This window comes from Pogona vitticeps, chromosome 3 (assembly GCF_051106095.1).
Source record: "Pogona vitticeps strain Pit_001003342236 chromosome 3, PviZW2.1, whole genome shotgun sequence".
Classification (NCBI taxonomy): Eukaryota; Metazoa; Chordata; class Lepidosauria; order Squamata; family Agamidae; genus Pogona; species Pogona vitticeps.
Window position 1 is genome coordinate 228,702,584 of NC_135785.1, and position 72,089 is coordinate 228,774,672.

At 41.0% G+C, this 72,089-nt stretch overlaps 1 long non-coding RNA gene across 1 annotated transcript; it reads right to left on the reverse strand.

The window, feature by feature from the left end:
• Positions 1–14,192: 14,192 nt before the first annotated feature.
• On the reverse strand, positions 14,193–41,894 carry LOC144588015 (uncharacterized). Its single transcript, XR_013543317.1, has 2 exons — positions 41,786–41,894; positions 14,193–24,367 (listed from the first exon to the last, which is right to left on the reverse strand). It is a non-coding gene; the product is annotated as an uncharacterized LOC144588015 (long non-coding RNA).
• Between the last annotated feature and the right edge of the window lie 30,195 nt (positions 41,895–72,089).

Here is a 72,089-nt window from a genome sequence, read left to right on the forward strand (position 1 = left end):
CTCAGTGTAAAACCAAAGAAGTAAAACACATTGGAAATTTTGATTAGACTTCACAAGTGCCATCACAAAATGGATGTCATGACATGCATGATGAATCTCAGAAGAACTCAGAAAGGGAAATTGATGGGGCTGAAAGAAACATTGCCCAAGAAATTGAGAACACTTTGATGGGTGGCTTTGTTTAGTAAAAAGCAAAGCCACCTGCCATGTTTTGCTGCCAGCTAATATTGCTAGGACCCATTTTGGGGGAAAAGCAAAGGAGGATGGTGGGCTGGTCTTTTGTTTGGGACTACAGAGTCCTAGAATCCAACAACCAGAATGGCCGGGGTGGGAAACACAAAAGACCTCACTAAGACCCAAACCAGCCTATTCCTCCAAGAACCATCATTCTCATTAGAATTGCTAAGCTAATTAAACATCAACAGATGTAGTGAAAATACACTGGTAAAAGAAATAGGTTAGAATGTGATGCCCCTTCATGATATCTGCAATTTATCACCCAAAGTTGCAGCTACCTCACTCTGCCTAATGATAGGGTTGGGGCCTTAGTGAAACTACTGTAAGTAGTAATTGATGTAACTTGTTTAACAAGATGGAATAGTTAATATTTTGCAGAATACCACTTCCCTTGACATCAAATATACCAATTTAATAGGGGTGCAATACAATCCTAGGCATGTCCCGTCGTTGTTTAGTCATGTCCGACTCTTTGTGACCCCATGGAACAGAGCATGCCAGGCCCTCCTGTCTTCCTCTGTTTCCCGGAGTTGGGTCAAATTCATTCTGGTAGCTTCGATGACATTGTCCAACTATCTCATTCTCTGTTGTCCCCTTCTCCTCTTGCCTTCACACTTTCCTAACATCAAGGTCTTTTCCAAGGAGTCTTCTCTTCTCATGAGATGGCCAAAGTATTGGAGCCTCAGCTTCAGGATCTGTCCTTCCAGTGAGCACTCAGGGTTGATTTCCTTTAGAATTGATAGGCTTGTTCTCCTTGCAGTCCAGGGGACTCTCAAGAGCCTCCTCCAGCACCACAATTCAAAAGTATCCATTCTTCGGCAGTCAGCCTTCTTTATGGTCCAGCTCTGACTTCCATACAACACTACTGGAAAAACCATAGCTTTGACTATGCGGACCTTTGTTGGTAGGGTGATGTCTCTGCTTTTTAGGATGCTGTCAAGGTTTGTCATCGCTTTCCTCCCAAGAAGCAAGCGTCTTTTAATTTCGTGGCTGCTGTCTCCATCTGCAGTGATCATGGAACCCAAGAAAGTAAAATCTGTCACTGCCTCCATATCCTCCCCTTCTATTTGCCAGGAGGTGATGGGACCAGTGGCCATGATCTTAGTTTTTTTTTATGTTGAGCTTCAGACCATTTTTTGCACTCTCCTCTTTCACCCTCATTACAAGATTCCTTAATTCCTCCTCACTTTCTGCCATCATGTCTACTTTGATGTACCCAATGTAAGTTTGCAGTAAGTAAGCAAATAGATTGGTTCAGTGGTTTAAATCTCTGGCTACAGAGCCAGAGGATGGGAGTTCAATTCCTCAATGTGCCTCCTTCAAAGGGCTGGGCTCGATGATCCATAAGGTCCCCTCCAGTTTTATTGTTCAAAGATTATGATGATAGTTAAATCAGGATGTTCACAGCAGAATCTTAGAGCAATTATAACAAGATGCAAATAAACATATGTAGATTACATGGCATGGGTACATCTGCAGTTTCATATTACTTTGACCATAATGATATCTCTTACCCTCGCTCAGCTGTGACTGATTATGAAGACCGAACGGATTTCTTTCATAGACAATTCAGAATTAGAAGACATTATGTAAATCTCCACACTGAATATAAAGGAGAAAAGAACATTAACCGCTTTTCTGCAAGTTCAATTTTGATGTCTAGTCACAGATCCATGTTTTTCTCCAGTGTAACCAGTCTTCATTTTAATAAATACAAAAGACCCACGTGAAATACCTGAAATGCAAAGCTGCTGCTGATTAAAAGGAAGAATTAATCCTTAGGTAACTGGTTTGATGGCAAAAAGATGCCTAGATTACAAATGCGGCAAAAGCATCAATCTAAACAGCATTTGTATCCAATAATTTAGCAACATAAGGATTGACTTTACCCATCAGGAAGGTAAGATTTTACTTCTCTATCATCTGTGGGAATTCTGCAGGTGTTAAATTACCCACAGAAAAAGTTCCTTATTGTTCTCAGAATGGTGGGGAAGCATATTGAGAATTACAATGGAGGCACGCTGAGAATTAAAAATTAAGGGAAGTGTTATTTTAAAAAAATGAATGTAGGTGCGCAGACTTCAAACAAAAGACATTCCTCTCATCGTTCAAGCTAAGTTCTTGAGTGCATACATTATTTCACACAAATCAGAATCTAGCTTACTGTGCTTGGCTTCTTTAATAAAAGAGTTTTCCCCAAGCAATTGAACTAATAAAATATACTCCATAAAAGAAAAAAGAAAAGAAAAAAGGAATGGATTTCTGGCTCCAAAATATTTTGAGACATAGTGTATTCACACTAAAAAAAACTATGGTTTGGCATGAGCTTAGAACCATGTGAAATTCAGTTTTCAAAACACTAATTTTCCATACAGGTATTCAAATAGCAAAATAAATAAATAAATAAATAAATAAAATAGTTTCTTTGTTTGGACGTTCTTCAGTCATATAAATCCTGTCAGTAAGTCTACTCTCAGGGACAAGAAAGTAACAACTTTATAAAGGAACCAAGAGAATGTGTGGCTCCAATTTGTTATTTGCCATGGCTGTTCATTGTCACCAAAGAAAACTAGGTAAGGGCCAAAATCTTGTTGCATAACTCACACTTGCAGAAGGGTGATGGCATTACTAGCAAAGGGTAATTTTTGGTGATGAAAAAAATCTTACTTCTTTCCCATAGCTCTTCCAACTCCCATGTGATCTCAATGATCACACGAAAGTCACAGAAACAGCAGGACAAAAGGAGGGAGTCTTTAATTACCAAAAATCTTCCTGTCTGGCAACATCATGTGGTGGTGGCTGGTTTTGATCATTAAAGACTTTCCCCCCTTCTGTCCAATTGTCTTCTTATTTTACTCACAAGGTGAGTAAAAGCTGTGTGGATATTGTACAATAATCTCTGACATTTAGTCCGTAATCTGTGTTACTTCCCACACATCAGTTTACTGCTGGGAAAAGATGTCATGAGGCAACTCTTCCCATGAGCCTTTATAAGATCAGGTCCTGAGGGCAGCAGCGAAACCTGTTGATATGTGTACTGAGAGTTATGTACAGGAATAAAAGGCATATACAGTCAGTTCACAATGACAGAATAAGCTAAAACACACACAAACACACACACACACAAACATAACTGACAGTCCAATGAAATCTTAAGTCTCCCTCAGAATGACTCTGAAAAATTATAATAATTATAATAATTCTTTCATGGGACAAAAAATATTGATGGACATTAGAGCTGTGCCAAGATCTATCCCTGAGCCATGTAAGCTAGATATGGGAAGGACTCTATGAATCAAGTAGGCAATTCTGTGACATGAATCATCCAGAAGTATGATAGAAGTATGATAATGGGATGGGCTTGACATTCAGAGACAGGTCAAAGAAATAACATGTTTGATGCTAGTCTAATTACTTAAAAATTGCATTATCAGTTTCAGCATCAGTTTCCACATGGACATAGATGTTACATACAGCACTGATGCTACCTGTCTGTCATGGGTTTGGAGGGAAAGTTCCATCCTATGGGGAGTGGAAGGCGGGACATCAGGAGGAGGGGCTGTACTGTATAAATATGTGATGCGTGTGTGGAGACATCAGAAGGAGACTCTGGGTGAAGAAGCAGCAACTGGGAAGAAGAAGCTGTTGTGGGAGTCTGTGTGTCAGACAGGGTACTACTGTGTGTCAGAGTACCAACCTGATAGGTTCAGGTGTCTGTGGGTTAGCCAGAACTGATAGGTTCAGGGTCTGTGCTTTAAGTTAAGGTTCTGGGTGAACCAAACTGTATGCTTGTATGAGTGAGAATAAGCCACGTTATTTTATTTTATTCACCTGATTGTTTTATTTACCCTGTTTGTATTTAAAATAAACCTTATTCTTTTATTGTTTAAAAATCCATCCCTGGTCTGTGTGACTTATTATAGGGAATGGTTGGTGGCAGCTTGGTGTAACTGTGTGGCAGATCCCAGTAGGTCTGGGTTTGTCACATTGATTGGTGTCCAGCGTGTGGGATACGACTGGTCCAGTTGTCCAGCGGTCCAGCAAAGCCTTGGCAAGTGTGCCCAGAGCAAGGGGGGTCTAGTCAGGGACAGTCTGAGGCGCGTAGGTAATCTTCTAGGTGTACCTCACGGGGAGGTGCGCTAGTAGAAGAACGTGCCAACTGGGGAGACTTAGATTAAGGTGCTCTGAGGCAGCCTAGTTTTGGCGGGAAAAAGCTGAGGCAAAACTGCGTAGCAACAGCGAGCTAGCTTGCCAGCTGAGAGGCCCAGCAGAGGGGGGTAGGCTCTGACTCGATACTGTTGCAAGTGGAGTGCTGAAGAACAGCAGCAATCTCTATAGGAGAGCTGGTTCTGAGGCAAGAAGGAAAAAAGTGGTCGTTTTATTTTGAGGCTTGACTTTTTAAAGCAGCCTGTTCTGAGGGGGGATTATGCCCTTGACTCGAAGCCAGATAGCAGACATGAGTGAAGTGAAAGACCCCCAGATTGACCAAGGTTCTGAGGATGAATTTGGCTCAGTGCAGGGTGACAGCACAGGAGAGCAGAACCCAGAACTTAGAAAATTGCTCATAGCCCAACAGCATGAACTGAGGATGAGGCAATTTGAAGTGGAGGAAAGGGAAAGGGAAAGGCAGAGGCAATTTGAAATAGAGAGATTGGAAAGAGAAGAAAGATTGGAGAGAGAGAGAATGGAAATGGAGAGGGAGAGAGAGAAAATTGCTCTGGAAAAAGAAAGAATGGCGTTTGAATTAAGAAAACTGGAAATGATGAACCAGAACAATAATAATAATAGGGATTCTGAGGGAGGCCAATTGTCTAAGGCTGACCTGAAGAAATTCCCTGTGTACCACAAGGGAGATTGTCCTGAGGTGTTCTTTTCCTTAGTGGAAAGAGCGTTTGTGGACTTCTCAGTGAGGGAAACTGAGAAGATGACCATCATGCGATCTTTAATCAGTGGTAGCCTGGCTGAGGTTTATGCCGAGATGCCTGAGGAACTGATGAAAGATTTTGCAGAGTTTAAAAAACTGGTGTTTGCCAGACATGGGATAAATGCAGAGCAGCTGAGACAAAGATTCAGGTCCCTAACCAAGCAGCCAGAGCAGACTTTTACCCAAGTGGGGGCCCAATTGGTGAGGCTGCTTGAGAAATGGCTAGCGCAGGAGGGAACAGAGACCTATGAACAGCTTAAAGATTTGATAGCACTGGAACAGTTCTATTCAGTCCTGCATGGGGAATTGAAATTCCAGGTGAGGGAAAGGAAACCGAAATCTGTGGCAGCAGCCGCAGAGATCGCGGATTTTATTTCCCAAATAAGAAAGCCCTTGGGTGAAGGGAAATCTGTAGGTAAACCCAAAGAAACCTACAGCAAGTACTCTCAGGGACCAGGGAAAAGCCAGCAAGGGGGAGGGGCCCATGGTGAAGGGAAGCCCTCAGACATGAAACTAAGACCTCAAGTTTTGGAGGGAAAACCAAAACAAGAAGAGAGAGAATCAAAATACACCAGAAAATGCTATTTCTGTCAGGGAAAGGGTCATCTAATCTCAGAGTGTGAGAAATTAAAGCAGCTAAAAGGAATGGTGCCTCAGAATTCTAGTGGGACCAAGCCAAAAGCTGTGTTCTGTGTCCAGAAAGAGCAAAGCTCAGTGTCACTGAGGGAGCCTGTTGCCATGGCTACTCCGTCTGGAACAGCTACCTCTACCGATCAGGCTGAGGAAAATGGTCCTCTTGTGGAGGTAAAGCGCTGCTTGCTGATAAAAACAGATTCTCAGTTGTTTGAGACAGCAGGGGTGGACGTAGGAATACTTGACCGTCAGTATAGGGGGCTGCGGGACACTTGTTCCCAGGTAACCCTGTGCCATCCAGATATTATTCCTCGGGAGTTTATAATCCCAAATGAGAGCATAAAGGTGGCAGGGATTGAGGGGCAGGTAATCTCTCTGCCAGTAGCAGAGGTACCTGTCAACTTTCAAGGCTGGAGGGGAGATTGGCGGATAGCGATTTCATCGACTCTGCCAGCAGCCGTGCTCGTGGGAAATGACCTGGCTGAACATGTGAAAAGGGTGCTAGTGATTACACGCTCACAAGCCACCACAGGGACAGTTCAGGGGGGTAATGATGAGCCAGAGACGGAAGCAGAGGGGAGTTCAGAAGCTGTGGTGGAAACCTTAACCACAGACAGCAGATTTGGACAGGAGCAAAAGGCAGACGCCACTCTCCAAAAGTGTTTTGAACAGGTGACTGACGCCCAGCTAACACCTGAAACCCCAGTGAGATTTCTGGAGAAGAAGGGGATTTTATATAGAGAAACCCTGAGGAATATCTCAAAAGGGGGAGATGGGATCAGAAGTCAGCGGGTGGTACCTGAAAAGTATCGCCCCATGATCTTACAAAGGGGTCACTCTGACATGTTTGCTGCACACTTAGGGGTGAAAGGGCCCCTTGATTTGATCAAACAAAATTGGGAGCAGATCACCCAGGATGACTCACAAGACGTTGTGACATACATAGACACCTTGATGAATGACCTAAGGAGAAATCTAGAGCTGGCAGCAGAAAACCTGCAAGCTCAGAAGGTCAGACAGAAAACATGGTATGACCACAAAGCTAGAGAAAGGCACTTTGACCCAGGGGAGGAAGTGCTTTGGCTTAGGCCCTGCAGAGAGAATAAACTGCAGCTCAAATGGGCAGGACCATATAGGGTCATTTCCAAGATGTCAGACCTGAACTACCTAATAGAGCAGGAGGAGAACCAAGCGAGGAGGGTGGTTCATGTGAATGCCCTAAAACCCTACTACAGAGGGGAACAGAGGGTTTTATTCGCGATAAAAGCAGCTGAGAGTGAGGAAGCTGAATTACCCTTCTGGGAGGGTAGAGGGGAAGTAAAATACAACCCAGAGGAGGTAAAGATCAGTCCTGCACTCACCCAAGACCAGCAGCAAGAACTAAAAATGCTGCTTAGTAAATATCAACAGGTGTTTTCCAACAAGCCGGGGATAGTGAAGGGAGTGATGCATCGGATCCACACAGGGGATGCACCCCCGCAGGCAGTATCCCCATACCGAGTAACGGGACCCTATAGGGACAAGGTGCGGAAGGAGCTGGACGAAATGCTGAGGGAGAACATAATCGTCCCCTCTTCTAGTCCTTGGTCCTCTCCGATAGTCCTTGTGGACAAGCCTGATGGGAGCATTAGGTTTTGTGTTGATTACAGGAAATTAAACCGTGTAACCACTCCTGATGCCTACCCAATGCCCAGGCTAGACAACCTGATTGAAACCATAGGGGGTTGTCGGTTCATCTCATCATTGGACCTGGTAAAGGGATATTGGCAATTAAGAATTGATCCCAGGGATCAAGAAAAGACTGCCTTTTGCAGCCCTTTTGGTCTCTATGAGTTTCGAGTCCTGAGCTTTGGTCTCAGAAATGCACCAGCCACATTCCAAAGGCTGATGGACCAGACCTTGGCAGGGCTCAGTGACTTTACAGTGGCCTACATTGACGACATAGGGATCTTCAGTAATACCTGGGAAGATCACCTGATACACCTGGAGTTAGTGCTGCAGAGGTTAAGTGCAGCAGGGCTAACAGTAAAGGCCAGCAAGTGTCAGCTGGGTAGCCCAGAAATCAAATACTTGGGTCACATGGTAGGGGGAGGAATGATAAAACCCCTGGAGGCCAAAATAGAAGCTGTTCGTGATTGGCCTAGACCCAGCACCAAGAAAAAAGTCAAATCATTTCTTGGGTTGGTGGGCTACTACAGAAAGTTCATCCCGAGGTTTAGCGAGATTGCGGCTCCGCTGACCGATCTGACGAGGAAGAAGGCTGATGACCGCATCCCGTGGACCAGCGACTGTGAGGCGGCGTTCCAGAGGTTGAAGGAGGCGTTAATCAACTATCCTGTCCTGCGTGCTCCAGACTTCGACCGGGAGTTCATCATCTACACCGATGCGTCTAACAGCGGGGTAGGAGCAGTTCTGTGCCAGGAGGATGAGAATGGTGACCAGCATCCGGTGTCCTACCTGAGTAGGAAACTCCAAAAAGGTGAGAGACATTTGGCAACCGTGGAGAAGGAGTGTTTGGCCATAGTCTACGCGATCCGGAAGGCCAAGCCTTACATCTGGGGAAGACATTTTATTCTGTGTACTGACCATTCACCATTGCAATGGTTAAAGACAATGAAAAGCCACAATAGCAAACTTATGAGGTGGGCTTTAAACCTACAGGACTATGACTTTGAAGTGAAGGTGGTCAGAGGGTCAGTGAACTGTGTTGCTGACGCCTTATCAAGAAGACCTGAAGATTGAAGACGGCGAGAGAACATGGACTATGTGTATATAATGATGAAAAAGTTAAATGTACCTGTGTTTTGAATTTGGGTTTGTATGAATAAAGGTAAATTGATGTACTGTATATGGTAAAATGTTTAAATGCCTATTTGCTATGGTTTAACTTAGAGTGTAAGGGTAAGTAAGTATAATATGGTATGTATAACTGTTGTTGTGTATTTTGTACAGGTTGTTTTTTGGTGAAAAGCACCTTAGCTTTCCCCCTACAAAACAACTTTTAAAGAGGGGAGGTGTTACATACAGCACTGATGCTACCTGTCTGTCATGGGTTTGGAGGGAAAGTTCCATCCTATGGGGAGTGGAAGGCGGGACATCAGGAGGAGGGGCTGTACTGTATAAATATGTGATGCGTGTGTGGAGACATCAGAAGGAGACTCTGGGTGAAGAAGCAGCAACTGGGAAGAAGAAGCTGTTGTGGGAGTCTGTGTGTCAGACAGGGTACTACTGTGTGTCAGAGTACCAACCTGATAGGTTCAGGTGTCTGTGGGTTAGCCAGAACTGATAGGTTCAGGGTCTGTGCTTTAAGTTAAGGTTCTGGGTGAACCAAACTGTATGCTTGTATGAGTGAGAATAAGCCACGTTATTTTATTTTATTCACCTGATTGTTTTATTTACCCTGTTTGTATTTAAAATAAACCTTATTCTTTTATTGTTTAAAAATCCATCCCTGGTCTGTGTGACTTATTATAGGGAATGGTTGGTGGCAGCTTGGTGTAACTGTGTGGCAGATCCCAGTAGGTCTGGGTTTGTCACAATAGATGTGTAACCAGTAGTTTTGTTCTGTTAGAGCAAATGTTGCTCCAATATGCTCTAATGTTCTAATGATTGACTTCCAAATTGATTCTGGACTATATGTTAGAGAAGAGTCCAGTGTCATGTCCAGCTGAGGACAGAACTACACAAATGATGGAGTGCCAAAAGATCATAAGAACTCTACCAGCGCCTCATTTTCTGTCACTAACTTTATACTGGATTTAGGCCTTAATCATAGCAGAATATTTACCCACCACTATATAAAATATTCTTTGTTTCCATGCTTCTTATTCACTGCCACTTTCAGGAGAACTTATCTTTCTGTCAAGTATTGTACTTATCATTAAGGAAACCAATCAGCAGAGCACACTCTCTGAATGTCAAGTGTGGAGGAAAAAAACCATAAAACACCAACAATCAATTCATAAAGGATTCTTTTTAATGATGTCATTTTGAACAAGTACTTCTAAGGAAGTGAGAAGAATGGCCATATAGTGAAATAGCTGGAAATTGCTAGTTGTATTTATTTATTTATTTATTATTTAGCATAATTTCTCGACTGCTTATCATACAACAGTCTACAAGCTGTGCACCAGAATAGCATAGCGATAAACTTCGATCGATAAAACAGCATGTGACAACTAAAAAGTGGGGAAACCAGAAACAAGAACAAGGAAAAAACCTGAGTAAATGAGTTCATCTGCAGGTGGTATCTAAACACATGCTGCCTTCCACATAACAACGTGGAGGGTGTTCCAAAGAATAGACATTGTGATAGAGAAAGTTTCCCTCTGCATCATTGGCAGACGTGCCTGGAGAAAACAAACGAACAGACCCTTTGTGTTGTGGTTGGAGTGTTGACTATAAGATAAGTGACATAGTTTGAAAACACGCTTAGCCAAGAAACTCATTGGGTGGCTATGGGTCAGTCACACTCTCTGAGCCTGCTCTACCTTGCAGGATTGTTGTGAGGATACATTGGGAGAAGACTTTTGAATGAAGCCTTGAGATCACTGGAAGAATTGGAGGTTATAACTGTAACTAAGAAAAAATAATGGTAATACTAAATGCTAGAACTTGGGATCATCCACTGAGGTTGTATGGTAGATTAGGCATCTTTCAGTCTCAAAAACTATGATAACGTGCTCTGTATGGAGGACTTGGAATAGCATCTAGTGTGGCTGAGAAGGCCAATTCGAGATGACAATCCCTTCCACACTGAAGACAAATACAATCTGTCCCCTGTCCAGCTCCCTGGTTTTGCTGCTTTTGTGACTGCCTCTTTGCCTCAGCCTGCTGGATGGCCTGCTGGACAAGCGTCTCTTCAAATTGGGAGAGGCTGTGATGCAACACCTGCCTCCAGGATGAACGCTCAGATGTCAGGGTTTCCCATATGTTGAGGTCCATTCCTAAGGCCTTCAAATCCCGCTTGCAGATGTCCTTGTAACGCAGCTGTGGTCTCCCTCTGGGGCAATTTCCCTGCACTAATTCTCCATACAGGAGATCTTTTGGAATCCAACCATCAGCCATTCTCACGACATGCCCAAGCCAATGTAGACGTCACTGTTTCAATAATGTATACATGCTAAAAATTCCAGTTTGTTCTAGGACTACTCTATTTGGAACTTTATCCTCTCAGGTGATACCAAAAATGTGTCGGAGGCAATGCATATGGAAGGTGTTCAGCTTCCTCTCCTGCTGTGCAAAAAGGGTCCAGGACTGTATGGTAGAAGGTGTAAGCTAAGCATAAAAAGGTAAAAGGTAAAGGTTCCCCTTGACAATTTTTGTCCAGTCGTGTCCGACTCTAGGGGGCGGCGCTCATCCCGCTCTTCAAGCCATAGAGCCAGCGTTTTGTCCGAAGACAATCTTTCCGTGGTCACATGGCCAGTGTGATTTAGACACGGAACGCTGTTTACCTTCCCACCGAGGTGGTCCCTATTAATCTACTCACATTTGCATGCTTTCGAACCGCTAGGTTGGCGGGAGCTGGGACAAGTGACGGGCGCTCACTCCGTCACGTGGATTCGATCTTACGACTGCTTGGTCTTCTGACCCTGCAGCACAGGCTTCTGCGGTTTAGCCCACAGCGCCACCACGCTAAGCATGGTCCATGATTAAACTGTGGAATTTATTGGCATAAGTTATTGTGAAAGATGCTGACTTAGATAGATTTAAAAGAAGCTAAATTCCTAGAAGCTAAGGCCACTGCAGTGGCTACTAATCAAGATGACTACATATCATCTCTAGTATAAGCAGTAATAAGACTCTGCATGTCAGTTGCTATAATCACAAGCCAGGGATCATGTTGGTGAACAACTGGCTGATCACTATGTGATCATAATCCAGACTGAATAGGCTGTCCACCAGTCTGATCCAACGTGTCCATTCTTATGTTTTAATTACTGTTCTCGTGTTCTAATTACTATTGGTTAAGCCAACAAATAGGTGTACAAGTTTGTCTGGCTGAAATTCCAATCAGAATGAAAAGTGAGTAATGCTAGCATCTTGAATTTGTTTTAGCAAGTCCTATCTGTTTGGTGCGCCAAAGGCAAAGAGGAATTCTGGGATTTTTTCTACTGCCATCTGCTGTTCAGAGTCTATATTGCCATATCCTATTAGTTGCTGTTTGAACTGGGTGCGTTGCAGCATTTTGTAGCCAGGCAGATTGCAACACTAACTTCTCAGATTGTTGCTATAGCACATTCTGTTACAATTATCTCCAGCTTTTGCATCTTTCTAGGTCACACAAGTAGATCCTACTCGCTGACTGCATTACCGAATTAAAGGATAAAAGATCTCCCTTGGGGCATTTAGGCCTTGGGAGAGACTGGGAGTTCTAGCTAGTTATTTGTTTCTGTGCTTCTAAGTTTTTGGTAGTGCATTAATAAATACTGTTACTAGATGATATCTTAGATATGTATGGGAGACAGAGAACAATTGACACTCAGACATTCAAATGTGTGTGTGTGTGTGTGTGTGTGTGTGTGTGTGTGTGTGTGTGTGTGTGTGTGTGTGTGTGTGTGTGTGTGTGTGTAGGATTTAGCTATAAAGTACAGTGGAGCTTCGCAAGATGAATGTAATTCGTTCCGCGAGAAGCGCTGTCTTGTGAATTTTTTTTCATCTTGCGAGGCATCGGTCTCGGAAAAAAACATCTTGTGAAGCACGGCCATAGAAGAAACCGTCTTGTGAGGCACCATACTGATCGCAAAAACCAATCATTGTGGCGAGTTTTTCATCCCGCGAGGCATTCGTCTTGTGAGGCACCACTGTAGTACATACAAGAAACACAACTCCTAGTCTACATGTGGAGAATGTATGCTCTTTGGATGTTGTTGAATTACACTTCCCATCAACCCTAGCATAGCTAGTGGTAAGGAATAATGGATGTTGCATACTAACAAACTCTGTAGGGCCATATGTTCCCCATCCTTGTCAGAATCATTGAATCCAGCCCTGGTGGAGCCCCACATTTCTGAAAAGAAAGGTACAGATCTCAACATAATCAGAGGAGTGGAACCTCTTCTTATAGAGAACAGCATGCAAGTTTGGAACTTTTCTTACCCTTCTGTGTTGGTTTTTCTTTTCAGAGCCGAGGGTTATAAGATGACACAAAATTACCATAAAATATACATGATGGTAGAGGATTATATAAATTACACATGGTTCAAGGAAAGAGAATAGACAGAAACTATTCTCTTTCTCCCAAACCACTAGAATCCAGGGTCATCCAATTAAATTGATTGCCAACATGCTCATGAGAAACAGACTGAAGTATTTATTAATGCAACAAATAATTAACTTATGGAAATCATTTCCATGATAATGGCCACTGGCTTGCAAGGTTTTTTTTAAAGGATTAGATAATGTCATAGAAAATTACCTATCAGTGTCTGTTAAGTACAACAGACAAAAATAGAATATCCACATTAAGATGGTTCCCAAGTGTTGAGTTGGATGTTACCATTAAATCAAAGTAAAAACTTATTCGAAGACTTTTTTTTTCTGGGAGGAAAACATGATGAGATCTTTTTTTTCTCTCATTTCTCGGGGGGGGGGTAGACCATTTGTTGAGTTTTCCTCAAATAGAGTCTGCACCACACACATACAAAATGCATTCACACACTTAGATTTTTTTAAAAAATGCTTCTACTGCCATTGCTAATAGTGACCCTGGAAAAATAGGGATGTGCACTGTTTTCAGACAACTGTGTCAATATGGACCAAATCAGGACTATTTGTGCAGCTTCATGGTGACTACAGGGCACAGCATGTTGTCCTTGATCACCCACAGGACAGAGATGCACTCTGCATGGGTCCCTCATGTTCCATGTGGCATGTGTAGTGTTAAAAAAATATGATGCAAGTAAAACAGAGAAATACAATTGAAACCATTATATTTTGTAAAGAGGACATTATAAAGAGAAGGCAACCAGTTGTTTCACACAAACCCCAGTGAAGTCCAGGACTTCTCCTGTGCACTCCAATCTCTGAGACATTGGGAAGGGCTCTGATGGAGGTCACCAGGCTATAGCAACCATTCAACACAATATATTTTAGCTGATATGCAAAATGCTGGCTCTGTGACCAAGCTTGCTTCTGTATTGTGGAGCGCCATTGCTCTCCTCCAGGGATATCATGAGACATGCCCAAGTCTCGCAAATGTGATCTGGGAGGGGAGGGGGAGGAACACTCTATTTAAGAAGCAATCCCCCCTTCCCAACAGCCTCTTCCTTTCAGACAACCCACGCGCCCAGCCTGTATACCAGTGTGAGTATTCTGGTCACCTTTTGGTGCTGGATAGGAATTTTTGACCCACATCCTGATTGGCTCTTGGAGGCAGTGTTTTTTTGGGGTTTCCCCCCCCATCTCACACTGGTCGAGTTGTGCAGGCAATTGTAAGGGTGGACATTAATCGGTCATACAGGCAGGTAGTGCAGATAGAACAGGTTTTGGTGAGTCCTCTGCTATCACAGGTACTGTATACCTCATCTGACCTCACAGCTCTGTGGAATGTGCCATTACAGTGCTTGGGGGCAAAGATGCACTGGGGCCACACCCAGACTGACAGTCACCGAGGGGAAGGTGGCTTGAGGCCCGGGGGTTGTCAAATTTGGACCAGCCAGGCTCTAGTTGTCTTCCTGACCACGAGACCTCAGGGCTAGGGATTCGCCAATTTGTTTGGTAAGGGGTCTATTGAGACCCCTGTGGAAAACCTGATTCCTCACTACACAGGACCCCCCTTTTCCCCTGATAGGCAATAATGAATATTTAATAAAGTGTGTCTCGTGTTTATTCCATATTACTTGTCTTGTGTCATTATTCAGGGGTAAGAGGGCAATGAAGCATGTATATCACTGCAGCATATTGCCTGGGCCCTCGCTTTCTTCCTTTAGTTAATTACACTACTAGGACTGAATATGCATGTATGTGTGTGCAGATGAATGTCTGCATTTCTGACTTTGGTATGTTAGTGTGCTGTTTCCACAGTGGGATTATTTCCAAGGTGAACAAACAGAGCCATAATTGAGTTTGCACCAGGTGAGGGAGATCTATAGCCAGAGTCCAAAACAATCCAAGCCATGCAAGCATACAGAGAAAGTCCAAAGGCAAAGTTAAGCAACATAAAAATTCACAAGAAGTCAGCAGCAAGGCCAGGGTACAAATCCAGTATGTTCAGGAATCAGAAGAGATATTGTCTCCTGTGGCTTGCTGTGCTACCTGAAGGCTCGTATATAGTAAGAAACCCACCCTAAGCTCAGCTGAAAGTATTTGCACAGCTGGTAGGGAAGTGCCCAATGATTCAACCCCAGAACCCCCTTCATGTAAGTGGTTCAGGCTCCTATCCCCCAGATGGTTTGCCACCACTTGTGGATTTGGCCTCCTGGATCTCAGAGGATCTATGTTCTACTGAATCCAACAACCCCTCACCAATGCTAGTCTCAAAAGCCTCTGAACTGGCCTAACTGAATAGGGAATCTGTTGGTGCATAACAGTTGGGGGAGGTTCCCCTCTACCCACCTTTTTGTTTTTTCTTTTCTTTTTGGTGTGGTGACATCACCACAAAAATTCATAGTCGCTGACAGCAACTTCTCTTTTTTTGTGTGTTCTCTTGGATGGTGATGGCCGTACACATCTGCCTAAAGCAGTTTTGAAGGTTATGTGTATTCCCCACCCCACCCAACCCCATTCCAAGTCATAGTGATGTGTGTTTCCCTACTTATGGGAAAGTGTTTTTCCCAGAGGTCTAGAAACATACAAATACTGGCAGGGACATGGGTGAGGATTGGGTTGGAATATCTCTAAACTGGCATAGGGTAGCTCAGGACCTTATCTGTGAACTTTATGGGCCAGGTTGGGAGGCCAACACACATAACCTACTTTTGAGTTTCTGAACTTCATTTTGAAACCAATGTTATGGTTCTGAAATACACAAAACTCATTAATATAAATATGGGTCTATTCTACTGACTTTTCTTGTACATGGAACAAAAAATGGAGAAAGCTGAGACATTTACATGTTCTTTGAAAATGAAAATAAAAGGTTACTGGCAATTTACAGACTATGGTTATTACAATAATGAAAATCTATTCTGAATCTTTTCTCTTTTTTTAATCCCCCTCCATCAAAAAAGCAATTGAAATGTAGTGGGAAACAAAAAAAATGCTTAGAATATTAGCTTCATTAGTTGGTGGTAACGTTTTAGCTAGAGCCCTCCCCATTACATCATAAGTCCACCTTTCTACAGTAGCAAATGTCTAGTATTTACTTTGCTTCCCATAGCAAAGGAGCAATAGCCAACATGATTTTCTAAAGCCATTTCCATCCCTACAAGTTATTATTAACAATTCGCAAGATCAACAAAAAGCCATATAAACATCTTTTGTTCATGTTATGTTACATTCTATTGTTCCTTTGAATGTAGACTATGTGTAAATCTTCTTTGCCCATTTGCCATCAGAGAAACATTTCTCAGTAGCTGCATATTTATTTAAATTTAGTTATAAAATGGCTTATATCTAGAAAATACAAAGATCTCTACAATCAAATCAAAAAAGTACATTGCAGAGCACTTAAGGATAACCTGAGCAAAGTTCTTTCCACTAAGAAGAGGCACTTGCTGAGTCTGTCCCAAGAAATTTTCTTGCCTGAGGAGTACAGCAAATGCCATCACCACACCTGCTCAAACTACCTAGTGCCAACGCTAATGTTGCACTGTATATATGTTTTGTGAATAGCACAGTGGGTTAGACATTTGCATGTTGAGCTAGAGGTTGGGAATTCAATTCCCTACTGTGCTTCCCATGCAGCCTTGGGCAAGCTGCACAGAATCAGGGCACCCCAGGAAGAAGGGGATAGTAAACCACTTCTGAGTATTCTCTATCTAGAAAATCCTTAAAAAGGGTCACCATAACTCAGGATTGACTTGACAGCACAATATTATTATTTCTATCTGCTGCCATTGTAGGTGAAGGGTTGATTGACAGCTGTATATGTGACAAGAGCCTGGAGTAACATTTTTTGACAGTTTAGAAGTGTAAAAGAATGTTTATGAATGGAACTGCAAGGTGATTGGTCTGTGTGTTCCCTTGCTGGATAGATTCTGTTTTCTATAGTTAAAGTGTATGTCAGTCAGTATGTCTGTTACAGCTATGGTTAGTTAGAGTTTGAGAATGGAGAAGATTAAATTGTCAAAAGAAAGAGAACATGAAATCCAGGCTGGTCTCTTTTGAGAATAAGTTATAAATAAAATTATGGTCTTGTTAGTCCTTCTGTTAAAGTTATTATCTAGACAGACAGAAGGATAGAAAGACAGATGGGAAAAATGTTCAAATTATAAAGAAGAAAAGGAAAGGCTTATGATTCTATGCCAAAAAAACACTTTGAAATATTGTTTATATTTTGTTTTTACTTCCTCACTGGACTTTAAAAAATTTCTTTGTAGTTTTTAAAAATAAGATCTACAAACCCTGTTTCTTGAAAGCTTTCACGGCTGGGATCTGCTGGTTGTTGTGGGTTTTTCAGGCTCTTTGGCTGTGTTCGGAAGATTGTTCTTCCTAACATTTCACCAGTCTCTGTGGCCGGCATCTTCAGAGGACAGGAGTCAGAATGCTGTCTGTGCTCTGTTGCAGTTTGTTTGGATAGTAGAGTATTTATAGCTGTGACAACAGCTTTGTCCTTTTCAGGAGATTGGGTGATTATGGTGATCAGCGTGTTTTTGTTGTGAATGCATTGTTGTGATAAGGGAGAGAGATGATCTGTCACGGTGATTGATGGGTGTCAATAGCTGGTCTTTTGTGTGCAGTAATCACTGGTCCTTGTGGCTGGGTAGAGTTTGTTGACCTTTTGCACGCTGTATTTTTCAGTGCTGGGAGTCAGGCCTTGTTGAGTTTTAAACTTTCTTCTTTTTTGTTGAAACTCTGCTGGTGTTTGTGGACTTCAATGGCTTCACTGTGCAGTCTAACATAATGATTCCTGGTGATGTCCAGTACTTCAGTATTTTGAAATAGAATTTCATGTCCAGCTTGTTTTAAGGCATGTTCAGCTACTACCAATTTTTCCGGTTGTTTTAGTCTGCAGTGTCTCTCGTGTTCTTTGATTCTGGTATGAATGCTGCGTTTTGTGGTTCCGATATATACCTGGCCACAACTGCAAGGTATCCGGTATACTCCTGCAGTGGTGAGGGAGTCCCTTTTGTGCTTTGCTGACCGTAACATGTGTTGTATTTTTGTACTGGGTCTGAATACTGTTTGTAGGTTGTGTTTTTTCTAAAGTTTCCCCATATGGTCCGTGGCCCCTTTGATGTATGGCAGAAATAGTTTATTTGTGGGTGGCTATTTTCCCTCTTCAATTTGGTGTTTTCTTGGTTTGATGGCTCTTTTGATTTCATTCTTGGAATAGCCATTCACCTGTAGGGCCCAATTCAGATGGCTGAGTTCAGTGCTGAGAAATTGAGCTTCACATTTCCAATTTGCACAGTCTACCTGTGTTTTGATTATGCCTCTTTTTTGTTGTGGGTGGTGGTTGGAGTTTTTTGTATGTACCCACACAGACTGGTCAGTTCTATGACTCATGATTTATGTTTATCATCAGATTAAACAAAGCTGTGCCTGATCAAAAATATTCAATTTTTTTAAAAGGGCATTGTTATAAGCCCTATTATAGGCAGAGTTATCAGAACAACATGAAAGGTGTTTTCCTTGATTATTTAGAAAGAGTTCCTGTTTACAAGTTGAAATGGCAACCCCAGACTTAGTGTAGGGGTTTGAGGGTGGCTGTCATTTTGGTGGTGACCAACACAGGTAGTGAAGGTGTGTGAGCATCATAGTACCCAACAACAAGTAAGTTACTTTGATGTAGGAAACAGAAAATTGCCCAAGTGCCTATGAGTGTATTTGCAAAGATAACAAATTGAATAACCATTTAGTTGCCCCCATTTCATGATACCTCAAATCTGCTGCCTGGAGCACCAGCCTTCCCTTCCCTAATGGTAGGTCCAGCCCTAACTGTCTGTATGATCATCACAATCTTGTTTCTCTTTTGTATGGATATATGATCTACCTATATACTTTCTGGTAACTTAGTTGGAAACATTCAGTAAGACCTTGAAGAAGGCATTTGTCACCATCCTTATAAATCTCAGCAGTGACAGCACTGGCACCTGTGCCTTTGGCTGAATCATGATTTAATGGATAATGCTATTTCAGCTGTAGGAGGTCCCCACACTAGAAAGTGACAAATCATCTTCAATAATTGCTATATAGTTGCATTGTTGACGAATTAATTCATATTTAAAACATTCTAAAATGTGAAACCAACCGTCATGTGATTGATACTATATGTCAAAAAATACAGCTGGCAGGGGCCATAACAAGAAGTCTGCACATCTGATACACCCCACTGAATTAGGGAGCACAGATTAATTTAAAGGCCCACAGTCATGGGGAAGGGCTGCACTGTGTTGGTGGGTTTTTTTTAATGATCTCAGCACCAGAATGACAGAAGAGCCATTCACACAGGAAAGCATTGTTGTGGACCCTGCTTTTCTCATGAGTTCATTCCAAATAATTACAGCAGTGCTTGAAGATCCATACAAAGCTTGGAAATAACACATCCGGAATAATGCTTTAAGAGAATTTGGTGGTGGTTTTTTTAAATAATAAGAAACAACTTCACATTTTGCTTAACAAGGCCTATACTTGCTAAATTTCTGGAATAATGAATAGTGGGTTTTGATGTTATATCATTTTTCTTCTATCCTTATCTCTCCAAAGTGTGGTAAGAGATTAGAAATAAGTTGGTGCTTAAAGCCTTGAAAATTTTTGCTTGGAACAGAAGTTTTGCAGAACAGACCATCTGAAGCTTCTTCGAAAAGTAACAATTAATCTATTTGTGAAGGCTTTCACAGCCGGGATCTACTGGTTGTTGTGGTCTGAGCTACTCCAGTCCTCTGAAGATGCCGCCCACAGAGACTGGTGAAATGTTAGGAAGAACAACCTTCAGAATGCGGCCAAAGAGCCCGAAAAACCCACAACAACCAATTAACAATTAAAGTTTTTTTAAAAAAAAAAAAAACTACCAAAGTAAATGTAAGAACATTTCATTTTTCATCTAATTTCCATTTGAGTGCCTTGCCCATTCCTCCCTGTGAAAAATATAGCATTATTAATGTAGCAAAATCCATTTTATCCACAGGTAATGAGGGGGAAATATTGTTTAATTACTAACTACGTAATGTCATATGATGTGTCACAGAGTACTGGTCCAAAGAATTTTTCTCACTGGTGTTAATCATATTTATTCTGCAGTCTGTTAATGCTCAGAAACTAGTTTGAGCTATCCAGGTTAGAATTACTTAGATGACATCCTTTTATCCACCTAAAGAAGATGCTTCCAAATACTTCCAATTTTTATTATTCCAGTGGGTCTGTGAGGAAAAAGATTAGATTGAAGAGCTAAGAAAACTATGAAAAACTGCTTACCTTTGCTGACAGTGAAACACTGGATCAAAAAAAAAGGAATTAAAATTTCATCGCAAGCCTTTTGCGAGTAGATTTTGAGAGAGTGGTTCCTAAAATATAATTCCTGCACTTATATGATAGAGGATGGACAGTGGCTTGCTGTCTTCCATTCTGAATTGAAGAAAAGAAGTACTTATCAAGAATATCCCAAGATCCAATTCATGGACATTACACAAAGAGAAAACTTCAGACTGGCATTTCCTGTGTGATTTGGTACCATGTTTGATAAAGGGTTTAATCAAAGTATCTTTAATTTTGCCTTTGCTCTGATAGTTAATAATTAGAAATCTGTGTCTCACTACTACTTTGGACTTTTTAAATTACTGAGCTAAGCAAGCTTTAGTAAAGTACACTAATCTTTGGCAAACCCTAAATCTCCTTGATATGTGACTTCTACTAATCTAAAATAAGCTTGCTGAAGATTCCTGAAACCAGGAGAATAGCAGCCTTTGTTTTATTTGATTGATAGATCCCCATGGGCCCACCAATACTGAATAGCTGCTGAAGGTAAATTGGAGAAGAAGGTCGAATACAATACAGTTCAGTTCTCTGGTCACCAGGGAACATTTAGACCTGAGAGTCTGATAAAGTTGGGGAGGATAAACTTATTTATAGCTTGCCCACTATTTTCCCATTCTACATCTGGAAATGGAATTTTTTTCCCAAATGTAAGGAAGCACAGAGAAGAGGAACTGAGAGAACTACGAATAGTAACTTGAGATTTTAACATATCTGATTTTTTTTTCTCACATGGCAGAAACTTCTACACGTAACCTGTTTGTCATCAGGGAGACTCCCCATATCACGAAGCCTATACACAAAAAGTATGATATTGCCATGTTGGGGAAATACCATACAATTCTGTTGATGAACATTAAAAAATATTACAGTGGAGTTGGCAAAAGTGCAGAAAGATACAACCAAATCTATCAAGAGTCTGGTGCATCTCCTCTTTGAAGAAAGTTTTGGCACCTTTTAGCTCAGGACAAAAAAGTTAAGTCAAGAGAGATGATGATAGACGTACATGGTGCATGAAAAATGAATAGGCTGTTTTTCTCCCTTGATCCTGATGTGTGAGTCCATCCACTTCAATTCATTCTGAATTATTTTGTCTTCCAAATTGCATCTGATGTTCTTTGAGCCAATTTGTAGCCCATCCAATTTTATTTGTACCTACATATTCTAAAATATTTATATTTGCCTGAATTGTGGGGGGAAATATATGAAATGGGGAAAATAAAGGGCTCTGACCTGGCATTCTGACATGAACTATTACGACAAGCTACTAGTTGATCTCTAGACTGAGGCAAAGCTTCCACCAGTTTTCTTCCTTCCTTCCTTCCCCCTATCACAAAGAGCCATGCAATTTACTCCTTGCCAAGGTCCCACCCTGCCCACATGAGAGGGAAGCCTACAGCTGGCACTGAGTGGTAGAAAGAATGCTGTTTGCTTGCTTGCTTAATTATTTATTTCTTTAGATTAGATTTTGAGTTTCCCAGGCCGGGCGCCAAAGAAGCAAAACCAAACCTACCACAAAAGACTGGCAAAGAGGCTACTTGCTTGCTTAACTAATCTGCTGGCAAGGAAGGCTACTTGGCAAAATGTCAGCAATGCACCAGCAGTGGCAACACAGCCAGAAATCTCTTGGAAGCTTATCTTGAAAAATTCTCCACTTCACTAAACAAACTACTCCAATTACAGGAAAAAGAAGTTTTGAAAAATGTTTGTTGATGGGTGAAGGTTTTTCTGCAGTTAGCAGCTTCACTGCAAAAGTGGTCAGAGCTCCTGATCACTGACTTGTGTGTGACACTCTCCATCCTCTCCATCTGGATGCATAGGCACGCACAGGCAAAAAAAATTAGGGGAGGCAATGTCTACAAAACTAAAAGCCAGTTTCATATAAAGTACAAAATGGGGGGATTGCTTAAGTGGTAGTGCTGCTGTTAATTACCCTAGTCAAATCACACACTACAGACTCAAGGTATCCCTCATGGAGCCATTAGGCACCTGTGGCAAGCAACACAAAACGCACCCCCAGCAAAACTTTGTAATTTGTGATGTGAAAATAATACAAGTAAATACAGCACTGAACACCTTACGGAAAGCAATGTCCAGCACAGAGGCCGGGGCCTATTCAGGTAGGCATAGTGTCTCAAGAGAAGGCTGATGTACTCGCAATATGGCTCTCTCTCCAGTCTGCACTTCCTTCCAGTCTGGGCCAGCGCCTGGTCTACTGAGCCCTGAGAAGAGCTCTCCCCCATTTTCTCAGTGAAGCCTTGTGTTTTCTTCAAATCATGGAGGATGGGTGAAGTGCCATATGACTGGAGGAGGGCTAACATTGCCCCTAACTTCAAAGGAGGAACCTGGCAACCACAGACCAGTCCGACTGACATCAATCCCTGGGGAAATACTGGAGCAGATTATAAAGTGGTCACTTTGGAAGCATCTTGATCACACAACCTCCTTGGTAAATGGTGGGAATGCTGTAGACATATTGTAGCTTGACTTCAGCAAAGCTTTTGATAAAGTGCCTCATGATATTCTAATTAACAAGCCATCTAGGTGTGGGTTGGATAGACCAACTATCAGCTCATACTCAGAGACTGATTTTCAATGGCTCCTTAAACTGAGATAATAAGCAGGGTATCACAAGGCTCAAACCAGGGCCCAATAAAAAGATTGAAGAGCACTGGGGATGCAGGAAATGCCCACCAAATTTGTGGATAACACAAAATTTGGTACAACAGTTAATACTCTGGAAGAAAGAAAATTCAAAAAGGTCTTTGCAGGCTTGAGCATTGGGCTAAAAAGAACAGAATGAAATTTTACAGGGATAAGAGCAAAGTTCTATACCTAAGAAAATGAAACCAAACACACAGTTACAAGATGGGAGATACTTGGCTCAGTAATGCTGCACGGAAGAAGAATCTTGGAATTATTGCGGATAATAAGCTGCATATGAGACAATTGTGCAAAATGACTGCAAAAATGTGAACAATGTGAACAGAATGTTGTTATGTGCCATCAAGTTGCCTCTGACTTATGGTGCTCAGTGGGCTGGATAGCTCAGTGAGTTAGGTATCTGGTTGCAGAGCTAGAGACTAGGAGTTTGATTCCCCACTGTACATTCCAGAGGAGCCAACCTATGTGGCCTTGGGCAAGCTGCACAGTGTTAGGGCACCCCCAGAAGAAGGGAATGGTAAGTACTCTTAGTACTCTCTACCCAGAAAACCCTGAAAATGGTTGCCAAAAGTCAGAATTTACTTGCCGGCACATTATTATTAATATGAATGAATGACATCCAATGTGAATAGAATAGCTGACTTGATAGGCCTTTGTTCAGATCCAGCAGTGCTCTTATGTTCTTATGATGACTTCAGCACTAATCTTTAATCTCAGATGCTATTACTTCTCCTTTTACATGCTGGTTCTCATTAGAAAACAAAACTGACTCTGTTTCCATAACAAAATGCTTATAATAAACTAGCAATGATGGAGCTATATTCTGCCACTGTTTGTCATGTGTTCCTACACTCTCTGTTGAGATAGATAAAGAAATCTTTGTCTGTCCAGGGCTGGCCATACACCTTTTGGTGCCTGAACCAGTGTAGCATATACAGCCTCCACCCCTACAAGTCAAGATACATAGACTCCAAGACCAGCCAATTTATTCTATCACCTGAGGCAAAACAAAAACAAAATCCACAGGCAGGGGTTTCCACAGGAGCAGAAATATAATTGCAATATGTTAAATGGCTAAACGTGTGTGCACTTCTGTGACAGATAGTCGCACCCAGGTGCTGGAAGTGTCCACCGTGCTTTGCCTAATGATAGGGCCAGTCCTCCATCTGGTAGAACTCATTAAGCAAAATGAGCTCAGTGAGAACGAGTCATCAAAAGAAGCTGCTGTTCCCTGATTACGGCAAACCAAGAGAGCAAATCCAAAATGATTTTACAAGATTGCAATCGATCATTCAGCGTGTCTGAGAACATTTCTGGTTGTCTTGATGACATATGCTGAAAAGAGAAAATAGAGAATAAATTAACACAAAGTGAAATTCAGCAAGAAAAACAGCATTGAGACCCAGATTTGCAGGCTTCAGTGAAGAGATTCACCAGGACTAGCTTGCAAATAGCCTTTAAGCACCTTGGTGAAACTATAGGAAGTAATTAGTACACAAACCATGGATTCTAAAACAGTAGTGCAATTGACACTAATGGAAGAGTGGGAATATATGTGTTTTTGGGATTAAGGCCAAAATACCTAAGCATTCTCCTAATGTCCTTTCAAACATCAATGGAAATGATTTGTTTTCACTTCTGTGTAGTTTTTCTAAGTACATTTGCAGCATAATGCTTCTAAGAGTACAATAGTACTGGTAAGGGCCATTAAGCCAAGCACTTTTTCCTTCCCTTGGTTGCATTATGAATGATAGTAGAATGTTGACTGATGCTTCTGCTAATGGACTTTGTCTGGAATGTATTTTCTGTTTCATTTGAGAAGACTCAGATACTTATGTACTCTAGTTCTTCATGGACCAGCCAGAAGAATCATTCTAATTGCTTCCTTAATTTATGGTCGAAAGAAAAAGTGTCTTTGTCTTTATAAATATTTTTTAAAGGCATTCATCTTTTGGTTATATCCTTTTAGGAAAATCACTCAGACAAACAGAGAAGCGAGTGCTATGTGTATCATTATTAAAAAAAAATATTAAAGCGCTAACCATCTTTGCTTAATGCTGTTTTCCTAGTAAATTGGGAATACCATTCAATCAAAATAAAAAGCATTATCACTGTTGGTAGAAGGGACATGCCCACAGGCTAGACTGAACTCAATTTGCCATTTGGCCAGTTTACATTCGAACATTTTGAAGTTATACAGATGGTCATTTTACTGTCCACTGTACCACCTGATGTTAGGTCAAGTGCTGAAGCACTTGGCAAAGTTATCTAGATGACCACAACACTATGCAGTGACAGGTTTTTCCCTGAAGTTATTTTGTCATCTTCCTGCACTGATCCACTTAATCGTCTTCTTTATTCTTTTTTTCTGTTGTTTTCTCACTCTCAGTGCTACCATGTTTTAGTATTAATAACTGTCTGTAATTAAATAAATGACTTTGCTGTTGCTCTCAAGTCCCAGCCAACTTACAGCAACTCAAATAGAGCTTTCAAGGTACGTGTGATATTTAAGCAGCAATTTTACCACTGCCACACCCTCAGTGAGTTTCCATGGCTGAGCGGGGATTTGAACCCAGGCCTCCTGAGTCCTAGTCTCTCTGTCCACTACACCACATTGTATCTCAAATAAATATGTAAACAACTGGGTATCAGTTTGCATATTCAGTGTACAAATGTGAAACTCGCTTGCTCCTTCTGAATTTATCTGAATCCCACTTGGATTTTCTTCTCATCCTTCTCTCGTACCAGGTTGTGACACCTTGTGTTTTCTTTCTGCACTGACATTCATGCCATTTGTAATGCATTTTTCCTGACCTGTATATTTATGTTCACCTCATGGTAAATTTCTGCTATTTTTCTCTGTCTACAGTGTGATTGTATTATCCCCTGGTTATTCACTGTTTGGTAATTCACATTTTAAAATATATTCATTGTTGTTGTTTTGTATGCTTTATTTCTTAGAAACCTATGTAAGCCTCACAAGTATGTGAATTTTTGATGTAAAGTGCTTTGTTCTTGTTCTTGCTGCACTTATTGTCCTTCTCAACCAGTAAATAAAGAGGTGAGGTACAAGAATTGGGTTCAAACTTGGAGCACTACTTTATGAACTATTTAATCCTCTAATCTGGGACCTAAGGTAGTGCATAATACCTACGAAGCAGGAGATTTTGATAATTAGAAGCAAGGGAATGGGTTGTTTGTGTCTTTTTTTATCATCTGGCTGATACTTCTCTCCTTGCTCTATGTGTATGCTTTGCAACACAAAGGGGAAAAACACTAGTCCCACACAGCCTCTGCTGCACAACAGGCATGATCCTAGTAATGGGACTGACACCTTGTTAGTCAGTGGCGATTTGCTATAGTATTTTACACAATTTAATTTGCATCAAGGTAAATCACCAACTGAATTGCTCCCAATGTTATTTACTGATGAGAAAATATCTCACCAGATTTTTTCATAGAGAATTTGCCTCATAAGAGTTCACCTTGAATAGAATGCCATGTGAAATACCTATGTTTGGTAGGCACCTGTGACCTTTTCCTTCTACATGCAAGTTTCTTTTAAAAACAAAACAAAAATCAAGTTTTTCCTGTCCTAGTTATGAAGAAATTTGCTATTTTCAGTAATTTCTTCAAGTACTATATAGACTGAAAGTAAATTGTCAACCATTTGCCATGTCCAAATTCAATAGGTATAGCAGTTCCCATCATGTTGAGAAACATGTTGTGCCACATAGATGTGAAAGATGAGGAAATACTGGGAGGGGGAGCGGCAACCCTGATTTAGCATAATGTGTTGCATACCTGGGATTGTAAGCCCATACTTTTAAGAATAAAGAGTCGTAGCACTGGGCCTGGGAGGATAACTCTCCCAGTTTTGAGTTCCCCCACATTTATATTTTCTTAATTTCAAGTTACTGTACTTTTCTGTGTATATGACCCCCCCATGTGTAAAACGACCCCCTAATTTTGACCCTTGCTCAAGGTGGAAGAGTAGTTAATGGGCAACTGCTCCTCCACCTCTGTCTCTCCTGCTCCAGTGCCACTGCTTTGCCTCTGCCTCCTGCTGCCTCCGCCACCGGAGGGACAAGGCAGACATGACCTGGAGGTGAACCATCAGTCCTACTGGAAGAGGTGATTGGGCGGGTGGGGGAGGCAGCAGCAAGAGGCTCCTGAGCAGGTGAGTGTGCTCCTTTACCTCTGTCTTCTGCTGCTGTTGCCTCCAGCACCAGAGGGGACAAGCCGTGAGCCCTGGAGGTGGCAGTTGGGCAGGGGCAGCAACAAGAGGCACCGGAGTGCACGCACAAGAGCTCCTTTGTCTCTTCCTCATTCCATGTAGAAAATGACCCTCAATTTTTCTTCTAATTATTTTAGGGGAAAGTGTCATTTTATACATGGAAAAATACGGTATTTTCATTCTACATTTTTTTAAAATCCACTCTTTTTTTTAATGTCTAGTCAAAAACAAACTGAAAGAATTATCTTGCCTTTCCCTGGTCTTGGTCTGGCTCTCATTATTGAAAGCATCATTGATAATTTATTCAGCTTTCTGTTGTCAGGTTTAATGGGCATTAGCCCCATGAAGTGACATTGCTAGTCTTCTGGGTCAACTAAGCAGCATATCATTCCTGTGATGTTGTTTGGGGTGTTTAATTTTTGGTCAATCGAGCTTGCTTGCTTTTACTTTCTTTCTGTTTTATTTGTTGTCACCTTGACTTATAATTGACATTCAGATTGCAGGACCTTTGATCTCTGTCTCCCCAGTTAAATGCCTGCTTTTAAAGGAAATTAAAGCAACAGTGGAGAAAACAGCAGGCCAGCAAATTATGCAAACACTTTTAATCTGACCATTGCCAGTCCTGGAAATGTGAGAGGTCAAACATGGAGAGGAGAAATCAGCAATAATTGTATCCCTGAACTCTATAAAAAAAGTTCCAACAGCAGCGGTCTTTATGTACCATCAAACCTATGTAAGAGATATCAAAGTAGCACATCAGTAGTGTCTTGTTTTTCCATTCCTATGAGCGGCTGCACAGTGTCACTGATCGCAAGATCTGATGAAAACATCTAAGTAGCCCTTCCATAGGAAAGGCCTATTTTCCTTACTTTCAGCCAAATTACAACTCATTTCACTTATGGCAGGCCAATATCATTTTGTTCTTGTTATGTGCTGTCAAGTAATTTTGCCATGAGTTCGTGACTTCTGAAGGGTCCCATCATTAACAGCTCTTCTTGTGTTTTGCATACTTGAGGCAGTGGCTTCCATTACTGAGTCGACTAATCTCATATTTGCTATTCCTCTTCTCTTGTTGCCTTGTACTTTTCCCATCATTGTGATTCCTTCTAGGGAAACTGCTCTTCTCTATGCTTTCTTCTTTCTCCATGGGTCCCCCTCCCTTCTTTAGATCTGATATTAGTGATGCTGTAGCCACAAGCCTTTGATGATTTAATCAATGACTTCACAGCAAGAAAGGCAAGGAAGTTTTATTTCTAAAGTGAAGAACAGACTTTTCGTCATTTTTCACCCTCTTTTCCCACTTCTAATCATGATGTGTGAATCTCAGATTCAACCACAGGGATCCATGAGTTTGTCACTCTGTCTTGTTAATGTCATTGTACTCTTTGCTCTGCTGCATAGTGGCCTCAGAAATGCACAAATTCTCCAAAGAAGTGCACGTGCCTATTTCTGGGTAATGTTCATGACTGGAAATAGCCTTACATTATACTCCTAATTTGTCTCTGTCACAATGGAAATCTAGAATTTGATCATTGGGCATGATAAAAGAATTGGGTCTACAGATTCACGAATTAAGATACACATATAGAAAATAGGTTTTGTGGTATTTGGTACTTGTTTATTGAATACACAAACAACAACAGCACTCTTTATTACCTCCCCCCATCACATAGTATCTTATGAAGACACTTGATGGTCAGAAACAATAAAATGCCATGGGTGGTGCAAATGGAAGTACAAAGAATGAGTTTGTAAAATCTCATTTTGACCCACTGACCCATTAAATGCATGAATTCTAATATTTCTGTGTTGTCTGCCACCCACTGTCTTGTGGTTTTTAAAAATATTTCTTAATTTTTTTTTCATGTTTGTATTTTAGTAAACTAAGGGATTTTTTTTTTAAAAAAGTGCATATGGGTCTTAGCCAAGATGAGAGCAGTGAGACGAATTGTTTGCTGGAGGCCAGCAACACTGCTTATCAGAAAAGCTACATCATAGGCAACTATCTGCTTAGGAGATTTATATTTGCGGCTATTTGTTAATTTATGCATTTTCTGCTGCTCACTTGCTCTGACTTGAGTTGCATACCAAATTGCACACTGCAATCTGAATTGTTCCCTTCCAGCTCTGAAATGCAATGAATTCATCCTTTGACCCTTTTGGCAAAGGATTTTGAAGGACTAGAACACAAGCCAGAGACAAATTATTGGAATGGTGCAAGTATAATTATCCTTGCTTAAAGACCAGTTGCTTGGGATACTTATTTCTGTTTATTCTGTTTATTTTGATTCATTTCTCTTTGGGGGAAATCCTGAACATGACAAAAGTTATGGCATTGCAGTGCCTAACAAACTGATGTACAGAGGGACCATTCTGTAAGAAGGACAAATCTCCGAGGACCCTGAAAACATGGAGACTATCCCTTCTGAAGCATGAATGAATGGAAAGCATAAAAGATGTCACTCTTTCTTAGTTTATTATACAATGCAAACCCTTTTTCTAATCAGAATGCGGCTTTGCAGGTCTGAGGCCTCTTGAAGACTAGTAAAACTTGAAAATGATGCACCGTTTTGATGGAAACATGAAAGTATCTTCAGAATAAGGATGGTGAAATGACGCCATAGAAATAAAAGAGATGTGATACAAATTAAAAATGTAAGCATTTGCAGAAATGAATTTTAAAAAATGAAATAAACCTTTTTCAACTGCACATTCATAGTATTACATCTGAAGTGTTGTTTATTGTTGTTTTGACTTATATACTGTTACACAGTGCTAAAGCACTCTCTGGACAGTTTACAACCATAATTATACAAACAACACTTTGCCTTCTCCCCAGCAACCTGGATAGTCAGTTTACTGACCTTGGAAGGATGGAAGGCTGAATCAACCTTGAGCTGGCTACTTGAATCAATCAGGACTGAGCAGAAACTTAACTGCAGTATTGCAGTTTAACCACTGCACCATAAGGCTCATAAAAAATTCCCTTATATTATTAATCTATGTGTCTCAAAGTATTGTTGTGGTACTATATCTATATTAATGCAGCATTATCAAAATAGAGAAATCCCCAGCTGAATCATTTAATATGGTATCAATAGACTGCTGCTAATTTTTCCTGGAAACAAATGATATTATAAGTTGTGCAATAATTTTTTATGGACTCACATCCTGGTATGAGGTGCTTTTGTCTAAGGAAAAATGAGCTAACCTGCCATTCTGCAGAAAAATAACATTCTGTGTTATGTGGACAGTGAGTTCCTCATCATACAGAACATCTGGTGCTCAGAAATAACATTCAGAGAAATGAGCTGATATAAGCATACAGAGACATGTACAGAGAGACAGATAGAGAGAAACATAACACACACATTCAGTGTACAGGTGGGGCTAAAGACGTCGTGTGTGGGAGGACAGTGCTGGAGTGGGAGTGCCTACAGACGTTAATTTGCTGCCTTCATTGCCCCATTATGTGTGGAAACCCCCTCAGTGGGTTGAATAACAAGATTGGCCCAATAAATAGTAAATTTTGGCAAAATCCGCAGAAACAAGCTGAAATAAAATTTTACCCAGAAGCACTGCTCAAATTTCCTTAGTACAGCTATTCCCAGCATGAAGAAGACAATGCTTTACCTGCCTTCCATTTATGCAAAAATAATACTAACTTTGGAACACCCTCCTTATAGACATCCACCTGGCTCAACACTTTTGGCTTTTTGGTGCCAGGCAAATACCTTTCTGTTTATCCAGCATTTTAATTAAATAGCATTCTTTAGCTGGCCACATGAGCAGCAGGATTTATTAATATTAATGTTTTAATGACTTTTTAATATAGGGTATTATTATAATATTGCTATTTTTAATGGTTTAAATGTTTTTAAAGTTTCATATTGTTGTATGCCACTCAGAGACCTTTGGTAATGGTGTGGCTAAAAAAATATTGCAAACAAATAAATAAATCAATTCAAAGGGAGGCAAATCAAGCCTTTTAAAGGTTAAACATGTAAGGCTCTCAGCCTGCATGGATGAATCTGCCAATTTCAGTTTCCCCGTATTTGAATTTGTTTATTCTCAGTGTTTTGCCATGTTGAATACAAAGAAATGTGTGAAGTTCAAAACATCTCTATGAAAACAAACTGTAGCAAAATTATTCCCCATCCCTGCTTTACAGTTTGAAAGTTCCAAACTGTACACAGGGAAAAGGATTGGCAACTGTGATTTTGGCAGTGTTTTGTTGTTGTTGTTGTTGTTGTGCACAAATAAAAAACAATGTGTCTGCTATACTTGTGAATCCAGGGCTTGTTCTGCAATAGTAGGAGTCAAAGGAATTAAATTTAAAAACATAGGAATATATTTCTTATCTTGATTGAATTTAATTTAATAGGTCCCAGGACAGAGTCTCTTTTTAAACAATTAATTATTATTCCCTGAAAAGACTTTTTATGAAAAAAATTGCCCTATGCCCAGGAGTATCCTGAAACAGAGGTTTTGCTTTGAATAGCTTTGATACTGAGTGGACATTCTGAGTTCCTACTTTTTTGCTTTAAGTAGCAGGAATTTAGTATGTAGATAAGCACAGAGGGTAAATGTGGATTATAATCTAGACCTCTTATGAATAGTCTGGAGTCCTCTGAAAATGGAAGGAATTCTACTTCCATTTTTCATCGGAGGAAGGCTCTTGAAATGTACTACAAAGTGGACATGAAAACATGGATTGTTTCCTCTCTTAGACTAAAAAGATGATCTCTGCATACACAGACCTCTGCAGTACATCTTCATTTTTAACCATAATCTTCTCAAACACACTTGTTGCATTGGATGCAATTGCAAACCACAATTTATCATGATGAAAGTGATTCTATGTGAGCCTCGTGTTCACCCACTTCACTCTCCTCCTCCTCTGGTCCAGTCAGAAAGAGGTTGAAAACTTTTGCTTTCAATCTTAAACAGCAGTACTTCTATCTTTTTTTCAGAAGCCTGAACTGTTATTATAATAGTAACAATAGTTTGCTTCAATTAATCAATATTACAACCCATGGTTTCCTGTTGTCTTGAATCAAGAAGTTATAGCTAAGATTGACCAGATTATGTGGTTTGGATAGTATGGGAAACAGTGACTAATCAAACCAGTAGAGTTAAAATTAATCAGTTTGTCAGGTTTGGATGGTAATCAAAACAGGAAATGAATGCTAGGCATCTCCTCATTGTGGTCATTCTGTATTAGAGCAACTATAGAAACATACAAAAGTGAAGTTGGAAGGGGCCTATAAGGCCATCAAGTCCAACTCCCTGCTCAACACAAGAATACAATCAAAGCATATCTGCAAGGTGATTATCCAAATTTTTCTCAAATTCCTCCAGTGCTGGAGCACTCACCAACTCCCGAGGAAACTGGTTCCACTGTTGTACTGCTCTAACAGTTAGGAGGTTTTTCCTGATAGTCAACCGAAATCTGGCTTCCTTTAACTTGAGCCCATTGTTGCATGTCCTGCACTCTGGGATGATCGAGAACAGATCTTGTCCCTCCTCTGTATGACAGCCTTTCAAATATTTGAAAAGTGCTATCATATCACATGTCAGTCTTCTTTCCCAAGGCTAAACATGCCCAATTATTTCAGCCGTTCCTCATAAGGCTTGATTTCCAGCTCCCTGATCATCCTTGTTGCCCTCCTCTGAACTTATTCCAGTTTGTTAGCATCCTTCTTGAAGTGTGGTGTCCAAAACTGGACACAGTACTCAAGGTGAGGCCTAACCAGTGCTGAATAGAGGGGGACTAGCACATCATGGGATTTGGATACTTCTATTGATGAAGCCTAAAATAGCATTTGCCTTTTTTGTAACCACATCACATTGTTGGTTCATGTTTAGCTTGTGATCTATGTCAATTCCAAGATCCATCTTGCTCGTAGTTTTGCTGAGCAAAGTATCCCCCATCTTGTAACTGTGAAATTGGTTTCTTTTCCCGAGGTGAAGGAAATTGCACTTATCCCTGTTGAATTTCATCCTGCTGCTTTCGCCCCAGTGCTCCATCCTATCAAACTCATTTTGAATTTTGTTTCTATCTTCTAGGGTATTAGCTATTCCACCCAATTTTGTATCATCTGCAAATTTGACAAGCATTCCCTGCACTCCCTCATCCAAGTCATTAATTAAAAAATATTGAAGAGCACCAGGTCCAGGACTGATCCTTAGGGTACCCCACATGTGACCTCCTCCCAGTTAGAGAAGGACTCATTAATCATTACCCTCTGAGTACGATTCTGTAGTCAACTATGTATCTACCTGACACTTGATCTATTCAGTCCACACCTAGTTAGCTTACTAATCAGGATATCATGGGGCACTTTGTCAAAAGCTTTGCTGAAGTCAAGATATACTATGATATACTATGTCTACAGCATTCCCTCTATCTATCAGGGAGGTGACCTGATCAAAAAACAAGATCAAATTAGTTTGGCAGGATTTGTTCTTGATAAATCCGTGTTGGTGTCTAGTTATTACTGCTTTGTTTTCTAGGTGCCTTCACAATGACTGCTTTATGATCTGTTCCAGAATTTTGCCTGGGATTGATGTCAGGATGACTGGCCTGTAGTTCATAGGTTCTTCTTTTTTTGGCCCTTTTTGAAGATAGGGATAACATTGGCCCTCCTCCAGTCCTCTGGCACCTCCTCTGTTTCCCATGATTTTGAGAAAATAATGGATTGCAGTTCTGAGAGTTCTTCAGCCAGTTTCTTCAGTACTCTCAGATTCAGTTCATCTGGTCCTGGAGATTTGAACTCGTTCAAGGTGGTAAGGTATTCCTTGACTATTCGTTTATCAATCTCCAGCTGCAATCCTGTCCCCTCCCCCTTGCACTTCCAATTTGTTTGGAAGTTCATAGTCTTCCTTATGGGAGAAGACTGAACTAAAGTGGCTAGTCCCACTATAAAATACATTGTAGTAATCCAAGACTAGGATAGTGGCATATCAGATCATGTTGTTGTTTAGTCTTTAAGTCATGTCCGACTCTTCGTGACCCCATGGGGCATGAAGGCCCTCCTGTCTTCCACTGCCTCCTAGAGTTTGTTCAAATTCATGTTGGTAGCTTCGATAACACTGTCCAACCATCTCATCCTCTGCCATCCCCTTCTCCTCTTATCTTCACACTTTCTATCAGAGCATGGGGAACACCAATTCAGAGCATCTGTTGCCTTACTTAAAATTAAAAGGACATGTAAAGCTTGTTATCACATGCATGTGGGATTGGTAAACAATCCTATTATTTTCATGCAGATGTTAAATAGGCTAGGGAAAATACTAAACCCTGTGGAATTTAGGAATCTCGGACATGGAACCAAGCAGTAATCCCCCAATACTCTCTTATGGAAATAGTCATCATCATAGGCATCCTTCAGTCTTGAGAGACTATGGTAACGTGCTCTGTATGGAGGACTTCGATGCTGTGTGTGAGGCTGGGCTGTCCTCTCCAGAGTACGAAGCCTGGATGGAATAATATGGAAGATAGGCTGTTACCCAAGCAGCAAATCCTCCCTCTCCACATCACTGAAATAGTCCAATGGAAAGGAAAGAGCCACTACAACTGGTTCCAGAGATATCACAGGAGTTGATAGAATGACACAAACTGCCTCTGGGTCTCCCACTCAGGATTTTGCCTCGAGGTTTACTCCTGAAGCCTTTTCCATTAGTGGATATAGCCACAAGACAGTGGAGGTTTGAAGTCAGAGTTTTCCTTCTCCTAGATGGACTGCCTTCCCAGGCTGACAAGTCCCACCTACCCGGGTGCCTCCACCCATATGTCTATGTGTATGTGTATATGTGTATCTATGTATATATGTGGGTGTGCATTGGTGTGTGTGTCTATATACTGTGTTTCCCCAAAAATAAGACAGGGTCTTATTTTGGGGGTCTTAATTTTTGGTCCAAAAACATATTGGGGCTTATTTTAAGGGATTTTTTTTATGTACAACCATCTACATTTATTCAAACACAGTCATGTCATCTTCTGGTGGTTGCACAAGGGTGGAGGGTGGGCTTTCACTGAACTGGGGCTTATTTTTGGGGTAGGGCTTCTATTGCGAGCATCGTTGAAAATCCTACTAGGACTTATCTGCAGGTTAGGTCTTATTTTCGGGAAAACAGGGTCTGTAGCCTATTTGTATAGACAGGCATGTTTCTGCATAATATATGTAAATGTATGTGCATGCAAAAGTACATACAAAGCTTATGACTGAACAGACATTCTTGCCTACACAAACACAATATCAGGTTCCGTACAGATATACATAGATACCACATACACAAGTAAAAATGTCAAAGAAGGAACTTACAAATAGGTGCAAAACTAACACCACCAAGAACACCGTTGGGTTCCAGGTGTCCTCCCCATGAGGAGGAGCTGCGGAGGCCTCGCACCCCTCCCCTGATTCTCCTTCTCTTTCCTCTCCCCCCGACCAAGTTTTAAACACCACCCACCCGGCAAAAAAAGGGAAGGCTGCAAACCTTTTCCCTCAGAAAAGGACCCTGGCCGATCCCCAGCCCCTTCGGATCCTGCCCTGGCCCCCCACCACACAGAAAACCAGCCCTTCCAACCACCCCCAGGCCTTTTAAAAAAACCCTCATCCATGAGGGGGCCCAAGGATACCGCTTCTTCTTCCTCCTCCTCCCTTCCACCGAGGGAGGGCCACCCTTTTGAAACCCCTTAGGAAGAAAAACGTTTCCATCCCCCCATTTCGAGGCCTGGTTCCCCCCCCAGCCCCCTGTTTTGTATGGGTGTGTGAGGGGGGAAAAGAGCCCCCCATTTCTTCTTCTCCTCCTCTCCCACCCACCCCCACTTGAGGCCTCCCTCTCAGGCCTCCAGAGGGACCGGGCCTCATCCCCTCCTCGTGAGGAGACCTGGCGCCTTCGGTCCCCCCTGTCTTCCCCTTATCAGGAGCTTGAGGCCTCGGTGCTGGCGTCCTTCTCCACCCTCAAAGGCAGAGCAGAGTGATGTAGTGGTTATTGTGCATGTGAATCATTCTAATACACCACCTTGCAGCTTTTTAATGCCAACCCTCTCCCAAAGAAATATTTTTTCTAGACGGTCATCTGAGGAGACACAGATTGACAACCCACTCAACACTCAAATGGTCCCGATCCCATTCACAAAGTATGAATTTGGTGATGCACGCACATATTTCCTTGAACTGAATCGCTCCGCGTGTGACAGCCAATCCTTGCACGTGCCCTTGCCTCCATAGAGTCTGAACCCAACTCTCTGTTTAGACTAAAAGAGGTCAGATTAGAGAGAAACGTCTTCTCTCGTGAATTCCCCCCCCACACTCTTTCCATGGCACCGATATTCTTGGTCACGGATTCCTGATCAACACCTGGCTCTTCGGCTCCATCGTGATCCTCCTCCAGGTTCCCAGAAGTGCCTTCCATAATGTGATGCACTAGAAATGGACCACTGTAAAGGTAGGGGTCTAACTCCCAGCTCAGATAGCTACTCCAAAAGAGCACTCTGGTTGATAGTACTGAAAGCAGCTAAAATACTTAAAAGGAACTCATATAAATCGAAGAAGGCAGGCTTAAAGCTTCAGTTAATAGGAGACCTGAACCACACTCACATTTGTTTGGTTATTTCACACTGTGATGTGATGATTTTCAATTACTCTCCCATTGTATGTTCAAATGTCATTCACATAACAAGGAAGACTAATCAATGCAAACATCAAAGGGATATTCAGAGCAAATCCACTGAACTTTCTACTGCCTTCATATTGGCAAAACTAGAATAAGTCATAAGAAGATGTAGTGGGACTCAATGATATTAGAATGGGTCCTTTAACTCTTTAATAACAGCTGGATGAGTAAACAAATTCTAAAAATATGGCAGAAGATTAAAGTAATTGCTATATTGAAAGTAGACAAAGACCCATCAGACCCCAAAAGCTACAGGTCAATCTCTCTACCATGCCACTTATACGAAGTGTTTCCACAAATAATATTAATGTCTAAAAGTTAAAGCGCCTAAAATTTAATGTCTTCTAATTCCACAGCAGGTGGGCCTTAGATCTGGCAAGAGCTGTACAGCTCAAATCTTAAATCTGACCCAGCATGCACAAGACAGTTTTGAAATTCATAATTGGAGCAATATTTGTCTATCTTACAGCAGCATATATCAATTGCTGCTTGAAAAATTCTATTTTCTTACTAGAGATCATGCATTAACAAAAGTGTTCACTGTACAAAATCTTCAAATCTGAAGACTTTTTTTGAATATCAAGGAAGGCATAGTTGCTGGAGAAACCAAAGGAATAGTCTCCCACAGGGTAGCATCTTGGCACCATTACTTTCTAAAATTTACACAAATGATCAGCCCATGTTCCGATACTCCAGGAGTTTAATCTTCACTCTTAATGTTGCCTTAACAGTTTAGGGGCGGGGGATTGAGTCCATTGAGCACCAGCTACCTTCTGCATTAGAAGATCTTACTTTATGTTATAAAAACATCCAGCTGAAACCAAACCCTTTGAAAACACAGGTCTGTGCCTTCCAATTAAAGAACAGAGAAACAGAGAGAAAGCTCTGAGTTAGCTAAGAAGGCACCATGTTGAAATATTGCCATACTCTAAAATGTTTGGGTGTCACTCTGGATTGAACCCTGACCTACAAAAAACATTGTCTATAAACTTCAAACAGATAATTGCTGCCAGAAATAACTTACTTAGGAAGCTGACTGTGTCACACTGGGGTGCACACCCATAAATAAGAACAGCTTTGTCCTTGTGCTACTTACTTCACCCTAGAATGTGCTAGTGCCATATGGTATAAATCAGCAGATGCCAAACAAGTGGATGTAGCCCTAAATGAATAATAAAGGATTATTACTGGCTGCCTGAAATCTACGCCTATTGAAAAAGTCTATCATCTGGCTGCTATTGACTCTCTGTGGAAGTATGTCAAGAGGTAACAGCAAATAATGAAAAAGCAGCCCATTCATTTCATGGATATCTACTAAATGATAGCTAAAATCAAGGAAAAGTTTTATGCATACCTCTCAAGCTCTAAATATTAAACCAGAAGAAGCTATGCTAAAACTATGGAGAAAAAAACAACACACTTTGCTGAATGGATGAATACTGAAGAATGTCTTCCACTAGGACAAGACTCTAAATTAGACCATCTGGAAGCTGCTTAGACTTTGATGACTAATAATTTTAATTTAATTTGTTAGAATTTTACTTATATTTTATATTTATCTATAATTTTAAATTGTGCAGTACAGTCAAACCTTGACTTACGAACGTCCCTACTTGCAAACGTTTTGACTTATGAACCGCTCTGATAGAAAAATATTGCTTCGACTTGTGCACGGAGCTTCTACGTAAGAACAGAAACATTCAGGGGGGAAAAGGCGGGCAATTCAGCTTTCTAACTATAGGTGGCCCCAAGGCTGCTCCTTTGCGCTGTAGCTCTGCCAGCCATTATAGGGTGTGTCGCAGTTGAGAGAGCTCCTGCTTTCCGAGTGAGCCCGTGTGTGTGTCTGCAGGGAGGTAAGCTGCTGTTTTCTCCTTTTTAAAAACTTCTGGGTGGGGTTTGGCTGGGGCGGATATGTTTCTGTGCTGTTTTGTTGGTGGCTTCTTTTCCTTAATGCCTCAGCAAGGAAGCTGAGTTTACTGTATGTTGTTGGAAGTTTTCCCCCTTCTTAAAGCCTCAACAAGAGAGGTCGTTTTACTGTTTGTTGTTAGAGGTTTCCCCCCTTGTTAACACCTCAGTGCCTTCCGTTTCTTCAGCCGGAACAGATTAATTGGTTTTCAGTGCATTCCTATGGGAAATGGTGTTTCGACCTACAAATGTTTCGACCTACGAACGCCCTTCCGGAATGGATTAAGTTTGTAGGTTGAGGTTTGACTGTACTCTCATATGAATAAAGAAAGAAAGATTCATACATTGAAAGCATGACTACTTCAACCACTAATAAAGTCATATGTAAAACACACTCATACAACAGAGTTGTAATAATTTCCTTCTTGGTCCAGTTCAAAATGCAGGCTGAGTCCTTTAAAAATAAAGCTTAATTAATCTCTTATTTTGTTTTCTATAATGTTAACATTTTTTTGAGAAAATAGAGAGAAAGATAGAGATGTAGTCCTTTACACAATAGGAATTCAGAAAAGAAATAACCATTAGTTCTTCTAGACCAGTGGTTCCCAACATTGGGTCCACAGATGTTCTTGGATTACAACTCCAAAATCTTGCCGACACAGCTAGTGGTGAAGGATTTTGGGAGTTTTAGTCCAAGAACATCTGGGGACTCTAGATCAGGAACCACTGCTGTACACATTTAGATGAGGTTTTTTTTTACTTTGTCATATTGGTCTATTAATGAGGATAGTGACAGTAAGGCAGTGGGGGGAGTTAGCTGTGATCCTTCAGCAGATTCTTAACTGCAGCTCCCATCATCTTTCACATTTGGCTGTGCTGGGTGGTGCTTATAGGAGTCGCAACCCAGAAACATCAAAGGTTGTTCACCTCATCACAAAGACATAGTTCTCTCTGCTGCTATCTAGAATATCTAAATGTCACAGTTGCTTTTGTCAGTTACTCATCCTCTAAGCATTATAATTCTAGTTGAAATATTGGTCTACGCACATGAAAAGCATAATGTTCACAGACATGAGTCCATGCCTGACAGAGTGGATTTGCATATGGGCTTCAGCACCACAGACAGCTACTCTAAAGTGCACACTAATAGCTGGAGTAGTGCCCCTCTCCCAAATGGATCCATCAGCTACCATAACATGTGGGAATGATACAAAATAGAAGAGGAAACACAGATCAGATTTTCAAGTTCTCAGTTTTGATGGTATTCTATTATCTACAACAGGGCATGTTACATCAATGACGTTGAATCTGTATATTCAATTAAACATCTTGCAAATATAACTCCAAGATTTCAATTTTCTGCTGTATGACATCAAATATCTGTCTGGAATAGCAAAAAAGGTCTCTCTAATTGCTTGCTGCATGCAAAAGAGATGTCACAGATGACTAACAACAGACCTATTAATCACCAGTCTAAGTGCAGCCATTCTTCTGCATATAATTTATTGTATGGGAAGGTACAGTATATATAAATTATCTCAAATGTAACTAAACTCTGCTACATTTGGTTCTGGGTCCTAGCTAAATGCTATTAAGACAAAGAATGAACAAATAGGAAGCAAACTTATTATTTTAGGCTCATCTATTTAGTCAGTCACTATCACACTTGAAATTATGTAGTAGGGGAATACTTTGGATTCTCAAACAAAAGTAGGCTGATCCAGACAGATGTGGAGTAATATTCAATTGAAGTTGGACTTTTTATAATGGACCAAATCTGAACACTTATGAAGATTTGATAGCAATTTTGTCTTGTGCAGAAACAAGAATATGGGTTTGATTACACAGGAAATTAGATCGGATTTTGGACCACTTGTGAAATAGTCTTATGTGATTTATTTCTCAGAAATTACAACATGTATGGGGAATTGCACTCCAGTCTGACCCAATTGTGAACCAGGGTCACAATTTCATTACTCTAACATGAACTCTGAAGCACTGAAAATAGTGTGTGCGTAACCAAGGTTGGTAAACAGTAACAAGCCTGTTCCTATCCTTCCCAGAGATATGTGGCTGTCCCTACTTTGGGCACACACTTTCACAGCATTGCAGTCTTTTCTCCTGATTCCCTGCTTTTCAAGTCATATGTCTCGATGTGTAGGATCTATCCCAGCCACCATGGCGATTTCTTTGCTCTCCAAGCCTCACAACACTGCATAGCAAGTCCTGAAAATATTAGTTTTATCAAATTGCCTCCAGCTGCTCAATAATAACTTACTCCTTGTGTCCTACTCTTACTGCCTGCCAGTACTATAACTGATTCTTGCCTAGTTAAGAACAGCATCAGCATCCTGCTAACATTCAGCTGATCCTGGTGACTCATTGTGAGACAAGCAAAAAAAAAGTCAAACACCTCTGGCAAAGAGGTTTCTGCTTCCCCAGTAAGGAACAGCAATGCTCACCTTGTATCATATGTCAGTGTGATTGATGTCAAAATAGCAGGTACAGTGAGGAAGTGATGTGCCTAGCTCATATACTCCAGGTGATCCACAGGCAACACTAACAATGAAATTTTGGCTAAAATCCTGTTGCACTGCTCCTCCATGCAACAGGAATGAGGTTTTCAGCAGCAGAAGACTGCCATGGATTGAAGATTTCTTTTTGTGATATTAGGATTGAAAATCCGTGCACTATGTGACAAAATTGTGTATAACCCACAGCAGCTGTCTACCACTGCCATTGACATCATTCCCATTGCACTGGCAGGTTCTGCCCAACAGGATTTCAGCCATTTATTATTTATTTATTTTAAATATTTTTACCCTGCCTTTCTCCTTAGAAAAAGACCCAAGGAAGCTTACAACATTAAAAGACAATATTTAAGAACAAAAAATGAGTATACAAAGGTGATATTATTAAAAGGTCTTTACCTGCTTGTGGAAGATGGGGCCAGCCTAGTCTCCTGTGGGAGAGCATTCCAAATTCTTGGAGCAGTGATAGAGAAGGTATTTTCTTGTGTCCCTACCAAACACACCTGTGAAGATGACAGGACCAAGAGAAAGGCCTGCTCTGATTATCTTAATATCCAAATAGGTTCCTAATGAGAGACACAGTCTTTGAGGTAGCTTGTGCCCAGGTTAAAACCAGCACTTTGAGTTGTGCCCAGAAATGGATTGGCAGCCAATGGAGCTGTCATCCACCAAGGCGACCAAAGCAGCCTCCATCCCAAAACCAGAGCTGAAGCCCAGTTGAAATGGATCTATAATGAACTAGAAGGGTAATCGGAGAGCTGCAATATGCAGTTTGAATACGGATTAGCATACCTAGAGATGGTTAAAATGTATAAATATCTCAGCTAAATATATTTATTGGATATAAACATTAACAGCTTGTGTATGTCTTCATGCATAATGAAGCTATGACAGTTTATGTCTGATATGCAAATAGGAGAGATTCTGGTATAGGCTCCCCCCCCCCCCCCGCAGCCCCTTTGCAAGCTTGTTCTGTGCATTTGACACTCTTTGCCCTGACAGATTCAATACAGGTGTTTTAAGATAGCCAGTCTCTTAAAATTCTTGAAAAATTAGAGTTGAACATCATGGTATTAGCCATGTATCTGTTGTATTTTATTGTTTAATTTTATATTGGAAGCCGCCTAGAGTGGTCCATCGGTCCAGATAGGCGGGGTATAAGTCAAATAAATAAATAAATAAATAAATAAATAAATAAATAAAATAAATAGTCTGTTTCATCCAGCAATCCCTGAAGCTGAGAGGCCACAAACCTCTCTAGCATCTTCCCCAAGAAGAGAACATTAGACACTGGTTGAAAATTATTCTGTATTGTGCAGTCCAAAAAGGTGTTTTTTTTTAACATGGTCTTACTATTGCCTCCTTTAAGCACGATGGGATCCTACCCTGTTGCAAGGAGATATTCACCACTCCTCCTATCCATGCAACCAGTCCCTTTCTCTCAGCTTTTATGATCCATTTTCTTCCTGGCAGCTGGCATGTAATAGGCTCTTGATCTATTACATGCTTGGTGACTCTGTGCATACGCAATAGCGGAAGGAAAGAATGACTTCTTTGCCACTTCCACTGCCATGGAATAAGCCTTCCAATGGGCCCTAGCCCATGTTTGATCAGAGTTTACCATCATCATTGCTGTAATACACATCCTGTTTGTTTCATCACCACCAGGTAAACCAGGAAGCCAGTTTGGTTCTACTTTGTGGGAGGGGCATTAAGGAGCAATCTTGTCAGTAGCTTCTGTCATCCCCCCATTCCAGAGATCAACCAGAGATTCAACAGTATTTTCTGCTAAGGTTCCAGGAAACTCCTCAAGATCCACCAAGAAATCTTTTGGATCCATAAGCTTTTTGGGGCAGACTGCCTTAATCTGACCCCTGCCCCTGCAAAGACTCTGAGTTCCAGTGAGACCAAATCCCATGAGGTCTTTTCAAGGCAATGGAACTACAGAGAGTTCCTCCACGCCCAGGTCACCAACATCTACCCCAGAAGAGTGTGCCCTATGGCATGGGTGTGGGCAGATGCAATTTGGGCTAGACCCCTGGTTGTCATGGAGGTTATGAAGTTGTGAGCCACTCCTGGCAGAGCTGCCTTGGCATTGATGTTAAAGTCCCCCAGCATAACAAGCTGAGGGGGTTCCAGACCACCCTGATATCAGCTCAGTTAGCTCAAGAAGAGCTGTTGCACCCAGGGGAGGGTGGTACACCAAGAGAATCCCCTGTTCTGTCCTGGGTGTCTGCTTTCAAAAACATACATTCAAATCCGGGGAACATTTTGTGAATGGACACAATCCCTTCAATCTGACCACCTCTTTTTTAGAGGTCAACTGTAAATCCTGCCTCTTCTGTCAAATGACTGACATTGATGCTATGAGAAGTAGAGTTGTCCCTGCAACAGGGCAGGAGATTTATGGTTGTCTAAATGTCTGTCTAAATGTTGCATTCCCGAAGCTCTTCTGGGTAGGGATAAGAGGAATTGCAGTGCAACTACATTTGCAAGATCATAGCTTGCCTGCCACTGATGGAGTGCATGTGTTCAGCCATCCAGTTGCAGCTTTTCTCTTTTGTTCATTGATGAGTCTCACTGAGGAATTCTCAAAATAACTGCAGCTTCTCAAGAGTTATGTGTGCACACACATAGGTAGTTGGCTTTTCCCCAGATTGTAGTAAGCATACAACTATTTTTAAACATGTTTGCTTTTGCCAGGGTGGTGGTGGTGGTGGTGACGAGAACCCAACTGTGATTTCATTTCTTTTGTTGACCTGGGGAATTTATTTTATTGCTGTCTGCCTGCTCTTGCACATCAACAGCAGCAACGTAATCAGAAAATATGATTACTCTCTTGCCTGTGTAGTTTCAAAGGTTTCTCTGTGCACCAAGCTTTGACAATACTGTGAAGGAAAAAAATAGAATCCAGTTACTTTATTAGTTTAATTGTGCCTTCTTGTATCCAGAGAGATCAAGTGAGAACTCTAATCAATTTGCAGATAAAGTCTAGCTCCATTTTATATAGTCCTGGCAGCTGGGAAAAGCCTGTTTATATTCCAAAGGGTGCATTCATCAAGCTACATTTAAACACTGCATATTATTTTCTCACAGAGCAATGTGTGCAATGAAGGGGTTCAGCAGGGTCTCCCTTCCCATGTATAGCTCCCACCTCCATGGCAAGAGGGCAAGTTGGTAAAATTATTAGCTGAAAATGAATTTAAGGGAGATTAGGTAGTGTTAAACCCTAAGGTTAAAAGGGCACAACAAAGAATTGCTATTTCCCTCCACTGCTGCCCCCATCAAATGTTAATATAGTCCTCACAAGCATCACAGAACAAACTGGCAAATACTGTAGGAATTAACAGATTCTTCAGGTGGTGGTGGGTAGGAGACCTGTGTGAATTGGGACAGACTGTGTCCTTTTGCTGCTTGAGTCAGAACAGCAAATGGCAGCTGACTTATTTTGGCACACGAGGCAGAAAATCTCACAGGTGCCTCCCCCATCTTTGGCGATAAAAATACAACTATAACAAAATAAATGCCAGTCTGCTGCCTTTTCAGGAAACTCAAAAGCTTATGTCAGTCTCAGCTATTTAAACTTGTATAATCACATGTGAGTGAACATGTTCTATCTTATAAGGACCTTGAGGACTAGCCATTTACTGAGATTTCTGGATCTGCAAAGTTGGCACAAGAAGCAATGAAAAACGACTTGGCAGAGAACTGACCAAAGATAGCATGACAGATGCCTTCCCAGTTTGCCTGATATGGAGGGACCGGTTTGAGGAATCTATTCCCCTCCTCTTTGGAAACTCATTACTACTCTTCGTACCATTCATTCTTGCTTTGGATGCTGCTGAGATCACAGTGTTGACATTTGAAGTCCCAAACACAGCTTTACCGAGGGCTTGTCTGTCATGTTTGCTTGAAATCACAGTTTTAACACCTTACTCTTGGCTGCTTTTGAGCTAGTAACTGTTTTTAGTTCTACAGCTATATTTCTGAGTCACTTTTGCCCCACAAATCTGTTAGATTTCCTATACATTCTATCTTTTTCTGTCTGTTCCCCCCTCTGTCACACACACACACACAGAGAGAGAGAGAGAGATGTATTTTGTACATCTGGATCCAACAATGGATCTTGTCCTTGGACTTTCAGCAGTTCTGTCTATGCAGCACAGTTTGTTCAGCCTCATCCCGCCCATTTACATACCTGCAGCTCTGTTTCACCCTCTCAGTCACATTCTGCAAAGTATAGCTGCCAGTCTGGATGCTTCATGGCTTCATACTGCACTTCAATTAATTTTGTATTTTCATTCTGATCCAGCAGGTTAGCAGCTTGCCTATGGGACCACTTCGTTGTGGGCTTTGCAGACATAGGACTCTGTTCAAATTACACCCCAGTGAGAGCAAAGAAAGCTCTGGAATGACAAACTGCAGCCCTCCAGGTATTATTGAACTGCAGCTTCCATTAGCACTGGCCAGCATAACCAGTGGTGAGGAGAAAATATCAAAAGGGGTGTGTGTGGAATCTTTGGAGTGTCACTCTTTCTTTTGTGGAGATTGAGAGGAAAAATGTTACAAATCTTTTTGCTATAGTCCAGTCCTGCCAGACTGTTCATATAATATTAATTTGATTGCTCAGGTCTTATTGGTCTTTATAACATCAATAAAGGGAGACAATAAGAGGCAGATGTTGGGCAGCTGGCCATCACTTGCACATTCCTGTGAACTATATCCTTGAACTAGTCTATTGGTTCTTTCGCTTGTTCTCCTTGCCCTGTCCTGCCCCTTTTGAACTCATCTTAACTTGCAAGCTGTTCCTTTGGAAAGTAGCCTAAGGGTCAGCTCATTGTTTAAGTGGTCTGGTTATTTAAAAAAAAAAAGACTGTGTTACAGATGCTGTCACCAAGTGAACATAGATAGCCATTTCCTCTTTCGTTCAAGGAAAGCTAGGAAAGCAATTTATCATTAGCATTTTGTAAAATGACCACCTGCATGCACCTTTGATCAGCTGACAGTGATTTGCAGTCTTCCAGCTACCCTGTTTCCATGAAAATAAGACCTAACCTGAAAATAAGCCCTACTATGATGTTTCAGGATGCTCCTAATATAAGCCCTACCCCCGCCAAATAAGCCCCAGTTAAGTGAAATCCCTCCCTCCATCATTGTGCAGCAACCAGAAGAAGGTGACATGACTGTATTTGAATAAATGTAGATTGTTGTACATGAAAAAAATAAAACATCCCCAGAAAATAAGCCCTAATGAGTTTTTTGGAGCAAAAATTAATACAAGGCACTATCTTATTTTTTGGGAAACATGGTAGTTAGCATGAGCCCACCATTGTATGGCCCAGACATGTCCTAAAAGGGATGCATACCAACTGAGAAACAAAACTGCTTTAAAGAGCAGCACACTTATCTCAGAAAGGTGATAAGCCAGGAAAACAAAAGCTCTATAAAACCAAGAAAGAGACTTGTGGCAACTTAAAGTCTAATTCATTTGTTTTAAGGTGCCACCAGTTTCATGGGCTAGCATCCCATTGTCTAAATACAGAGTGAAAAGGCAATAATATAAGCTTCTCCCTCCCACTGGCCAACTGTCCATTACCTGGGCAGTGTTGTGACTGATCAGTACCAGTCAATGCAAGAACAGGCACATTGAAGATAAAAATAGAAATCACAAAAGAATCAAAAGCCTCTGAGAACTAATTGTCAAAATACGAAGCAGAAAAGAATACGATTAGAACATGTTTTGGCAAGGGAACGGGATTTGGGGGGGGTTGTGTGTGTGTGTGTGTGTGTGTGTGTGTGTGTGGTTTTTTTTTTTTTTTTTTGCTAAGTTTAGAGAAAATGATTAATTGAATGACCTTGAACAAGTACAAACCTGCCCATTAAATAATGCTTTCACGTAGAATGACCTTTTCTGTGGAAAGGGAGTTATAACTAAGACATAACTGAGTTGCCATAACAGATTCTTTCAAGGGCAGTGTTTCTTGCCAAAATGGGGAAGGGGGCATATTATCATAGCCAATAATGACTGAACTTAAAATAAACCAAGAAGCTTTCAAACAGAGATGTGCACTAGCACCAAAATACAGATTTGGAATTGAGATTTGGAATTAGGAATTTTAAAATATTCAAAATCTCCATATATCCAAAACTCCATGACAGGCAATATGAAACTGTATAGTCATTATTCCGCCCTTTTCAAAAGCAGAAACAAGCAAAATATTTTTAAATTCTCTTTGTCCTCTGACAACTTCCCAGTGATTGCACCAATAAGAGTGCACACCAACAACCACTACCATTATTCAGTGAATTCCAAATGCACTGAATTTCCAAATCTGAATGCTATTTTTGAAGAGTCCTTTAAGTATGCTACAAATTTGTGAAAAGACAATGGAATTTTCATCAAGCAAGAATGTCCTATAAAGTCAGAACATAAGCTAAAAATGCCTAATTAAAATATTACCAAGCCTAACAAAAAGGAAGATTAATTAGTTTTATCTCGATTAAAGAAATATTGGAAATGGCAAAAAGGTTAGAACAGATAAAATCAATACGAAAAGACAATTGAATTTGGCAAACAACCACAGCTGCCATATCCATCAATGAATGCTAAAACCCAGCTTGACAAGAACATGCATAAACACTTAAAGCTAGTGAATGAAGATAGATAAGATTGTTTGAACTTGTGTAAGTAAATGAAAATAGAAAGTCTAGAGAAGAATATAAATCAAAATTAACTGGTAAATGCTAGTAGATGAATGTAACGATTGCCCATATCACTCATGCAATTCATATTCATGAGCTGATTTGCATTAACCTATGAGAGGATAGGAGAGGCGGAGTCAGCTGCTACATGAGGATTGGCAGGAGAAGGAGGAGTCAGATAAGGGCTAGTTAGAGAGAGAGAGAGAGAACAGATACTGAGAGATAGAGCTAGTTAGGAAAATAAGTAGAGAAGGTGGTAATGATAAAGCAAGAGAAAAGAAGTATGTAGTGAGAGAACTATTGATGATTTGTTTGTTTATTATTTATTTATTTATTCTATTTATATCCCACCTATCTGGTCATTTATAATGTTTATCTGAGAAACTTCTGTTATTATTCAATCTGCTTCAATAAAGAAGTTCTGTTTCTGATCACAAGCCAAGTGTTCAGACAAACGTCATTTATATTGTGGATTGAAGTAATCCACTGGTGGCAGCGAGAGGAAAACACGGTGTGAGCCTTTGTGAGGGAAAGACAGGCAGGGGCCACAAGAGCAAATGTCACAATTGGTGGCACAATGAAAGTCTAACTTAACTGCAAGTAGATATAACTTCAAACATGTATTGGAAAGATATCATTGGGTTGAAGAATGTATTCTTGACTGAAAGGTAAAAGGTAAAAGGTAAAGGTTCCCCTTGACAATTTTTGTCCAGTTGTGTCCGACTCTAGGCGCTCATCCCGCACTTCAAGCCATAGAGCCAGCGTTTTGTCCGAAGACAATCTTTCCGTGGTCACATGGCCAGTGTGATTTAGACACGGAACGCTGTTTACCTTCCCACCGAGATGGTACCTATTTATCTACTCGCATTTGCATGCTTTCGAACCGCTAGGTTGGCGGGAGTTGGGACAAGTGACGGGCGCTCACTCCGTCGCGTGGATTCGATCTTACGACTGTTTGGTCTTCTGACCCTGCAGCACAGGCTTCTGCGGTTTAGCCCACAGCGCCACCACGTCCCCATACATTCTTGACTGAAGAGAAGTATAAATATAATCCAAATTTAACTTAGTTTCAAAACAATAAAGGGGAAAAAAAACAGCATCATGAACAACATCATTTATAAGAAACAGAGTTTCCCTCACTGACAGGCTACTTAATCTCTCTAATTTGGTAAGAGAAAAATATATTATAACAATGCTATTACTATTCGTTTCCCGGACAACCCAGGCAATGTAGTTACTATTACTATTACTATTACAATACTATTAAAATTGACATTTTATGTAATCTTTTTATATATTAAAAAAGCTTATGGCTCAAAAGATTAAATATAATATAAAATGTGGTTAAAATATGGAGTAAAATGTGATTAAAATGTTTACTCTTGGCTATTTTTTAAATAATATTAATATTTTATAATACTGGAATGGTTTTTATTATGTTCTTCAGATAGAAGCTTGCTCAATTAAAAAGCAAATACAATAGCATCAGCTTTCCTTCTCCTGAATGTATTCTCTACCCCAGAAGAGAGTTGTATTTTATGATTGTTGTTGTTGTTTAGTCGTTATGTCCAACTCTTTGTGACCCCGTGGACCAGAGCACGCCAGGCCCTCCTATCTTCCACTGCCTCCCGGAGTTAGGTCAGATTCATGTTGGTTGCTTTGGTAACACTGTCCAACCATCTCATCCTCTGTCGTCCCCTTCTCCTCTTACCTTCGCACTTTGTCAACATCAGGGTCTTTTCCAGGGAGTCTTCTCTTCTCATGAGATTGCCAAAGTATTGGAGCCTCAGCTTCAGAATCTGTCCTTCCAGTGAGCACTCAGGGTTGATTTCCTTTAAAATGGATAGGTTTGTTCTCCTTGCAGTCCAGGGGACTCTCAAGAGTCTCCTCCAGCACCACAATTCAAAAGCATCAATTCTTTGGCGGTCAATCTTCTTTATGGTCCAGCTCTCACTTTCATACATCACTACTGGAAAAACCATAGCAGAAAGTAAAATCTGTCCCTGCCTCCATATCTTCCCCTTCTATTTGCCAGGAGGTTATGGGATCAGTGGCCATGATCTTGATTTTTTTGATGCTGAGCTTCAGACCATTTTTTGCACTCTCCTCTTTCACCCTCATTAAGAGGTTCTTTAATTCCTCCTCACTTTCCGCCATCAGAGTGGTATCGTCTGCATATCTGAGGTTGTTCATATTTATTCTGGCAATCTTAATTCCGGTTTGGGTTTCCTCCAGTCCAGCCTTCTGCATGATGTATACTGTTCCTTTTATCTCTTGACTCCCTACTTTAGCATTCCAGTCCCCTATAATGAGAAGAACATCTTTCTTTGGTGTCAGTTCTAGAAGGTGTTGTCAGTCTTCATGAAATTGGTCAGTTTCAGTCTCCTCAGCATTAGTGGTTGATGCATAAACTTGGATTATTGTGATGTTGAAAGGTTTGCCTTGGATTCATATTGAAATCATTCTATTATTTTTGAGATTGTATCCCAGTACAGCTTTTCCCACTGTTTTGTTGACTATAAGTGCCACTCCATTTCTTCTATGGGATTCTTGCCCACAGTAGTAATCTCCTGTCTGACCACATCCAGGTTACCAAGGTTCATAGATCTTACATTCCAGGTTCCTAAGCAGTATTTTTCTTTGAAGCATTGGACTTTCCTTTCACTTCCAGGTGTGTCCGCAGCTTAACGTCCTTTTGGCTTTGGCCCAACCACTTCATCTGGAGCTACTTGTACTTGTCCTCTGCTCTTGCTCAGTAGCATGTTGGATGCCTTTTGATCTGAGGGGCTCATCTTCCTGCATCATATATTTTAGCGTTTTGTTTCTGTTCATGGAATTTTCTTGGCAAAATACTGGAGTGGCTTGCCAGTTCCTGCTCCAGGTGGATCATGTTTAGTCAGAACTCTCCACTATGACCTGTGTGTCTTGGGTGCAAATTAATTTAGCTGGATTCTACACAAATAAAAATTCTTCATCTGAAGAGGACTACTTGCTGTAAACTTATCCACAGATATTTGCTGCTTATTTAGAGTCTAATAAGAACCAACAAAAAGGTAATATATTTGATCAGTGGTTCGCAACCTTGGGTCCCCAAATGTTCTTGGACTACATCTCCCAGAAAGCCTGGCCAGCACAGATAGTGGTCAAGGCTTCTGGGAGTTTTAGTCCAAGAGCTCCTGGTGACCCAAATTCAGGAACCACTGTGTTAGATCTATTTACGAACAGATACAGAACATGGAGCCCACTGGAGCAGTGGGAGCATTCATGTGATTAGCCTTCCACTCTGCATTTAGGAGAGACAAGGTACAGAGAGACAAAGAGAGAGAGAGAGACTTATGTTTATTGTCCCTTATTTCTGCTGATACATCACTGATTGAATGAAGAGAGGAAATGAGATCTCAGCAATTGGATCTTTTTGCCCTTAAAAGCCCAGGCACACTTTGAGGCATTTTCTGAAATAGACAGTCTGCCTTTATTCTTCCTTTATTGGGGGAGGAGGGCTTCCCACTTCTTTATATATTTTGAAAATTCCCTGACCCCCATAAGTGCTAAATGTGAGAATGATTTGTGGTCTCAGCTGTCCTTAACACTACACCTGTAAGGCACGCCAAAGTTTTTACTACCACAAGTTGACAGATTGGGAGGTAGATCAGGCTGAGAGAAAATGACTGAGCTAAGGTCATCCAGTGAGTTTCATGGCTCAGTGGGTGCTAGCAGCAGATGGGTGGCTAGTGTGGGAAACGATGACGGACAAAAGTAAATGGACTTTTGATCTGCTAAACTATCCAGCTCTTATATTACCAGCCTTAGCTGCTAAATAGAGCCTGTATATTTCTGAGCAGTGTACCTCATCATATTGCCAAGTATTGTGACTGGGACAAGAGAATCAGCTACAGTACACAAATTATTTGCTCCAAGGCTGACATAATTCATTCTTGTGTGGCTTCACACAAAGAGAGAGAGAGAGAGAGAGAGAGAGAGAGCAACACTACAATCTCCTCATGTACATTTACAAAACACAGTAATTTGTGGCATTAGTCCTATCTCAAAACGAGCTTTAACAATTATGTGTTCAATGTCTGTGATTCTTTTTGCACAGTAAACATTAGGACATTTTATTTGACATGATCATTCACTGAATGCAACTCATTTAATCAGATACATGTAATGAATGAGGTGCATTCCAGGAAATCTGATGCTATAGCCATCTTCAAGATGCTACACCACTCTTGGCTGTTTCTGCTGCCTTACACTAAAATGGCTACCTTTTTGGAGTCTGCTTCAGTATGTATTCTTGCTTAGCAGCATAAAGAAGTTGTGCCTTGAAAAGGACTGTACCGCATGAAAATTCAATAAATATTTCAGCCTGTAAGGTGCCACAGAACATTTTGTTCTTTTTGCTGCAACAGAATAATGCAGCTACCCCTTTAGAAACTGGAGGAACAGAAAATAAACTTCTCATGCACTGAATTTACTGAAGGCAGAGTAAGGCAGCATTCAGGTTTGCAGCATTGGTGTTGTCTTTCTACCTTATCTTCCTCTCTCTCTCTCTTCCTTCTCCCACAGGTTTTTGGCCTCCTTCAAAACTCTAACCACTTGGTCATACTGTCTCTCTCTTACAGCCAAGGGCCACATTTCTTTGGGGCTGTTTCATTGGAGCATGCTGATAACAGGCAGAGCTGAAGCCAATAGTCTCTTGGACCAGCCCCTTTTCTTTCTTTCTTTCTACCATCATCTTCTCTTTCTTTCCTCTGTGCAACAGATTGCTGGGAATGAGGCAGATTCTTCTAGTCAGGCATCTGAATCGATGCCTTGCAGAGAGCTTTCCTAGTTAGGTTGACGTGCACAAGTTGCCTACCCCGAGGAAAGGATTTGCAAACCAGAGGGGCATCTGGTTATCTAGTCTACATAATGCAGAGCAGGCATGGTAGCTACGGCCCTCCAGATATTCTGGGAATGCAGCTCTCATAATAGTTCTCTGTTAGCTGTCCTGACCAAAACTGATGGGGACTGATGGATACACTTGCCCACCTCTGGTGTAGAGTTACATGCAGATGGAACTGAGCAGCACACAGGTACTGAGGCTTTACTGTTGCTGTCTTTTTCATCCTTTTGAGCTAGCTAGTTTTTCAGTAATGCTAATATGGTTGAGTTCAGAGAATCATTCTTGCTGGAGCATTCCTTTGCGGCCTTCATAAGTATTGGAGTACAATTTACACTTACATGCTATTTTTGAAGAGATCCACACTGGCAAAATGTGCAATGTAAATTGATGGCACTGTGTGGGTGTTTATTTTTTTTAAAAAAAAAAAGAACAGTCCATGTGTAAACAAACCTTAACAAAAATGTCATTTTACTTAATTTTAAAATGACATTTATATAAAAATGTCACCTTATTTTATTTTAAAATGGCCTTAATATTTTAGTTTTACAAAACAAAATTGGATCATTTCTGAGATGTAAAAAAATAAAATAAACCCAACCCTGTGGCACATGAAAAGCTAAGAACTGCATTTGATCTCAGCTATTGTGAAATGCAAGCCACTGCTAAATCTACCGCAACCAAATTAGGAATTGTTGAGGATTATGCTTGTTTTGTTATTTGATATGATAGCTCAGAAACAGGTTAAGGGAGTAGGAACATTTTACTGTGAGGAAAGCAGAACGATATCACCATATAAATGTGTCTCTCCTTGTATATGTTGCACTCCTTCACACCTTTGTCTCACCGTTTCATTAAAGTTTAAAACAACCCTTCACAGTATTTTGGCACAGAAAAACTGCAGCTGGTTTTAGTTGTGCCCCTCTCCCAGCAACTGTACTACAGACGGTGTAATAATCTTCTAGGAAGCACTAGCATTGGAACCTCTATGTGAGAGAAGATGCTGCTTGGAATTTGTATATACATATAACATATATAATGTATGTATATTTAAACTTCTGTTATAAAAAACAAGAAAGTCAATCAATCAAACAACTGCCAGTTTCCTACTTCTCATCAACATACAAAGTAACTGTTGTGTCCATTCTTAGTCAAATTGTCTAAGTATCTATTGTGTGGAAAATATGGATAGTCCTTAAGTGCTGTGATAACACCTCTACTTACAAGGCCCAATTGGCAGGGGTTTATTCATCCAGGTGGCCAATCATGCTTAGTGTCATGAGTTCATCCAAAGAAGATCTGGAACCAGAGGGCTTAATTACAGCTGGGAAATTAGAATCACAGACAGCTGAATCACCGCCAGATTCTCCTCCCCCACTAACCAGAGTGAGGGACAAGCTTCGGCAGGGACTCACAACAGAAAGGTCTGAGTATCACATGAATGCTTCACACAGGAACATCAGGTCGACCAGCCCTGAGTTTTAACAGGATTGAATGTTTCTAGGAGTTTGATGACTGTTGCTCCTATATAATTTGTACCTAGAGGCATGGAAGCCTGCAGAAGTAACAAGTCAATTCTCTGGCTCGTGTCCACATTCCTGCTTGTCTTGAACCTTGTTCTCTTGACCCTTGGCTTTCAGACTCTGACTTTTGACTAAGGTTCGTGTTTTGGCTTTGATGATTTGGCATCTGTTTTGTATCTCCCGGACTACTGACCTTGGACTGGCTTATTGGACTCTCACCTGCTGTATCTTCTGGAAACATGACAGAATGCTTCCACCACACACTCTCTCCACAAAATGGAGGGGGAAGCAAGTGAAGGTTCTGGGCAGCTGAATGCTGTGCTTACTCAGGTGCAGTATCTTACACAAATGGTGGCACAGCTTCAGCAGCAACAACTGCAATCTTATTGCCACCCAGATCAAATGCCCTGTGCTTCCTCCAGAAAAGTTTCCAGCATTCTTGGCACAGTGTAAACTGTATATTGAGCTGCGTGCCAAAAACTTTCCTATGGACAAAACCAAGGTATGCTTCATAGTCAGCCTTCTCAAGGGACAGGCAGCTAATTGGCTACTCCTTTACTCCTTGCTCCTTCACCCCTGTTAACCAATTACCAGGGCTTTTTGGACCATATTTCAGCAGCTTTTGTTAATCCCTTGCAAGCTACTACTGCCAATAGGAAGATTTGGGCCCTGAACCAGGGTAAGGGTTCAATTTCTCAGTATTCCACTGAGTTCAGACTCTTGACCCAAGACTTGGTCTGGAACGAGGCAGCTCTCATAGACCAATATATGGAGAGGTTGGCTGATGATATCCTGGATGAGCTGGTGCATGTAGACTGACCCAATATGTTGCAAGAACTAATCACGCTGTGCTTTCACATTGATGGCCACCTAGAGAGCCGCCGCCTAGTACGGGCCAGTTCCTGTTCCTTGCAGCCACTCCTGACACCCTCTAGCACTGGACAAGAAGATTTCAAGCCATGCAGTTATGGGCTGCTCGGCCACACCTCACCCCGAGGAAAAAACACACCGCTGCTCACAAAATCTCTGCCTATACTGTGGGGGAGCAGGACACGTTGCCTCTAGCTGCTTTGTCAAGCAGTGCGCCCCCGGCTCCATGCTACCACCACCAGCAAAAGATTTGCCCCATGTTTGAGTGGACCCCCAGACATGGGGAATCTAGCTGGGTCCCCTGAACCCTATGTTAATATCAGGGTCTGTTCCTTGTGCCAGTGAAACTCTGCTTACCAGGCGGGTGCTGGCTGTTTGTTTATGCCATGGTCAGTTCTAGGGCCAACCATTGTTTCATTGACATAGCGTTCATGAAACAACACTGGATTCCTGTACAGGACAAAGAGACCCCTACTCTAGTTGAGTCAATTGATGGGTGTCTCCTTCGACCCGGTGACCCAGGAGACCTCTCCGGTTATTCTCCAGATCCAACACCATCAGGAGCAACTACAATTCAGTGTTGCATGTATGCCTTGTTTTCCTCTCCTTCTGGGACTTTCCTGGCTCCGGAAACATAACCCCTTATTGGACTGGGCAAAAGGGAAGTTGCACTTCAGGGATCCATGTCCGTGTCTGGTTACACCAGCCACCTTGGCTGCAGCAGGTTCAACAGTCAGTCCCATGATACCTTCGGCATACAGGGACTTTGATGACATTTTCGAGGAAAAAGGGGTCAACCAGCTACCCCTGCTTCAACCCCATGATTGTGCCATCAATTTGGTGCATGTGGCCTCCCTCCCTGTGGTGCAGATCTATCTTATGTCTGAACCAGAACTAGCGGCCTTACAGGCCTTTCTTTACAAAAACCTGAAACTGGGATTTATCTGGCCTTCCACATCACCCCTGTCTGCACCTGTCATCTTTGTTTTTAAAAAAGGGGGCAGACATTTCTGGCATTTTGTTGTGGATACAGAAGTAATAACCTACATTCATAAACCAGAGGATTTTAAAGGGATTTAATTACAAGTTGTGGACTGTAAACATGGAATGAGTGCATGTGCATATGTAGGATTCAAGCTTCATGTGGATTTTGCATTCTATATCAATAGATCTCAACATACATAAACACTATACGTGCCTCTGTTCTGACAGGACAGGATGCTTGCTATTTAGATGGTTCCTGTTGTGTGCATATATTCTGCATGTGTACAAATCATGCATGCATCTGTTCTGTTTGCCCAGAGTATGGAATATGCATCAAATTGGACCTGCCATCACAGTCTTGTTCCCTCTGTATGCAAGCTTGTGTCACATGCTCTGTTTTTCAGAACAAATATACTAAAAGCAACATATTCTGCAGGAGGATTTTGGGCTCTTCTCTAGTCTAGATTCTCAGAAGTGGCAGTGGGGCAAGAGATCTGTTAAAATCGTGCAAATCTCTTTTATGGGCAGTGTCTGGAGTACGCTGTACTTTTATACTCTGCAATCTGCAGGAATAGCTAATGAGGGGAATCAGTCGAATGCCTAGCAATAACATCCATTGTAGGGGATGCTTAGCTTTTTAAAAAATCTCAGATTAGAGAAACTACTGCTGTGCTGCTCTCCAGGGTTCACTGCGACAACTCATGAAACTACAACATAGGAGCCAATAATTGTCAAATACAGCCTAGTGAAATCACTACTTCTTATAAAGCTTTTATGAGCCTGCTTGTTTTCCAGGTGCACTGCATTGTTTGTTCTGGCACCTGTCTTCATTACTTAGGACCAGGCTGAGAAGTCATTATACATCTCTGCAAAGAGCAATACAAGAATTCTCATTCAGATCTGACAAAATTAAAATGGCAAGTATTCTGAAGGGCTGCATGAAGGGTTGGCAGGTATGTGCTAAAAGGTACTTCTAAAACATTTCCAGACTGTCATGTTTCAGGCGTAATAACCTTCCATTAGAAAGGATACACCAAATGGTGCTCTGTAGTGTTGTTGTTTTTTGCTTTATGAACAAGGAGTATTTCAAAGTTTGTATGGTATATATTTCCCATCTCTTTGCAACAAATAAGCCTCGACAGCTCAAAGTATCATGAGCATGTGGATAGTATACCACAGCTTTTTTTTTTTAATACAGAAGTCCTCTCTATGTGGTTCCAACATGAAGAAGGGAACATGTGGCTACCTGACATAATTGAACAAAACACCCACCACCTGTCATCATTAGCTATGCTGATGGGAACTAAAGTCAACCAACATCTGTATGGCCACACATTCCACACCCCTATCATCAAGTATGAAGCACTCCCAGGGAACAATAAACACCATTTGTGTCCGGTCTTACAGTTGCATTGCCTGAAGTTGTATGTTGTGGTGATCATTTTGGTAAAGACTAGTCTGGAGTGTACCAGAGTACAAATTAATGCACCATGCAGCAAGCAGTAAGTGGACTGGCTGATTCAAGGGTAGGCTTCAGTTTCACCAGGCACACGGGGTGCTAATGTCCATATTCGTCTCCCCTGGGAGACAAATACAAATATCCCATGTCTGCTTTCTATATTTGTTCATGTCCGAAGCACAACCGTACCATTAATAAATATATCCGATAATTTTCTCCCAATAACAGGAGGGGTCAAGAGCATTTGGGGCAGCTACCATCAAGTCTTCCATGGTACATGTTGAAAGGCAAACTTTTCATGCCTTGTGGAACTCATGGATCATTGGTATAGTTGTTACATGGAATAGAATGCACTGGGCTAGTGTTGTTGGTCCTATTGTTGTCATTGAGTTCTCCATTGGCTGTGGTGCCCTAGAAAGTTAAATAAAATTTGTAATTTTACAAAATGGCTGCTATTACTTTAGTTATTTTACAATCCTTGGTGAAATTACAGAATTTTTTCACTAGTATTTGATGATGAATAGTGTCATATTCAGCTGAGAGGTCAACAACAGCAGCCCCATAATTTTTGTAGTTTCAAAGTGGTCCTTAATAGGTTGTGTTAAATGCAGGATTTATGCTGAATGATTCTTCCCAGTTCTAAAGCCAGCTTATTGTGTAGTTCTGCTATAACTGTTAGACAGTTAACAATGATTCTTTCTAGGACATTATAATGATGACAATGTAGAGAGACTAGCTTGAAATTTTGGGGTTCTGTCAGTTCTTTACCAGGTTTCAATATATTTCATTCATTTATTCATTCAATTCATATAATACCTCATTAGTTCAAGCATTACCCTGGGCAGTTTACAAAAGGTTAAACTCACAAACTCTCAATACACTGTAATAACAACAACAAAATGGTTCAAAACAATATGGCAATACAACTGACAATAATTAAACCATAAATATGAACAGCCCAATAAAAAATCTAAAATTGATTTTAAAAAATTAAAAGCCATTGTTGACAGTATTCAGGAAATTTAGTTTTTAAAGGAGCTTTAAATAATTCAGTCTTTATCATCCTTCTAAATGCAAAGAGGTGTGTGTTTGTTGCCATTTTATTCCAGAGATGCAGGGCCATAATTGAAAAGGCATGGTTATTCATATTCACATTTTTGGCCTTCTTCAGTGTAAAAACTTTTAACAACATGGATTAAGAGGAGTGGGTGAAGTAGATAGAAGATTTCTGTGAAAGGTGTTCTGATAAGTATAGAAATAGGCATCTCTTGTCACTTCCTCAAAATATTTGGAATACTGAGTCAAAACAGTTACAGTGGTGCCCCACTTGACAATTACCCCGCTTGACGCTGAAATTGCTTCACAACAATGTTTTTGCGATCGCTATTGCGATTGCAAAACAATGTTTCAAAGAGCTATTTTCTTTTTAAATGATTCTTCTCATTACGATGATCTAAAAACAGCTGATCATCAGGTTTCAAAATGGCCACCCACTGTGTAAAATGGCTCACCACTGTTTTCAGGACTGATTTTTTGCTTAACAGGCACCAGAAAATGGCCACCCTATGGAATTGGGAAAGGAGTACGACAAGGCTGTATATTGTCCCCCAGCTTATTTAATTTATATGCAGAATACATCATGCGGAAGGCTGGACTGGGGGAATCCCAAACCGGAATTAAGATTGCTGGAAGAAATATCAACAACCTCCAATATGCAGATGATACCACTCTGATGGCAGAAAGTGAGGAGGAACTAAAGAACCTTGTAATGAGGGTGAAAGAGGAGAGTGCAAAAAACGGCCTGAAACTCAACATCAAAAAAACTAAGATCATGGCCACTGGCCCCATCACGTCCTGGCAAATAGAAGGGGAAGATATAGAGGCAGTGACAGATTTTACTTTCTTGGGCTCCATAATCACTGCAGATGGAGACAGCAGCCATGAAATTAAAAGACGCCTGCTTCTTGGGAGGAAAGCGATGACAAAGCTTGACAGCATCTTAAAAAGCAGAGATATCACCTTGCCAACAAAAGTCCGAATAGTCAAAGCTATGGTTTTTCCTGTAGTGATGTATGGAAGTGAGAGCTGGACCATAAAGAAAGAAAGCTGACCGCTGAAGAATTGATGCCTTTGAATTGTGGTGCTGGAGGAGGCTCTTGAGAGTCCCCTGGACTGCAAGGATAACAAACCTATCAATTCTAAAGGAAATCAAACCTGAGTGCTCACTGGAAGGACAGATCCTGAAGCTGAGGCTCCAATACTTTGGCCATCTCATGAGAAGTGAGGACTCCCTGGAAAAGACCTTAATGTTGGGAAAGTGTGAAGGCAAGAGGAGAAGGGGACGACAGAGGATGAGATGGTTGGACAGTGTCACCGAAGCAACCAACATGAATCTGACCCAACTCCGGGAGGCAGTGGAAGATAGGAGGGCCTGGCGTGCTCTGGTCCATGGGGTCACGAAGAGTCGGACACGACTAAACGACTAGATGACGGCGACGATGGAGGATCTTTGCTGGACAATGAGATATTTCGCCCATTGGAACGCATTAACCAGTTTTTAATGCGTTTCAATGGTTTTTTTTCCCCACTTCACTACGATTTCCCTGTACAGCAATTTTTACGGAATGGATTATCGTCGTCAAGTGGGGAACCACTGAATTAAAGAAGTTACGAGTTCCTGTTACTATCAAAATGTTTTATCTGTTCTTTGTTGATGTAATCCAGGCCTGCAGCCTTGCCATTTTTGCAGCTACAGACAGTCATATAGGCACTGTTACACTGGTGTGGAGCATCAGGAGTGGAAGGATCAGCTGACAAGTGCAGTCATTGACCAGGGGACACCAGAATGTGTTTACATTATTTGGGAAGCTCCTTCCATGTCCCCACTATAAAACTTACCATATAAACTAAAGAAGAATGAATGGCTGGAATATCACACCGTTCAGAGTCATTTGCAACTATTAGGGTTATAAGAACAAGAAGGTACGGAGATGGGGGACAAGAGCTAGAAAAGGATGTATGAGCAGGCAGGCAGGAATTCAGCCACTATAATACTTACATAGTGGTAAGTCTTATTTAATTTAATGGGACTTCCTCAGTAATCATTCAAAGTATTGTACTACAAGATGAGACACGGGGGTCCTTTCGATTTTGTTGTCATTGCCTGCTCAGCTGGAAAGACATTTTGTTACACACAAAAGATCTGTTTCTACTTTTCTTTTTTAATTTTTTATTTTTTAACAAGAGGGGTGACAGAAAGGAAAAGGGGAGTTGAGGTTAAAGGGGAAAAAGAGAAACAATCACATACTAAAATCCATTCTATACCTATTGCTATATCAAAATTCCACGTTGCTCTATTTACTCTTTTCTGCCTTCTAGGTTTAAGTTCACATTTCAATATATGCTATTCATACGTTGCCTGTTGATTTACTCCACTTATAAAATAAGTCCCATCTTTCTGTTGCCTTTTGTAAAGGACAGTCCTTCATTACTTCTGATAAAATGTCTATTTCCACTGTTTCCCGTATCTTCTCAATGAGATCTTGTTTCGGTATCGTCTGACTTTTTCAATTTTTGGCATAGGGAATTCTTGCTGCAGTAACAATATATATAACTATATGTTCCTTTGACTTGTCTATGTTATCAGGTATAATACTCAATAAGAACAATTCTGGGTTCGGTGGCACCTTACAAAGCAATATTTGTTGCAACACAGCATGTACTCTTTTCCAATACTGTTTCGCTACTCTGCATGTCCACTACATATGATAATAGCTTCCCACTTGTGCTTCACATTTCCAACACATATTCGATATGTTTCTACTTTTCAATAAGTTAGTTCAGAGCTATTGATGAGCAAATGGAAAAGGGACTCTGTTGCTTATTGTCGATCTAGAACTCACCTTTTCTGTCATAATTAGTCTGTACAATAAATAAAGCACGGAACAATGGCAATTACAGAAATATTATCCACAAAGCCTTTTATGTTTCCCACTTGTCTTTTTAAAGTGACATGAATTCAGATATTTTGAGACAACTCAGGGGAAAAATGTAGTCTCATTCATGAAGTTCGGTAAGATTCATTTTTCTCCATCTCCCTTCCCCCAATGATTCACAGTATTTTCTATCACAATATGGTACGTGCAGGAGTAATTACTGTCATGAATTTGTTATAGCACGTTGTTTTGCCCTATTTGCACACTGACTTTGCATCACTGCTAGGTACATAACCTTTTTAATGAAAACTAATTACGCCTAAGACGTGTTGTTTCGGTGCTATCTTAAAAATACTATTTTCGAACAATTCCGTTAACTTCCATGCTGCCACTGCATATTGTTTACAGTTTCCCTTTCAGCAGACCATTTGAACACCACTCAGATCTCATCTCAGTAATTAAAGTGAAGCAACATTAATCACTAAGCTATTGTAGCTTGAACAAGTTCTAATGCATTTGAAGGGGAAATGGAAATTTCTAATGCTTCTAAACAATTAAGTCCATTAGGTATGGTCCTTCTCTAAGGAGGGGTAGTGTGATCTAATTAGATGGATACACAAACAAAGAAACACACACACAACTGCACAACTGGTGTCTACATTTAAATACTAGGATAACACAGGACTGTTTGGTGTAGTCTTCCACATGCTCCAATCACTTCTTCTTTTAATTCTCTTGTTATTTATTGTGAGTGAGATTTAAACTATATAGCCTGGACCATTATCTAGGCAATATTCAACTTCAACATGCTTTCCAGTATTAATACTTTTTAAAAAGCTATTACTGTACTGCCTGTACAAGCCTTCCTAAGGAGCACTTAGCACTCGATCAGAGAGTTCGACAGGCCATTTACCTACCACCTTTGCACTGAGGCAAGTTCTAAGACCTCAGCACTGTGTAGCATAAGCCCCTTGAACAAGTCTGACCTTATAAGAACACTTTACTTTTATCCCGTACTTTGCAAGTACTGACACATAGGCTTTGTGATTCCTTAGAACTCACAACAGCTCAGTTAGGTAGCACTCTTAAATATAGCTAGTTTGTGGCCCTCTCCACTCCCTGGATTTAGCCAGACCCTGCTGTTCAAGAGACCAGTCCTTTTGCTAGAATTTTTATAGTTATTTTTATTAGAAAAATAGAGTTTCATAGGATCAGTTTATTTTGCTCAAGCATTAGCATAAATAACATCCTCAAAGATTAGTACAATTAAATAAAATAACTAATCCCCATTAAAATAAAAAACACGTTAAGGTGGGCTAGCCCCACCTCCTTCTTTCTCTTTACTCACATTCTCTCTCCTTCAAATCACATGCTCAAACCATCATGTTCTTTTTCTCTCCCATCATCATGGAATCAAACCTCTCCCACATAACCCATCATCCATTTTCTACATTCTCTAACTCCTCCCTTCTTCTTGACACTTCATGGCTGTTAACCAATTAGCCCCAAGGGGTTTTAACACCTTCCTCCGCCCCCAATTCCCATGAAAATCCAGGTGTTTTATTATTCTCCAATTAGCTTGGAATCTTGAGTCTTTCGAAGGCCTCTTTGTCTGATCTTCAGTTTTATCTCAAACACGCTGTACTGCTTTTCAGAAAAAAACTCTCATAGCACTTAGGAAAAAAAAACACATTCCAATGTCTCTCAAATCATCTTCACACAGAACCTGCCTAACTCCATCTTACACTTCTCTGGCTACATATTCCACATTGCTTCAACTCCATCACGATGGGAAACAATTATTCTGAGGCATGATTTCTAAGTGGGTTAAATATTAGCAAAGTTTTTTGCACTGCCTAGATGCCTCTTAGAGTGATGGAAGAAGCATTCCATCGGATCTTAGATTCTTACTTGCAGCATCTATTTGTACCTCCTAAGACTCACTGGAAGGCAAAGCACACCTTACCTCAGAAATCCACACATTTACAAGGCGAGGCGTGCATTTTTGTGAAAGACATATACCTAGAGTTGTGTGAAAAAAGGACTACACCTTTGGATTTGATGGTTAAACATATCAGGACATAATAAAAGTCTTCTGGTCCATAGCAGGTCTGAAAATTAGGTAAATACAATCTCAGGTGACATATTACAACATTTTACAGTGAGTTAAACACCACTTTAGTCAGCCTCTACTACGCCACCTCCACCGTGTACTTAGATTCTTGAGTACATGTAGAGATACAATGCCTGTGTCTGTCAGAGGCAAAAGTGAAGGGGGAAATCCCTCTTTTCTCCTTGCATCGAGATTTCTATCATGACTTTTTTCCCTGAGAAATTTCATAGGAAATCTTGCAGATTTTCTCAGATATTTCAGAGCCATTCTCTTCTGTAAGAAAGCACCAATCTGCATACAATTATTACAGAACCCAGAGCAAAACAGTAACTTTCTGAGGAAATGGACATGCCTACTAATACTCATATTAAAGTATAGCAGTTAGTCTTTAAGAGGTTTTTGCTTTATGTATTTATTTGTTTGTTTATTTAGCCACCTAGAGTAATCTTAATTGATTAGATAGGCAGGATATAAATAAAATAAATAAATTAATAAAATAAATAAATAAATATTTAGCCTTATGTTTCCTGTAAAAATTCCCTGTAAAGGGCCACATAGCAATTTCTTGAGCAAAACAACAGGAAAAAACAAGCAAAATCCATAAAAGTCACTAGACCCGGGTTCAATCCCAGGTAGCCGGCTCAAGGTTGACTCAGCCTTCTGTCCTTCCAAGGTCAGTAAAATGAGTACCCAGATTGCTGGGGGGGGCAATGTGTAGCCTGCACAATTAACTTGTAAACCATCCAGAGAGTGCTTGAAGCACTATGGGACGGCATAGAAGCAGCACACTTTGCTTTGCTTTTAGAGTGACTAATTTTAAATGTTGCTAGTGCACAGATACTTGGTGATGAATATCTACATGGCAAGATTTGGAAAACTATTGAGGAATGTTTAGAGTTCTCCCCACATCTCCAAGGACATGACTTGCCTTTGACTTTCATCAGGCTGCCTTCTTTGTGAAAGTGGTGTTTTGTGACTTGCCATGCCCAGTGCAGTAGGCCTTTTGTGGGGTTCTGAGTATTTCAGTTTGGAAGATTTTATATATTTAAAAAGAAATTAATTATGCATTTCTCTATGCACCATGAGACTATTCCTGACTCTACAAGAATTGCCAGTAACCTGCTTCAGGCTGCAAGGGAGATCAGAAGAGGGGAAGAAAGCTGGAGCGACACAGCCTGTCTAGAGGCAAGCAACAAGAGCACACAAAATATATTCAGAGGAGTCTCCTCTTTGTGGGGTAGAAAATGAATTTTCATCATTTTCATTTCATCTAGGGACATTTTTTATAACCAGCTTGGGCATCTTTATGAGTTGCTCTCTTTCATGTTCATTTCTGTTATGGAGATTCCTGCAGCTGATGCTTAGGAATCTGACTTAGCTGTATTTAATTCTTCTTCGAAATTGTATTTCTTCCAGCTCACTTTGAATCTGCTTTTGAAGGAGGCTCAAACACTTACTGACAGTTTTATGGAACAAACAAAAAAGACCTTTCATACAGCATCACACTGCTTACAGCTTGATGTTGTTTGCAAGCTCTTGTTTCTCTCAGGGTCAATGCAAACACTAGTTCTTTAAAGACAAGTGTTTTCTAGGTGTCTGTATGTGCTTGAAAACATTGTTGCCTTGATTCAAAGCTCCACATGTGCTATTATGAATATAAACCCCAGTGCACGTCCCTCTGTGTATGCTTCTCTCGGCAGGAAACTTCGTCTGTTCGTATAATAACTCAGGTTCAACAGACATTAATCCTATCTAGGATTGCTCTTCTCCCCCTAGAGATGGGGATGTGACTTGTGGGACTCGCTGTCAAGTGGGACTTTGCACCAGTGGCTCAGCTCACGCTCAACTCATTTTGTTTTTCTTTATTTCCCAGTGACTCAGACTTGGAACCCACCCTCCTTTTTTTCTGGGGAAAATAGCTTGTTTTAATAGGGACATGGACTTGGGGCTTGAAACTGAGGGACTTGTTACCAAAGACTCAGACTCAGACTTGGGACAGACCCAAAGACTTGCCAACATCCCTGTTTTTCCATACAGAGGAAAGTGAGCTGTGGATAATTATAGTAGCTTCCACACTTCGCATTTCCATGTTGATGGAAAAGGCCACAAATGAACTGTGATCACTATCAAATACAACTGAACAGCATTACACATTTCTACATGGTTGTGATATGCAACTGGGGTTGTGACCAGTACTCGCAGAATGTCTCATAATTGGCAATCTTTCTACTCTCACTTAAAAAGCAGAGATGTCATCTTGTTGACAAAGGTCCCACATAGTCAAAGCTATGGTTTTTCCAGTAGCGATGTATGGAAGTGAGAGCTGGACCATAAATAAGGCTGACCGCCAAAGAATTGATGCTTTTGAATCGTGGTGCTGGAGGAGAATCTTGAGAGTCCCCTGGACTGCAAAGAGAACAAATCTATCCATTCTGAAGGAAATCAACCCTTAGTGCTCACTGGAAGGATAGATCCTGAAGCTGAGGCTCCAATACTTTGGGCATCTCATGAGAAGAGAAGACTCCCTGGAAAAGACCCTGATGTTGGGAAAGTGTGAAGGCAAGAGGAGAAGTGGACGACAGAGGACGAGATGGTTCGACAGTGTCACTGAAGCTACCAATTCGAATTTGACACAACTCCGGGAGGCAGTGGAAGACAGGAGGGCCTGGCGTGCTCTGGTCCATGGGGTCACGAAGAGTCAGACACGACTTAACGACTAAACAACAACTACTCTCACTGTACCAAGATTCCCTACTGAGATTCTTCTTGGAGGACCGTCCCCAGAGAGTGCAGCTTGGGGAGAGCGTCTCGGCCCCATGGAGCCTCAATTGTAGGGTTCCACAGGGGTCGATTATCTCCCCAATGCTATTTAACATCTACATGAGGCCGCTGGGTGGGATCATCAGGGGGTGTGGAGCTCGGTGTCATCAGTACGCTGATGATACTCAGCTCTACATCTCCTTTCCACCTTCTGCAGGAGATGCCGTTCTGTCCCTTCAGTGCTGCCTAAGGACCGTACTGCAATGGATGCAGGAGAACGGGCTGAAGCTGAACCCAGACAAGACAGAGGTACTGAGGGTGGGCCCTCCCACAGTTGGGGATTTGGGAAACTCCCTCTCCTTTGAGGGAGTGACTCTGCCCGCCAAGGATGGGGTCCGCAGTTTGGGGATCCACCTGGACCCGGTGCTCACCATGGAATTGCAGGTGGCGTCAGTGGTCCGCTCCGCCTTTTTTCACCTTAGGCAGATAGCAAAGCTGCGGCCCTACCTTGATGTGGGGGCGCTCACCACCTTGGTACATTCGCTCGTAATCTCGAGATTAGACCACTGTAATGCGCTCTACGTGGGGCTCACTTTGAGGCTGCTGCAGAAACTACAGGTGGTGCAGAATGCGCCGGTCAGATTACTTAGAGGAGTGAGAAAATTCAAACATATCTCACCCACTCTGGCCACATTGCATTGGCTGACCATCCGATTCCGCATCGACTTCAAAGTGTTGTCGCTTACATATAAAGCCCTAAATGGTTTAGGGCCTCAATATCTGGCTGAACGCCTACTCCCACCAAGTTCTACCCGTGTCACTCGTGTGAGCCAGGAGGTGAGGCTGAGGAACCTAACGCTGAGGGAGGCCCGGAAGGAGAAAACAAGAAATCGGGCCTTCTCGGCGGTGGCTCCTCGCCTCTGGAACAATTTACCTCCTGGGATTCGCGGGGCTCCCTCGCTGGGTATCTTTAAGAAGCAATTAAAGACATGGTTGTTTCGGCAGGCCTTCCCTCCAGACAATCCCTGATGCCCCTTTTCTCTTCTTTTCTATTTGGTTTCTATCTCTGTAAAGTTTTATTATTGGCTGTTCTATATATGTATATTTTAATTATTTGTTGATTGTTAGCCGCCTAGAGTGGTCCTGTGTTGGCTAGATAGGCGGGATATAAATTAAATGAATGAATGAATGAATGAATGAATGAATGAATGAATGAATGAATGAATGAATGAATAAATAAATAAATAAATAAATAAATATTCTCTCATACCAGCAAGATTTCCTGACCGCTCATGAAAATGAAAACCCAACCTCATCTTTCTCCTTTATTTTCCCTTTTTGCCTGATGCTCTGCATGTGCAACTGCCAAATTCTGCGCAACTAAATGTCCTTTCCAATGAATCCTATGGAAGGATGATGGCATTCAGTTCAAAACTTTTAACAATTCTGTGCAGCCTGGCATTTCAAGTCAATCCTGTAGAGGAAAGATATATTTTATTTATTTATTTATTTAAAAATTACTCCCTTTTTTCCTTAAAAGGAACCATTCTGTTCAGGAATTGTAATAATCTTCAGGCTGGCCTTTCCCTTATTTTGTGGATAGGTGAGAAAATTCCACAATATTACCCACAAAGTTTCTTGGGAGAAAAAATAATCATGCATGGAGAAATTTCATTGTGAGGGGGGGAAAGGGGGATTATTGAAGGATTTCACAGCCTGGATCTGATGGTTGGTGTGGGTTTTTCGGGCTCTTTGGCCATGTTCTGAAGGTTGTTCTTCCTAACATTTCGCCAGTCTCTGTGGCCGGCATCTTCAAAGGACAGGAGTCAGAACTATCCAAAGAAACTGCACCAGAGCACAGAGTTCGGATTCCTTTCATCTGAAGTTGCCAACCACAGAGACTGGTGAAACGTTAGGAAGAACAACCTTCAGAACATGGCCAAAGAACCCCCCAAAAAGGGGGATTGTTTTTTTCTTGGTTCCTCATCCCTAGCTATAGTGGCGCCCACCATTTTGAACTATAACTGAACATACTTACAAAATTTGACATGAACAGGAACATTGACTTCTAAGCATTCTGGGATTGCATGGAGAGTCTCCAATATGTACCAGAGGCTGTCCTCTTCAGAAAGGCACACTTCAGGTAGGCAAAATGGTAAAACTTCGCAAAATAAAACTAGTCCATTCCCCTTATCCATCATGTGCTTATTTAATTTATGTTCCAGAATGCCCAAATAAAGGATGTTGAATGTTTTGTCTTGATGATGTATACTGAGCATGTCTAAATTTGCTACAAAATCCAATACCTAAATTCCATTGTGTGAGTTCAACTCGTGGAGCCAATATCTGAGTAGAGAATTGCTTTTATATTTAAGATGAAGCTTCAAGCACCAAAATAGGACCCTTTAGAGCACCACAGTCAGACATTGCTGCAGATTTGAAACAAAATTAGATCTCAAATACAGCCATTCTATGACGATGTCACCTGAAGAGTTATAGACAATGAACCCAAGGTTCAGCTGCTTGCCATGTTCATAAACAAAACAAAACAGAAACCCTATGGGACAAGAGTTGTCTCAAGATAGCTGTTACATTTTGCCTCGAGGGCATTATTTTATCTTAGTCAATGTAATGTATCAGGCCGAAAACAATCCATGATATTTTTCAGCAAACCGCAACACAAGAAGCAGAAGTAACTTATTCTCATTGTCAAGAACAGATCACCCCCAATGAGGGAAAACACTGGCATTGGATTCAGAAAATACAAGATGTGTACATTAAACTCAAGCAGTAACCCTAAATCTAACCCTAAATGACTCTACTGCTGAAAATTTCATGGGGTCAGAAAATACTCTACAACATACTCAGAGCAAGTATTTAAATTTCAAATCCTGGTGAATTAAGGTCAACTTAATGTTGCTGAATATGCATTCAAATCCTCTTGAGTTCATGGGAACTTACTTTCAGGGGAAAGTATATATTACTGCTGCAGCCTAGAGTGTGTATTGTCACACATTTTATTCTACTTACTACACATTTCAAAAATATTTTTAAGACAAATCAACTTACGGCTGTTGCAATAATTACTAAATGGGGCCCAGTTTCTTTGTTTTCAAGGCCTATTGGTTGTTTATTTTATCAATCAACATAGAAGTACTTGCTTTCTCTTCCCATGGTATGCTAGATAGTATACCAGCTGATTATAAAACTTTTGTTAATGAAAATCTTGCAACTATTAATAGAATAGTTACTCTTACTGCTTGCCACAACCTCTTTAGAAATCTGATTTTTAATATCTTCCAAAAATATAGTTGCCTGAGTCAGCTGCAACTTATAACTTGCAGTTTCTCATATATATCTTTCTGCATGGCAAAAGGCATTAGAGGGAGAATACAGAACATTCTAAAAAATAGTTTATAAATGCAGAAACTTAAAAGGCACAGAGTTCAAAAAAGTAGAGAAGACACCTTTCGGCTAAAGGTTATAATTCCAAAATTTTTAAAGCTTTTTGTATTATAGCTTCGAACAATTCATCATCATGATCTTAGAGCTGGAAGGAACCCTATGTGTCATCAAGTCCAGCCACTGTCAACGAGGCAGAGTGGGGATTCAGAATCCCAACCTCTGGCTCCATAGCCAGATATCCAAACCACTGATTTGATTACATACCTTAGCATATTCAGTTTTCTCACCCAAGCCATTGTCATTTGTCAGTTTGAGTCTATGCAGGGAAATCCATGATCTTATCTGTGTGTCTTGTGGGCTTCTGGTAATAGTCTGCTGCTATGTATCCTCTTTGCTTCTTAGCTTCAGGATTAATGCTGTGTTTCACTCTGTATATTTATACTTTCTCAATGTTTTGATTCATTAAGGTAAACAAGTAGATGTCTACACACTTGGCTGGTAGCTAACGTGGCAGGCAAAATGTAAATTCCAATGGAACTAGCCTGCACTGCAGAAAAGTTTGATAAGATTGTTTTGAAAATAAGACTAGTTTTGCCATTGAAGTGAGAATACTTTTCTATGGGCTTCGCTCTAGTAGAGAACCATATCCATCCTTTATGGATTCTGCCAGGGTTGAAAACCCTGATCAATTGCAATATATTTTGCTGCTCTTGTAAATATTTATTTATTTGTTTGTTTACAAGATTTTTTAGCTGCGCCATTACCAATGGTTCTCTGAGCAGCGTACGATATTAAAACTTTAGAAAAATATTAAATAAATATTTTCTATTTTATTTATTTATATTTTTATCCTGCCCAACTACTCTGGGTGGCAAACAAGTTGAAATAGCACAATGTAAAAATAAGGCCAATAAAAAAATCACATGACACTACATACAGAAAACATAATCTCTAAGAAAAAAAAATACCAAAAATGATAATGAGTACAAAGGATTTTAGATACAGAGTTCAGTGATAAAAGATGGCAGAACTTAGCAAGTTCACAGTCACAAAGGAAAAACCAGGTACTCAAAACAAGGTTAATCTGGGGCAAGGCTTTAAAAGGTTTGTGAAAACAACCAGGTTTTAACTTGTCTCCTAAAACCAAGGAGGGATGGGGCTAATTGCATCTCTGCAGGCAGCAAGTTGCAAAGTGATGGGGCTGCCACAGAGAAGGCCCAGTTTCAGGTGGAAGATTTCCAGGCATCCCTTGTAGTCACCACCCACAGCATCCCAGAATATAAGCTTCCTGAAGTGATCTCTAGTAGGCATACAGTACATTGCTGCACGTTTTATGATTACCTCTCACATTTCCAGGATTACAATTCTTATACCCCACTTAATCATTTAAATACTTAAAACATACAAAATTTCAAACACTGGCATGCAAGCAAGAAAAGAAACGGATGTCTTAATAGCTGACCTTTTAAAAATATTGGCTTGTGGGCAATCTTTGATACTCATTGATACTCAATGGTAGACTTTTCTTCAAAGATGGGATCAAGGTGCTGTCACTCCTTTCTTATTTGCTCTCCTTGCAGCTCCCCACCCCCTGCTATTAAGCCACCAGGTAGGTACATATGACAGATGCTGCATCCATCATGCTTTTGACCCAGAAGTGGGGGACCTCTGCCCTTTCAGATATTTTGGATTTCCATTCCCACATATGCTATACTAGATGGGACCAATGGCAGCTGTAGATGCAAACATCTAGGACAGTGTTCCCCAACCTTGGGCCTCCAGATGTTCTTGGACTATAATTCCCAGAAGCCTTTGCTGCCACTTCTGCTGGCTAGGATTTCTGGGAGTTGAAGTCCAAGAACATCTGGAGGCCCAAAGTTGGAGACCACTGATCTAGGACACCAAAGGCTCCCTACCTGGGGTGATTCCAATATATCCTTTTCACCTTCTCTCTTCCAGAGGAAGAGTTCTGATACAATCAGAAACTAACCCACTACTTTTTTTCTGACACCTTCATTTGATCCTAAGATCTTAACATGCCATTACTGTTCTTAGTCTCTTAGTGATTTC